At 48.4% G+C, this 65,406-nt stretch overlaps 1 protein-coding gene and 4 long non-coding RNA genes across 5 annotated transcripts; 3 read left to right on the top strand and 2 right to left on the bottom strand.

Annotated features, from left to right (window-relative positions):
- Window positions 1-18,440: 18,440 nt before the first annotated feature.
- Window positions 18,441-64,971, bottom strand: LOC309514997 (D-serine dehydratase-like). The gene is made up of 8 exons (XM_082192576.1): window positions 64,879-64,971; window positions 62,420-62,568; window positions 59,236-59,516; window positions 56,045-56,222; window positions 27,632-27,753; window positions 25,494-25,683; window positions 23,951-24,056; window positions 18,441-20,953 (listed from the first exon to the last, which is right to left on the bottom strand). The coding sequence occupies exons 2-8, from the start codon at window positions 62,566-62,568 to the stop codon at window positions 20,864-20,866; spliced, it is 1,116 nt and encodes a 371-aa protein (XP_082048702.1). The 5' UTR covers window positions 64,879-64,971; the 3' UTR covers window positions 18,441-20,863.
- LOC309515129 lies at window positions 29,041-30,446 on the bottom strand. Its single transcript, XR_014212303.1, has 2 exons — window positions 30,299-30,446; window positions 29,041-29,183 (listed from the first exon to the last, which is right to left on the bottom strand). It is a non-coding gene; the product is annotated as an uncharacterized lncRNA (long non-coding RNA).
- LOC309515108 lies at window positions 30,622-31,778 on the top strand. Its single transcript, XR_014212276.1, has 2 exons — window positions 30,622-30,725; window positions 31,468-31,778. It is a non-coding gene; the product is annotated as an uncharacterized lncRNA (long non-coding RNA).
- On the top strand, window positions 33,890-34,958 carry LOC309515098. Its single transcript, XR_014212265.1, has 2 exons — window positions 33,890-34,028; window positions 34,648-34,958. It is a non-coding gene; the product is annotated as an uncharacterized lncRNA (long non-coding RNA).
- LOC309515099 lies at window positions 37,071-38,139 on the top strand. Its single transcript, XR_014212266.1, has 2 exons — window positions 37,071-37,209; window positions 37,829-38,139. It is a non-coding gene; the product is annotated as an uncharacterized lncRNA (long non-coding RNA).
- Window positions 64,972-65,406: the final 435 nt, after the last annotated feature.

The following is a 65,406-nucleotide window of genomic DNA, read 5'->3' as shown; positions in this document are numbered from 1 at the left end:
ATAAAGCGAGATGAGCACCGCAACCCCAGAGTCGGTCACAACTTGGACCTAATGGTCAAGGGTCCCTTTACCTTTAAATATGGCACTGCTGCTTTCACACACAAATTGATGGGACCTCCCATTTAGAGGCAGTCTTGGGAGAAAAGCAATGACAAACCTAGTTACAGATAGGTAGCCGTGTTGGTCTGCCATAGTCAAAATAAAAAAATTCCTTCCAGTAGCATCTTAAAGACCAACTAAGTTAGTTCTTGGTATGAGCTTTCGTGTGCATGCACACATGTGTATCTTGCCAACAAAGGTCCATATAGTTCAAGCTGTGGTTTTCCCAGTACAGTGGTACCTCCGATTACATACGCTTCAGGTTACAGACTCCGCTAACCCAGAAATAGTGCTTCAGGTTAAGAACTTTGCTTCAGGACATAGGCGCCGACTCCATGGGGCCTGAGGGGGCCCGAGCCCCCTCAAAAATTCGTTTGGGGGGGCTCAGCCCCCCCAATAATCTCGGGCGGCGGTGGGCACGTCCGCGGCTTTTATAGGGCGCCCGGCACGCACCAGCTCAATAACGGGCACCGGTGCGGCGGGGGGCGCCGGGCCAGGGGAGGGGGGCGGCCGGCCTGTCTCCTTGGCAACCCCATTGAGCAGCGCCGGCTCCCCCGGGAGGGCCATCCTCCCGCGCCGCCGATCGCCAACACCGCCGACGCTGTGGCTGCCCGAGCCCGAGCCTGAGCCCGAGCCCTACCCGAAACCTGAGCCCGAGCCTGAGCCCGAGCCCAAGCCCATCAGTCAGTCAGGAAGGAAGGAGAAATGGGGAGGGAGACGAGGGAGGAAAATTGCGCGCAGGGTGAAGAAAGGAGAAGGGCGAACGAGACGAGCTTCCAACCCAAAAAAGGGCTGGAAGACTGGGAGGATGAAGGATCGGGAAAGAAAGCGACGCCTTCCCCGCCCGCGACGTCGCCCGCTTGTCATTGGCAGCGCAGCGGGCGCCCGGTGGCCAGGCAAGCTCGGGCGGGGACCCCCATGCGAATCTAAGACGGGAGAAGAGGGCAGAGCAAAGGGGGTCCCTTCCCCAACCTCCGGCTCTGAGACTTCCCTGCGCCCCAGAAAAGCGAAAGGATTTTCTCTTCTTTTTTTTAATAAATATTTTATTAAGTTTTCAAATACAAAGTTAGAAACATACACTGAAGAAAAAAGTAAAAGAACAAGAAAAAGAAAAAAAGAAAAAGAAGAAAAGAAAACCAACCATTCAATACATTTTTTATATAACTAACTGGACTTCCTCGCATCTCCCTTACCCTGCATTCTTTATAATAAAGATATCAGCAAATTATTACCTTGTTTCGTACCTTATTTTGTACTTTTCAAATACTATACCTCTAAATTTAACATACTTTTCATCAGTTACTTATATCTTAAATTAAACATAGTATTACCTTAGATTTTGACCTTTTCTTACTGAAAATATAATTTCCTGTTTCCCAAATCTAATTGCTGAAGCTATAGTTTCCGAATCGTGTAAATTTTTAACATTCATACAACTTATATTGTTTTTGTAAATAGTCCTTAAATTTTTTCCAGTCCTCTTCCGTTGTTTCTTCTCCCAAATCTCGGATTCTGCCAGTCATTTCAGCCAGTTCCATGTAGTCCATCAATTGCGTCTGCCACTCTTCCAGTGTGGGCAAATCTTGTGTCTTCCAATATTTTGCGATAAGTATTCTTGCTGCTGTAGTTGCATACATAAAGAAAGTTCTATCCTTCTTTAACACTTTCTGGCCAACAATGCCCAAGAGGAAGGCCTCTGGTTTCTTGGGAAAGGTATACTTAAATACCTTTTTTAACTCATTATAGATCATTTCCCAGAAGGCCTTCACTTTTGGACAAGTCCACCGGAGGTGAAAGAATGTCCCTTCAGCCTCCTTACATTTCCAACATTTATTATCAGACAGGTGATATATTTTTGCAAGCTTGACTGGGGTCATGTACCACCTATAAATCATTTTCATAATATTTTCCTTCAAGGCATTACATGCCGTGAATTTCATTCCGGTGGTCCATAACCTTTCCCAGTCCTCAAACATGATGTTATACCCAATATCCTGAGCCCATTTTATCATGGCTGATTTGACTGTCTCATCCTGAGTGATTTTCTCTTCAACCTGCCCTCCATCCTCTTGCAGAAAACTCTTTGCCTGCCCTGCCCGTATCTCGTTTTTGCTTTTTAATTCCACACACGCACCCTTCGGACTTCGTGGCAATCGGGCGCGTGGGTGCGTTTCCTAAGAGAGTGAGGACCCCCGCCTCCTCCCCACCTGCTCCCTCGCCAGCCAGCCAGCCCCGCGCCCTAGCCGGAGAGCCCCGGCCGTCCCCGTCGCGCAATCGGCTGGATCTCCCTTCAGCAGGCCGTGCTCACAACTCGGCCCAGGGACCCCAAGCAGCGGATCTCCGGCTCAGCTGAAGAATCCGGCAACAAGCCCCCTCCTCCCCAATCTCTCCGCCGAAATACACTCCAAAACCCCCCAGATAGGCCGCCGGCCGCCAAGTCTAGTGGCGCCCTGAGCGAGGGTCTCTCCCCAACACCGCCACCTCGAACTGCGTTCTCCCGGCTACCCGAGCGAACCAGCGGCAGGACCCCAGTATGGGCCCCCCCAATATTTTTTATAAGTCGGCGCCCCTGCTTCAGGATGAGAACAGGAATTGTGCTCCAGCAGTGCAGCGGCAGCGGCAGCCCCCATTAGCTAAAGTGGTGCTTCAGGCTAAGAACAGTTTCAGGTTAAGAACAGACCTCCGGAACAAATTAAGTACTTAACCCGTGGTACCACAGTAGTGATGTATGGAAGTGAGAGCTGGACCACAAAGAAGGCTGATCGCCGAAGAATTGATGCTTTTGAATTCTGGTGCTGGAGGAGACTCTTGAGAGTCCCATGGACTGCAAGAAGATCAAACCTCTCCATTCTGAAGGAAATCAGCCCTGAGTGCTCACTGGAAGGACAGATCCTAAAGCTGAGGCTCCAAGACTTTGGCCACCTCATGAGAAGAGAAGACTCCCTGGAAAAGACCCTGATGTTGGGAAAGATGGAGGGCACAAGGAGAAGGGGACGGCAGAGGACGAGATGGTTGGACAGTGTTCTCGAAGCTACCAACATGAGTTGGACCAAACTGCGGGAGGAAGTGGAAGACAGGAGTGCCTGGCGTGCTCTGGTCCAGGGGGTCACGAAGAGGCGGACACGACTAAACAACAACAACAAAGAAAGCCAAAAACACCAGGAGCCGAATTTGCCTCTCTTCTGCTTGATTTAGGATTCTGTGTTTTAAATCTCTTTGAAGATGCCGCAGTTATTAAGAGGTGTTAACAAATTAGAGCAATGGCTGCGTTCCAAAGGGTGTGTGTGTTTTTGTGCGCCACTCACAGCACAATCTGCTTACTCCTAAGTAAACCTCACTGAGCTCTATGGCAGGGCTCAGCAAACTTTTTCAACAGGGGACCGGTCCACTGTCCCTCAGACCTTGTGGGGGGTTAGGCTATATTTTGGGGGGAAATATGAACGAATTCCTATACCCCACAAATAACCCAGAGATGCATTTTAAATAAAAGGACGCATTCTACTCATGTAAAAACACGCTGATTCCCAGACCGTCCGCGGGTAGGATTGGGAAGGGATGTAAGATAAAGGGGGGGGGATTATTTTCTTTTTTTAAAGAAATAATATTTATTAAAAGTTTAAAGATTACAGAAAGAAGTAAAAAAAGAGAGAAAAAGTAAACAATACAAATCAATTCATTACAATACATTAAAAAAGACACAATACATCAAAACAAAAACAAAAGCAAAAACAATTTAAAACACATCCAATATTTCCATATCTTTGTCTTTCATTAACTTGTTTCATCGACCTCCTCACACCTCCCTTTTTTGTATTCTAGTTATTAATTATTTCAGCAAATCCTTTCCATCTTTCACTGTTTTCTGTCATTTAATTGTCTTGATTTATTTTAACCTTATCTTACCATTAAAACCCTAAAACTTATTTGAACTTAACTCCTTATAACGTTTCTACTAAAGCCATGTAATTTCATTCCAACATTTTTCTAACACTCATTAATTTTACAATATTTCTCCAAATAAATTTTAAACTTTTTTCCAATCTTCTTCCACCGTCTCTTCTCCCTGGTCTCGGATTCTGTCAGTCCTTCCTATCAATTCCATATGGTCCATCAACCTGGTGATCTTCTACCCGAGGCTCTTAATTCTTTTCCATGTCCCTTCTGCAGATCTTCTTCATATTTATACATGCACTTAACTTTATCTTCTGCTGATCTTGTTCTTAATTTCCTTCCTTTGGCGCTGAGGAGTAGATCTCGGGGAAACTCCAACCTAACAATGTCTTTATTCCTTCTCGACAGGTCAGCCCATTCTCCATAGTCAAAACTAAAGTCCATATTTCAGAGCGTGTTTCAAAATCCCTCCGAAGCTAAAGGCCCCCACAACTCCAATCTCCCCCTGACCCAAATCCAGATCCCAAAAGCCAGAACCTCCCTGCATAAGGGGATCTATCCAACTTTCCTTCTCCATTCCAAGCGGGACTCCATCCCTCCAAATCTGGCTTTATATTCAATTGTAGAAGGCAACAGCTTATATTCATCAAATTGCCTCTGAACGGCTGGGGCTCTCTCCACTTGTATTACTTGAGGTTCAACAACAGCTTTCTCCCTCGTCTTCTCCACAACTTGCCATGTCAAAGTGGATTCCTGAATCGATTCCTGAGTAGTTTCTGTATAGGTATTCACTTTTTGTCCCAAATCAGTCATTTTTTGTCCCAAATTATCAATTTTAGTAGTCATCACATCCGTCTTCTCATGAAGCTGTTCCAATAAAGCACTTATCTTGCAAAATGCAATCACTAAGGCTTCTTCTGTCGACATTCTTGTCCAAGGTCAATCTCTGATTCTCACGGTCTTTAATCTCTGCATCTGGAAAATTCCCCAGCTCCACTCCTGCAACAGTTTCAAAAGCTCCCTCTAGGGGAAACAATTTCTATTTGTATCCGTACTTTTAAACGCAGATCCAGCAACAAAATTAGTTTCAATTTTCAGCTCCTTTTGCTCCTTTTTAGGTGCGAAAGGAAACAATGGAAACAATATATTTCTCTTATTTAACTGTCAACATACGTTTTATTCACAATGAACTTTCCCAAAACGTCGATCTTACTGGCAGCCCGTTCCCAGGTTCAAAACGGTGGTAATTTATCTTTCTTCACCCTCTCTCCTGCAGGCTTAGGCAATCTAAAATTTCCCCCCTCTTCTCCTGCTTCCAAGGGGGGTTTAGTAGTTTTAACCGATGGAAATTTAATACTTTAAAAGAGGCTTTCCAAGACTTTAGCTTGCAGCGCCTTTGCTTCAATCTATTTACAAAAGAGGAAGGCGGACTTCCTGTTTGAAACCTTCCCATTTCGGTGCCAAATTAAGATGTTTAAAGATCCAATTTTCCATTCTACTCATGGGTAGTTGTTTAAAGTCCAATTGTCCACAGGAAAAAGTCAGCGCTGTCCGGCAACAGCAATGCGACTTCACTCCGTGAAAGAAGCAGTCGATTCGAAGCACCGCGCCGCTCACCCCACGTCGCTACGGATCCCCGAAACCGGGTTTCCCCGCGAGTAGGGGAGGCGCAAAAGGTGCCAGCCGAATCCCATGTCCACAGGCTTCTCCCGCCTGTGGTTTTTAGTGGGTCTCTGCCTCACCGTGGCGGTCCAGACCCTGATTTCCACGGAGCAGATTCCTCCCGATCAGAGGAAATCCACCATTGCCGGAGGCGCTAACCCGAAAGTCTGGGGGGGGGGAATTATTTTCATTATTATTATTATTTTGCGTGTGTGTGTTTTGTATGGAATGTTTGGGAGGAAATAAGACGGTAAATAACAAATAACAAACAAAATATTGATGTATGTAATTTTTATTTCTCAATTATATTTTGTGGTGGTATGGTTGTAATGTTTTTTTTGCAACATAAAATCATTCAATAAAAAATATTTTTTTAAAAAAGAGAAGGTGATTGGGCCGGATCTGGCCCCCGGGCCTTAGGTTGCCTACTTCTGCTCTATGGGGCCTGATTCTTAGGACAGGCCTAGGCAAGCCTACTCAGAAGCAAGCTCCCTTGAGAAGGGATAGGATTCCAGCCTTTCCATGTCATCCGATAATGGTCTACTCAGAAGTATATCCGACTGAGTTCAATGGGGCTTGCTCCTAAGTATGTCAGTATCGGAGCGCAGCCTTACAGTGCAATCAAATCAGATAAGTAGGGATGGAAGGGGTACCCCGCGGTCATCTATTCCAACCCCCTGCAATGGAGAAACAAGTGAGTGAGTCCTATTGAATCCTGAGGGACTTAACTCCCAGATAAGTGGGGTTTTTCTAGAGCAGGCATTTCAAGACTGCAACCCAATATACCTGCTTTCCTGGGAGTAAGGCTCTCTGAATCAGTGAGACCGACTTCTGAATGTTGTAGACAGTTTGGCGCCTCTAGGGCACCTTCCTTTTTCCCAACCAGGGAGATTTTAATCGCAGCCGGTATTTGTATTGGGGTTGAAATTGCTGCTTGCTTTTATTGCTGATGTGCGCGTTTTTAATTTTCGGCGTGTTTTTTTAAAATTGCTAATCGCTTCGAGGCATCTCCGTGGGAAAGCGATTCATCACTTAAGCAAGCCAATAAGGAGAATCGAGGACGGCGCTTTGTTTTCTCGCTCTGTGCTTGGCCACGAAGACGTTCTCTTTAAAAAAATAAATAATAATCTTGCTCCTCTTCCCTGGTGGCGCACAAAACAGCTTGCAAAATTAAAACGCAGCAGCGCTGAATAATCTCTGAAACCATGGCGGGTTCGAGACCGCAGCAAGAGAGTGTAACGCAAAGAGCAGGTTTTATTAGGGGCAGAATAAAATCCCGAGCTTGACAGCGCTCTGTGGCAGAAATAAAAGTTTTCAATGGATGTATTGAAATTTAAAGGGGCGTAGGGGAGGGGAAAGGGAAACTCCAAAAAATAAATGCATTAACCTTGGCTCATGGTGGATAGCTCAGTTGGGAGACCATGAGACTCTTAATCCCAGGGTTGTGGGTTTGAGTCCCATGTTCGGCCAAGGATTCCTGCAGCGGGTTGGGCTAAATGACCTTGGGGAACCCCTTCCAATTTTACAGTTCTGTAATTCTACGCTGTGTGTTCAGGTCCTGCTTTCGGGCTTCCCATAAGGGGCATCTAGTTGGCCGCTGCAAGAGCTCTGCTTGCGTACTGATCGCCAATCTTTCCTGGAACTGTGTAGTTAAGGCGCTCAACGACATGAATTCTTCTTCTTCTTCTTCTTTGGCAACCCCTCATAGCCAAGTAAGATTGTCTTCCGTAAACACGGTTTTAACAATGAGTCTGTAAGTGACTATGGAGGCCAATTCTGGATCCACACGTCCTTCCACAGTGGGGACATTGGTTTCTGGGCAGGAGCTGATCACGGTGTGGATTTGCCAAGTGTGCCTTCCTCTTAGCAGATTTCTCCCTTGCGTCCTGAGTTCGAGTGTCTTCAAAGCCCATGACACCTTTGGTAAAGGCTGTTCTCCAACTGGAGCGCTCACAGGCAAGTCTTTCCCAGTTGTCAGTGTTTAAACTACATTTTTTAAAAGATTTGCCTTGAGGCAGTCTTTGGATCTCTTTTGTTGACCACCAGCATTTTTAAGTTCAGAATAGAGCAGTTGCTTTGGAAGACGATGATCAGGCATCCGCACAACATGACCAGTCCAACGAAGTTGATGTTGAAGAATCATTGCTTCAACATTAGTGATCTTCGCTTCTTCCAGTACAGTGGTACCTCATGTTACATACGCTTCAGGTTACAGACGCTTCAGGTTACAGACGCTTCAGGTTACAGACTCCACTAACCCAGAAATAGTGCTTCAGGTTAAGTACTTTGCTTCAGGATGAGAACATAAATTGTGCTCTGGCGGCACGGTGGCAGCAGGAGGCCCCATTAGCTAAAGTGGTGGTTCAGGTTAAGAACAGTTTCAGGTTTAGAATGGAACTCCGGAATGAATTAAGTACTTAACTCGAGGTACCACTGTACACTGGTACAGTCATACCTCGGGTTACAGACACTTCAGGTTGCGTTTCAGGTTACGGACCCGCCGTACAGCTTCCGGGTCATGTGGCCAGCATGACTAAGCCGCTTCTGGCGAACCAGAGCAGCGCACGGAATCGCCGTTTACCTTCCTGCCGGAGCGGTACCTATTTATCTACTTGTACTTTGACACGCTTTCGAACTGCTAGGTTGGCAGGAGCAGGGACCGGGCAACGGGAGGTCACCCCGTCACAGGGATTCGAACCGCCGACCTTCTGATCGCCAAGTCCTAGGCTCTGTGGTTTAACCCACAGTGCCACCCGCACCTTCCCAAGTGATGTGTAAAAATTTTGAGAGACACCATTGATGAAATCTATCGAGGAGGTGGAGATGGTGTTTATAAGTGGTCCATGTTTCACAAGCACACAGGAAGGTTGGTATAGTACAATAGCTTTGTCAACAAGCATTTTGGTTTCCCTGCGAATGTCCCGGTCCTCAAACACTCACCTAAGAAGGGAGACAGGATTGCCAACCTCTCGCTCCGCCTAACACCCCTGGCCCAGTTGTTATTGATTTCGGAGAGGCTAACTTTGATCGAGGCTGAGAAGCCCGGAGCCCGCAGTTTAAAATAATTAAAACCAGAAAGGAGATTGAGACACCCCCACTGCTTGGGTTTATTGCAAGGAGGGGAATTGAGGAGAAGGGGGAGGGAAAAAGAGGGGAGAGAGGAGGACATAAACTTGCCCTGGCCCCAGGGGGCTGACCTAACAGGTCTTTCTTTTCCATCCCTTGATCTCTGAAAACCCCCGGCCCCTTCCCCCAGTCCAGGAAGGGCCTTGTCTACATACATCCCTCCTGACAAAAGAGACAGCGGGATGCAGAGTCAATAACCATTTTTACAAGCTGACTGTGAATGTAGAGATAATGTTGAAAGGGGAGGGTGGGGTTTGGGGTGGGAAGATGGCATTGGCAAGAGAAAAAGAGGGGGGTTTGGGGGGGGAGATGTCCGCCAAAATTGTACATGGCGTGCTATCGGGGTTTTTTTTAATATTACAAGAAGAAGAAGAAGGAGGAGGAGGAGGAGGAGGAGGAGGAGGAGGAGGAGGAGGAAGTTTTTAATGTTTTATGTTTTTAACATTCTGTTGGGTGCTGCCCAGGGTGGCTGGGGAATGATGGGCAGGGTATGAATAATAAATTATGATTATATTATGATTATTATCTTGTGAGTCAGATGTGCCTGCTATAACCAATTAACCAATAAGTAAGACGCAGGTGGCGCTGTGGGTTAAACCACAGAGCCTAGCACTTGCCGATCAGAAGGTCGGCGGTTCAAATCCCCGCTACGGCGTGAGCTCCCGTTGCTCGGTCCCTGCTCCTGCCAACTAGGAGTTCAAAAGCACTTCAAAGTGCAAGTAGATAAATAGGTACCACTCTGGCGGGAAGGTAAACAGCGTTTCCGTGCGCTGCTCTGGTTCGCCAGAAGCGGCTTAGTCATGCTGGCCACATGACCTGGAAGCTGTACGCCGGCTCCTTCGGCCAATAAAGCGAGATGAGCGCCGCAACCCCAGAGTCGTCCGCGACTGGACCTAACGGTCAGGGGTCCTTTTACCTTTACCTTAAGACAAAGGTGAGCCGAAGAGCAGCTGAAAAGACTGTGGGCTCTTTCCCCAAGATTCCTTGATGCTCATACACTTGTACAGACCAATTTCAATCACATATACAGAGCAGAAACGACAGGACTTGCTCCCAAAAAGAATGCTTAGGACTTCAGCTGAAGATGATGATGATGATAATTACAGTGGTGCCTCGCAAGACGAAGTTAATCCGTTCTGCGAGTCTCTTCGTCTAGCGGTTTTTTCGTCTTGCGAAGCAACCCTATTAGCGGCTTAGCGGATTAGCGCTATTAGCGGTTTAGCGGCTATTAAAGGCTTAGCGGCTATTAAAGGCTTAGCGGATTAGCGGCTAAAAGGCTATTAGCGGCTTAGCGGCTTAGAAAAAGGGGGGGAAGCGAAAAAAAATCGGAACACTCGCAAGACGTTTTCGTCTTGCAAAGCAAGCCCATAGGGAAAATCATCTTGCGAAGCAGCTCAAAAACGGAAAACCCTTTCGTCTAGCGGGTTTTCCGTCTTGCGAGGCATTCGTCTTGCGGGGCACCACTGTATTCTATACGGTGATTCCAACTTTTCATTTCCGGGTGACCTTTTTCCACAACTGAGAAGAATTAGTCCCTTTTTCAGTGTTTCTAAGCAAAGGTTCATCCCTTGATGATAGAGGAAATTGTCTTTTTTTCCAAGAAGAAAAAAGCTATAATATTAATATTAATAATAATAATTCATTATTCATACCCCGCCCATCTGGCTGGGTTTCCCCAGCCACTCTGGGCGGCTTCCAACAAAGTATTAAAATACAGTAGTCTGTTAAACATTAAAAGCTTCCCTAAACAGGGCTGCCTTCAGATGTCTTCTAAAAGTCTGGTAGTTGTTGTTCTCTTTGACATCTGAAGGGAGGGCGTTCCACAGGGCGGGGGCCACCACCAAGAAGGCCCTCTACCTGGTTCCCTGTAACCTCACTTCTCGCAGGGAGGGAACCGCCAGAAGGCCCTCGGAGCTGGACGTCAGTGTCCGGGCAGAACGATGGGGGTGGAGACACTCCTTCAGGTATACAGGACTGAGGCCGTTTAGGGCTTTAAAGGTCAGCACCAACTCCTTTTCACAACGCTCTCCTGCGCAAGTGCCATTGAAATAAATGGAGCTGCTCTGAGCCACTGCTGCACTCCCATTCATCGCAAAGGGCAAGGAGAGATCCCAGCAGATCTCTGCCATCAGTTCCCCCCACTTTGCGGAGAGGTCTTTCACCTGCCTGTTTTTAACCTGGCTTGCCGAAACACAACATTTCTCCGATGGAAATTGGGACGGCCTATACCATAATCATACAGTGGTACCTCGGTTTACAAACCTTCCTTTTGTTTTTGCGATTTATTTTGCGTTTTTGTTTTTGAGGCTTTTCGGTTTGTTTTAGTGGCTGTGTGGAACCAAGTTCAGCTACTGATGGATTGATGGTGTGACTGCAGAAATTAATTTCAATTTTTATCATCTACAATACTGTCTTATTTATTTTGTGGTACAGTAGATTGATTCTCGCTTTCATTTTACGGATCAATGGTCTCATTAAATCCATGTTAAATTGCTGTTTTAGGGGTTGTTTTTAAAAGTATTGAAAAGCATTGCATTCTATGGAAAAATGCACTTTGGTTTTGGAACAGACTTCCGAAACGAATTAAGTCTGAAAACCAAGGTACCACACACGCACACACTCTCTCTCTCTATATGTATATATGTTTGTGTGTGTGTGTGTGTGTGTGTGTGTGTGTGTGTGTATATATATATGCTTTCTTCACTGAAAAAGCCGCTACCATATGAATTAGGAAGACCTTTAAATGCACGCGAGAGCTGCTGTGGTGTAGTGGTTAGAGCGTCAGACTAGGATCTGACGGGAGCTCAGGGTTCGAATCCCAACTCAGCAACGAAGCTCATTGAGTGCGCCTGGGCTAGTCACGCACTCTCAGTCTAACCCACCTCACAGGGTCGTTGTGGGCATTAAATGAGGGGGGAGGGAGGGGAAAACAAGCCACCTTTTTGCTCGATGGAGGCTGGATACAAAAACAACAAACCCTTAATAATAACGTCCGTTTAAATCATGGGTAGGCAAATTAAGGCCCGGAGGCCAGATCCGGCCCAATCGCCTTCTCAATCCAGCCCACAGACGGTCCGGGAATCAGCATGTTTTTACATGAGTAGGATGTGTGCTTTTATTTCATAGAATCATAGAATCATAAAATCCTAGAGTTGGAAGAGACCACAAGGGCCATCAAGTCCAACCCCCTGCCAAGCAGGAAACACCATCAGAGCACTCCTGACATATGGTTGTCAAGCCTCTGCTTAAAGACCTCCAAAGGAGAAGACTCCACCACACTCCTTGGCAGCAAATTCCACTGTCCAACAGCTCTTACTGTCAGGAAGTTCTTCCTAATGTTTAGGTGGAATCTTCTTTCTTGTAGTTTGGATCCATTGCTCCGTGTCCGCTTCTCTGGAGCAGCAGAAAACAACCTTTCTCCCTCCTCTAGGTGACATCCTTTTCTATATTTGAACATGGCTATCATATCACCCCTTAACCTCCTCTTTAAAATGCATCTCTGGGTTATTTGTGGGGCATAGCAATTTGTTCAGTTGTTTTCCCCCAAAAAATATAGTCCGGCCCCCCACAAGGTCTGAGGGACAGTGGACCGGTCCCCTGCTGAAAAAGTTTGCTGGCTCCTGGTTTAAATGATTCCTGTCGTTCAAATGTATCAGAATGCAGGTCGTGGGAGTGTTGGAAAACCCTAAACCTGTTCCCAGGCAGGGTTTGGGTTTTTTTTGGTCCTGAACAGGCCAGGATAGTGTATTTGGAGAGAGCGGGGGCTTGCAAGGGGTATAATTTTGGGGCAGCCCACAAGCTGTTTGCAGAGCAGGCCTGTTATCTAAATACCACTCATTTAGATAAAAGGGGGCTTGTTCATTCTTCCTCTTCCTTTTTTTTTTTGGAAAGGGCGTATGTGTGCCTTTCCCTCTGATCTCTCCCTCCCACTCTTTGGAATCTGCCAGGCCAGGGAGGGTCTATTAACCCTGCCAGATGAACAGTAGCAGAGGCTGGTGCCTTTGATCTTGCTGGTATCCCAGCTGGGTTTTAAGAGCAGGAAGCAGGCAGAACAGCCCCCCCTTCACCCCCAGGCAATGTTGCTCAGAGATGCCCAGGCAACTTGCAGTGCTTCAGTGAGGATGTCCCCCTTGCTTATTAATTCTTTGCGACCGCCTAGGTCGCTCCTCTGAATTTTGCAAGGCGGACTTGTCAGACCGGAACACATCCATGGCGGTGAAAGTACGCAAAAATATGGGGAAACAGTGAGAAATAACATCCAATGTGCAAAGGGAAAACCTCCTGCAAAAAAAGAGAAGTACAGTGGTACCCCGGGTTAAGAACTTAATTCGTTCTGGAGGTCCGTTCTTAACCTGAAACTGTTCGTAAGTACCACTTTAGCTAATGGGGCCTCCCACCGCCGCCGCGCAATTTCTGTTCTCATCCTGAAGCAAAGTTCTTAACCTGAGGTACTATTTCTGGGTTAGCGGAGTCTGTAAACCTGAAGCGTCTGTAACCTGAAGCATCTGTAACCCGAGGTACCACTGTAAATTTAGTCACACACAGATGTGTTTATTGTTAGGATCGCCTACTCTCGTGTAGGACCTGGCAGAGAAATCCATACTAGATGAATTTTCACGAGGGAGAACTAATTTTTGGGAGAAACCAAGGAGCTGGGACATTCGATTCCAACCCTGCAGTTACAGTGGGACCTCGGGTTACATACGCTTCAGGTTACAGACTCCGCTAACCCAGAAATATTACCTCAGGTTAAGAACTTTGCTTCAGGATGAGAACAGAAATCGTGCTCCAGCGGCGCGGCGGCAGCGGGAGGCCCTATTAGCTAAAGTGGTGCTTCAGGTTAAGAACAGTTTCAGGTTAAGAACGGACCTCCGGAACGAATTAAGTACTTAACCCGAGGTACCACTGTATTTGATTCTATGATATTTCCTGTCTAATAATAATAATAATAATAATAATAATAATAATATATTTTATTTATACCCCGCCCACTCTGAGCGGCTTCCAACAAAAGATTAAAAATACATTGAAACATCAGTCATTAAAAACTTCCCTAAACAAGGCTGCCTTCAGATGTCTTCTAAACGTCAGATAGTTGTTTATTTCTTCGACATCTGATGGGAAGGCGTTCCATAGGGTGGGTGGGTGCCACCACTGAGAAGGCCCTCTGCCTGGTTCCCTGCAGCTGGACCTCAGTATCTGGGCTGGAAAATGGGGGTGGAGACGCTCCTTCAGGTATACTGGGCCGAGGCCGTTTAGGGCTTTAAAGGTCAGCACCAGCACTTTGAATTGCGCTCGGAAACGTACTGGGAGCCAATGTAGGTCTTTCAAGACCGGTGTTATGTGGTCTCGGCAGCTGCTCCCAGTCACCAGTCTAGCTGCCGCATTCTGGATAAGTTGTAGTTTCCGGGTCACCTTCAAAGGTAGCCCCACATAGAGCGCATTGCAGTAGTCCAAGCGGGAGATAACCAGAGCATGCACCACTCTGGCGAGACAGTCTGCAGGCAGTGAGGGTCTCATCCTGCGTACCAGGTGGAGCTGGTAGACAGCTGCCCTGGACACAGAATTGACCTGCACCTCCATGGACAGCTGTGAGTCCAAAATGACTCCCAGGCTGCGCACCTGGTCCTTCAGGGGCACAGTTACCCCATTCTGGACCAGGGAGTCCCCCACACCCACCCACACCTGTCCCCCAACAACATTACTTCCGCCTTGTCGGGATTCATCATCAAGTCCCAGGAGGCTTGTGTGTAGCAACGGCAATGTTAAGGACCCTGGTGTGTGCCCCTTGTCTTCCACATTACTTTGCTGGTCCACCCCAATCCCAAAATACCTGATTCTCCTGTTTTGCAGACCTGCTCTGATTTTGCAGGGGCCGCCAGCTGGGGGTGTGTATTTGCATGTTTGCACTCTGAATGCAGGTTCAGCCCCCAAAAAGTTCCCATGTGATGGGGAACCTGCTTAAAAGCCTGAAGAACCAGTTGCCTCCCGGGGTCACCACAAATTGACGATGAGTGTTTTGCAAACTCAGAAGTTGGGCCTGGCCAGATCTTATTTTGGGGTTTAGGGCAGGGGTGGGTAACCTCCCAGGAGGACCGCACGTCAGAGGTGGGCAGGGCCAGAAGGAAAAAGTAGGCGGAGCACCAGGCACGATTCTTCCCTTTGTACAGCAGGCTTCATTATGGCCAGGCAAAAGCTAAGAGTTTTGTGCACCCAGCTCAACTACATCACCACTCTGGTTAACAACAATCCTATTATTCTGGGTAGATTACAGAAGGGCCATGCAATAAATAGGGAAATCCAAATTTTCTCATTGGTATTCTGTTTTTTTAAAACAGCATTTTTAGAGCCGGTTATTTTACTAGGGACACGGGTGGTGATGTGGGTTAAACCACAGAGCCTAGGACTTGCCGATCAGAAGGTCGGCGGTTCGAATCCCCGCGACGGGGTGAACTCCCGTTGCTCAGTCCCTGCTCCTGCCAACCTAGCAGTTCGAAAGCACATCAAAGTGCAAGTAGATCAATAGGTACCGCTCTGGCGGGAAGGTAAACGGCGTTTCCGTGCGCTGCTCTGGTTCGCCAGAAGTGGCTTAGTCCTGCTGGCCACATGACCCGGAAGCTGTACGCCGGTTCCCTCGGCCAATAAAGCGAGATGAGCGCCACAACCCCAGAGTCGGCCACGACTGGACCTAATGGTCAGGGGTCCCTTTACCTTTACCTATTTTACTAAATGCATGTGTGCTTCCTGAAGAAATCCCGGAGGCTGGATGGCCAATCGTCATGGATACTTTGGTTGAGATCCCTTCATGGTAGGGGTTTGGTCTAGATGACCGTCAAGGTCCCTTTCAACTGTACAATTCTGTGATTCTGTGAAATGCAGTCCTGGATGTTGGCTCCAACAAGCTCACTTACGAAGGCAGATTCTGTACTTGTGGCCAATATCAGGCAGAAGACATTTTCCCCTGTCTGCTAATCTGCCCTAATACGGTGATCCAAGAGAGATTTCTGAAAATCTTTGTTGACACATAGAAGGAATACCTTGGTAGAAACAGCACAATTCTTTTTCTTGGGTGAAACAGGTGGCTTTGTGACAAAGGAAGTGCCTGTCTTTGCAAAGGCTGCAAAGAAGATTAGAGATAGATTCATAGTGTTGCTGCAAATTGTTTCATATGATCATAGCGCTGCAAAGGGACCCAGAGTCTCATCGGGTTCAACCTCTTACAACGCAGGAATCACAGCAAAAGTTTTTGTCACTCTGGGGTTTAATGTGAAGTCAAGTTAAGTGGGAAGCATATGAGGTGCTAGGGAAAGTGACTGCGGAGGCCAATTCTGGATCCACACATTTTTGTTAGGGATTGTAGGAAAAAACCTGCCAAGGAAACTAAAAAATATCTTCATGTACGTGACAACGGTGGCAAGAGTCTTAATAGCACAAGGATGGAAAAATGAAGAAATCCCGACCAAAGATCTGTGGCAAGAGAAACTGATGCACTATGCAGAATTTGCAAAACCAACATATAAATTGCATGACAAGGATAACTGTGCCTTTAAAGATGAACGGGAACCCTTCACAAAGTACTTAAAGAAACAACAAAATGAATTGATCTCTTTGGCAGGTTTTGAATAAACATACACAAACTTTTTATTGATAATATTTAGATAGATAAAAAAAGCAGAGATATCACCTTGCCAACAAAGGCCTGTATAGGAGACTCTTGAGAGTCCTATGGACAGCAAGAAGATCAAACCGATCCATTCTGAAGGAAATCAGCCCTGAGTGCTCACTGGAAGGACAGATCCTGAAGCTGAGGCTCCAAGACTTTGGCCACCTCAGGAGAAGAGAAGACTCCCTGGAAAAGACCCTGATGCTGGGAGAGATGGAGGGCACAAGGAGAAGGGGACGACAGAGGACGAGATGGTGGGATAGTGTTCTCGAAGCTACCAGCATGAGTTTGACCAAACTGCGGGAGGCAGTGGAAGACAGGAGTGCCTGGCATTCTCTGGTCCAGGGGGTCACAAAGACTCGGGACACAACTAAACGACTAAACAACAACAACAAACAATTCTGTGACATACAGAGAATAACAAATGTTGAAAAACCAGAGAGAGGAGCTGAGGGAAGTCTGGTGGGCGTGTGTGTAAGGGTGGGGTTTTTTTTGGGGGGAGGGAAAAATGGGGAGGGGAAAAAATGGATGAGGATGATGTATTTCTGATCATTTGTTATGTTGAAATTCTTAATAAAAAAAATTCCAAAAAAAAGAAGACGTACCAAGCAAGGTGGACTTCTTGTTTCCTCACAGACCCTCTTTTCCAACGCCCCCCCCAAGTGTTTCCCAGGTACCTGCCCAGCCACCCCCAATTCTAACCTGCAGGATTAACAAATGGTATATATTTTTCCGCTGGTGGGAAGAATAGGCAGGAGTTGTAGAGGCACTTCAAAGGAGGGTCATTGAGAAAGATCAGAGGCAGGCAGCTGTGTGGCCAGGCTCTCCCCCCCCCCCACTGGGAAGGAGAGGGCCCTATAATTTTATGATCCCCTGGCCGGATCCCTTTAAAGTCCTGGGATCTTTGTGTTACGACCCTCGCACAGCCAGCGCTCTCCCTCGCTCTTAATCTTTCCGAAGCTGCCTGTTCTGAAGGGGTGGGTGTGTTTTGGGGGAAACGGGGTGAGTGCGTAGGGCTCCCAGCCCCCCAAGTCCACAAAGCCAAAGAAATTTCAAGATGTCAGTCTATTTAACAACCACCACTTGGGTCTGGCTGCCACACATTTGCTCAGTGAGGAAGATATAAGAGGAATAACACGGTTACAGGTAGGTAGCCGTGTTGGTCTGCCATAGTCGAAACAAAAATTAAAAATTCCTTCCAGTAGCACCTTGTTGTTGTTGTTTAGTCGTTTAGTCGTGTGCGACTCTTCGTGACCCCATGGACCAGAGCACGCCAGGCACTTCTGTGTTCCAATGCCTCCCGCAGTTTGGTCAGACTCATGTTTGTAGCTTCGAGAACACCATCCCACCATCTCGTCCTCTATCGTCCTCTTCTCCTTGTGCCCTCCATCTTTCTCAACACCAGGGTCTTTTCCAGGGAGTCTTCTCTTCTCCTGAGGTGGCCAAAGTCTTGGAGCCTCAGCATCAGGGTCTGTCCTTCCAGTGAGCACTCAGGGCTGATTTCCTTCAGAATGGAGAGGTTTGATCTTCTGGCAGTCCATGGGACTCTCAAGAGTCTCCTCCAGCACCATAATTCAAAAGCATCCATTCTTTGGCGATCAGCCTTCTTTTTGGTCCAGCTCTCACTTCCATACATCACTACTGGGAAAACCATAGCTTTTACTATGCGGACCTTTGTTGGCAAGGTGACGTCTCTGTAGCACCTTAGAGACCAACTAAGTTTGTTACTGGTATGAGCTTTCAGGTTTGCCTTGGGGCAAAAGATGCGTAATAAATTGTAGTTGTAATAATAAGAATATTTAATCTGAGGTTAGGAGCTGATAAGCATCAAAAGCGATAGTTGTGGCGGTCTGGTTTTTACAACTAAAACTTTTTAAACCTCTCAGTTCCCAGCGCCGAATCTTTCTATTATCTTTTACGAGTGGCCAAGGGCTCCTTCCAGAAGAACCTGTTTATCAAGCACTCATCCTGACTGGCACACACAAAGCTCACACAGATGTTAGATTATAGCCGCTGTTTATTGATCGTTTGTTCTGATCCGTTTACAGGAGTGGTTATGTCCATCTCATTTATTCATTTAACAAAATCTGAATCTTGCCTATTTGTAATCAAACCTCTAGGCGGTTCACTACATTAAAATCATCCGTTAAAAAAAGTTTAAAGCAAGGCATTAAAAACATTTTTAAAAATCATTACAGTTAACAGCAGGTTGAAAGGAGATTAAAACCTGTCACCATTTACGCGTCTGGGCAGGCTTGCCTAACAAAAAATGTTTTAAGCTGGGGGAAACTATGCTTCAAAGGTTTCAATAGGCAGGGAGTTCCATAGTGTAGCTGCTCACAGACTTAAGAGATGTTTCTGGCTGCCCAACTCACAGGGTGGATAAAAATCAATAGTTTTGTTTTTTAAAAAACAAAAACAACCCAAAATCAGATTTTTAAAATTTAAAAATTGTTTTTTTTTATTTGAATCAGATTTTTAAAATAAAATGCTTCTGGGGGTAATATCTTTCTAAAGATAGTTTTCTGCTGAAGTTACAATATAGTCCAAAGGCTATTCATCAGGAAATAAGGATTTGTTTTTCATGTGTGCTAAAACCCTGTCTAAGTATGTGTTTTTTTTAAATTGTTTAACCACATCAGTTAGCAAACATGGATACACATGCTATAATGTTACTGTCTTAGTTAAATAAATTGTTTAAATTGTTACTAAGGAAATGATTGTTTTTCTCCTTCCAATAAAGGAAGGAATAAATATAAACAGTTAAACCTCACCATAATGTCATAATTATCGGCCTATGTATTTCTAATAGCATACCCAAATCAGTAATTTTTGACATAACTGTGAAAAATACTCTGAAACTTTTATTATTCCAAAAGTGACACCTTAATCTGGTTGTCAATATTAGGACGATACCAGCAAGAATGAGTCTGTCTGTTAAAAAAGAGAGATTTGAATCAAGTCTTACTGACTAGTGATTTAAAATCGTGATTTAAATCGATTCGATTTAAATCAAACCCACCCTGCTAGCTCACCCCCATTCATTCACATATATTCATTTGAAATAAGATGGGGTATGTACTCTTTTTCATTACTGTTTGTATCACAGTTTATAATTTTTGTAAAGTGATGTGTCATGCAGGTCATCGTCTGTAAAATTTTATTTTCAGTTTATGAAACAATTCTAAATTCTCCCACCACACTGACGAAGAACTATGAAACAGCAGTCAAAATCTGGGGTCTGTTCAGTGTTGGACATTATATTTGCTGAATACACAAAGCTTCACAGCTTATCTTTCATCGTACTAAGTTTGGTATCTCTCTTCATTTAAAGGCTTTCAGAGACTCCTGAATCTAAGATTTCATTTTGAACTTGTTATTGTTTAAAGGAATTCTATAAAGATTGTCTATTACGTACCGTATTTTTCGCTCCATAAGACGCACTTTTTTCTTCCTAAAAAGTAAGGGGCAATATCTGTGTGTCTTATGGAGCAAATGTGTGGTCCCTGGAGCCAAATTGCCCAGGGGCAAAAAGCATATCATGCTTTTTTTTTGAAAGGGGAAAAGGGGTGTTGAAAGGAAGCAGCTGATCATTTGCCGGTCAGGGAGAGAGATAAGGGACGCTAGAGATAAAGGAGGCTGCCAGGGAGAGGGGAGGTAAAGGCAGCAAACTTGCAAAGAGGGGAAACAGGAAGACTAAAGCAGTAAGGAGAGAAATTAGAAGAAAAGGAGGAGCAAAAAACTGCTCCAGCTAAGGGAAAGACAGGCAAAACAAGAGGGAAGGGAGTGTTGAAAGGAAACAGCTGATGGTGGGATCGGAAGAGTGATAAGGGACGCTAGCGGAGGCTGCCTGGGAGGGGGGACGTAAAGGCCCATGGATCCTCAGGATTTTTACATTGGGTCACCCCCAATTCACCATCAGATCACATAGCATGTCCATGGCTACAGCCTGCACCAAAAAAATCACGCATCCACTGTTGCATGGGGCTGCAATGGCGCAAAAATGTGCTTACAAAGCACAGATCTACATGGATTCTCAGGATTTTTGCATTGGGCTACCCCAAACTCACCATCCAATCACATGTCTGTGGCCACAGCATGAACCACAAAAATCATACATCCACTGTTTCATTCAGAATATTCTTTTTCTTGTTTTCCTCCTCTAAAAACTAGGTGCGTCTTATGGTTGGGTGCGTCTTATGGAGTGAAAAATATGGTATGTGTATTACCTAAACATTGTTGACAAAGCTCACCTCCAACTGCTGCAGATTTTTCTTGAGGAATGCAGAAAAAAGCTTCATAGTTTTACTGAACTCATCCCGTGAGGCCCGAGTTCGAAAGCGCTTTGCACACTTTCTGGATCATAAAGGCAGTTCCCATCTCTCTTCTGGCTCGGGAGTCTTTGCTCGCCTCCTCGTCTTCCTACCAGCCTCTGACTGGTTTCCAGGTAGCGACCACACGCCCCTCGCTGTGGACGTAGTAGACAGGATGCATGGCAGCGGTGGCGCAGGCCTGTCGGGGGCACAAGAGTTGTGTGTGTGTTAAAAAGCCAGAAGCTGAAGAAAATGTTTAAAAGGACATTTGTAAAAAAAAACATGGTCTGAAGCTCAACATCAAAAAAACGAAGATCATGGCCACTGGTCCCATCACCTCCTGGCAAATAGAAGGGGAAGAAATGGAGGCAGTGAGAGATTTTACTTTCTTGGGCTCCATGATCACTGCAGATGGTGACAGCAGTGACGAAATTTAAAGACGCCTGCTTCCTGGGAGAAAAGCAATGACAAACCTAGACAGCATCTTAAAAAGCAGAGACATCACCTTGCCAACAAAGGTCCATAGAGAGCCAGTGTGGTGTAGTGGTTAAGAGCGGTAGTCACGTAATCTGGGAAACCGGGTTCGTGTCTCCGCTCCCACACATGCAGCTGCTGGGTGACCTTAGGCCAGTCACACTTCTCTGAAGTCTCTCAGCCCCACTCACCTCACAGAGTGTTTGTTGTGGGGGAGGAAGGGAAAGGAGAATGTTAGCCGCTTTGAGACTCCTGAAGGGGAGTGAAAGGCGGGATATCAAATCCAAACTCCTCTTCTTCTTCATATAGTTAAAGCTATGGCTTTCCCAGTAGTGATGTATGGAAGTGAGGGCTGAACCATAAAGAAGGTTGATCACCGAAGAATGGATGCTTTTGAATTATGGTGCTGGAGGAGACTCTTGAGAGTCCCATGGACTGCAAGAAGATCCAACCTCTCCATTCTGAAGGAAATCAGCCCTGAGTTCTCACTGGAAGGACAGATCCTGAAGCTGAGGCTTCAAGACTTTGGCCACCTCATGAGAAGAGAAGACTCCCTGGAAAAGACTCTGATGTTGGGAAAGATGGAGGGCACAAGGAGAAGGGGACGACAGAGGACGAGATGGTGGGACAGTGTTCTCGAAGCTACCAGCATGAGTTTGACTAAACTGCGGGAGGCGGTGGAAGACAGGAGTGCCTGGCGTGCTCTGGTCCAGGGGGTCACGAAGAGGCGGACACAACTAAACGACTAAACAACAACAACAAAAACCAGAAGCATTTCTGTTAGGGATTGTAGGACAAGACCTGCCCAGAAAAAACAAAGAACCTATTTATGTATGCTACACTAGCGGCAAGAGTCTTGATAGCACAAGGATGGAAGAATGAGGAAACCCCAACAAAAGAACAGTGGCAAGAGAAATTGATGAACTATGCAGAACTGGAAAATTGACATACAAACAGCGAGATAAGGACAACTGTGACTTCAGAGAAGAGTGGGAACTTTTTACAAATTACTTAAAAAGACTACAGAATGAATGGGACTCCTTGGCAGGTTTCGAATAAACATGCACAGATTTATGGAGTGTTAACACAGTAGACAGATAATATAAGGATTTATACAGTTTTACATTATGCAGAGAACTATATGTGGTGAGAAATCAGAGAGAGGAGCAGAGGGAAGTTTGGGGGGGGGAGAGGGAGAGTTTGATGGGGAGGGGAAAGGGGAAAAAAATAACGAATATGACATGTTTCGATATTTTGTTATGTTGCAATTGTTAATTAAAAAAAACCTTTTTTAAAAAAAACACCAGAAGCTATTTTGTTAGGCATTACCGTTCAAGACTTGCCAAAAGAACAGAATAAGTTATTTATGTATGAGACAACAACGGCTAGGATTATACTAGCCCCCCCAAAATGGAAAGATGACAAGACTCCAATGAAAAAAGAAAAAAGGATGGAATATGCTGAAATGGCGAAGCTAAGGGCAAAAGATAAGAGATAAGGACAGAGGTAGGCAACCTAAGACCCGGGGGCCGGATCCGGCCCAATCGCCTTCTAAATCTGGCTCACGGACAGTCTGGGAATCAGCGTGTTTTTCATGAGTGGAATGTGTCCTTTTATTTAAAATGCATCTCTGGGTTATTTGTGGGGCATAGGAATTCATTTATCTCTCCCCCCAAAAAAATATAGTCCGGCCCCCCAAAAGGTCTGAGGGCCAGCCCACAGCTGAAAAAGGTTGCTGAACCCTGGATAAGGACAATAGAGATTTTTTTAAAAAGACTGGGAACCATTTATGTTGTACTTACAGAAAAACCAAAAAGATGTAGCCTCGCCGGCAGGGTTTGAGTAAACACTACCAATTAACTACGTAGAAATTAAGATGTAAAAATGGGGAAATAATAAAGCGCAAGAGGAAATGTGAAAACAAGTAGGGGATAAAAATGTGAAGAATGTAATAATATTTAAGTTAAAGACGGCATATTAAGGTAAAATAAAACAAGCAGGGGTAAGCAAACATTCAAAGAACCAGAAAAGAAATAGACTGGAAAGAGAAGCTGCTGAATTGCAACTCATTACCAAACTTAAAACCATGGAGAGACCTGGTCTGAACAAAGACATTGGATTCTTATCTCATTATACATGACTAAGCCATTTTTCACCTTCTCACCCCTTGCCTTTTCCTGTAAGACCTATTACAGTCGTTAAGAGTCGTCAACAGGCTCATCTCAGCTACCTTCCAATCTCCCATTCCCACCACCCTTCTGAGTAATACCCCTCCCCACCTTCTCACTATATAGAAGGATCTGGCAACTTCTGTTTCAGTGTATCTGAAGAAGTGTGCAAGCACACAAAGCTCATACCAAGAACTAACTTAGTTGGTCTTTAAGGTGCTACTGGAAATAATTTTTTTATTCAGAGAAGGAAGTTGAGGGAAGTTGTGAGGGGTTTTTTGGGGGGGGGATTTATATCCTATTTTGTTTTTGAGATAATGTTGATTGTGATTGTGATAAAATCTGTAAAACTCAATAAAAATTATCCCCCCCCAAAAAAAAGTTGTGTGTGTGCAAGAGAGAGAGAGGATCAAGAGGGAAGACCACACACACAGAGAGAGGGGGGGTGGAAAGGCACTCTGAACATGGTCAGAGACACTCTTCCCTCCAGTGATGCTGAAGGCACGCCAGCATCTCAGCGCGCAAGTGCTCTCCAGTGCGCAAGCCGTACTTACGTGATAAGGGATCAGCGCCAGGAGGCTGCCCAGGGGGAACTGGGCAAAATCCAGCTTGCCTGCCACGGGTTCGATTCTGCCGTGCTCCTGGGTCATCCCTACCAACCTGCAGAGGGAAAAGAGAGATATGTAAGCCCGCTGGGATTTGCTTCGGAGTCTCTGTTCCCCCCCGACCCTGCCTCAGGTTGCCTATTGACATCAGGCCAGCGCCGCAAAGAGAATAGGGAAGACGCCTGCCTGAAGTCAAGTGGCAGGGAGTTCCGGGGGTTAGGTGCTGCCACATGAAAATAGCCATTTCATGGGTGTGAGGCAAACATGGCACCTGTAAGGTGCCAGCCGCATTTGGGAGGACGGTGTACAATTCTGGCCGCCTCACCTCAAGAAGGAGATGGTCAAGTTGGGAAAAGGTTCAGAAATGGCCGCCAAAATGATCGAGGGGTTTTAGAGACCGCCCGGTGCAGCGTTTCGGACTCTTTTGTTTAGAGAAAAGGCGAGTAAAAGGCGAAATGGTAGACATTTACAGTGGTACCTCGGGTTACAGACGCTTCAGGTTACAGACTCGGCTAACCCAGAAATAGTACCTCGGGTTAAGAACTTTGCTTCAGGATGAGAACAGAAATCGAGCAGCAGCAGCGGCAGGAGGCCCCATTAGCTAAAGTGGTGCTTCAGGTTAAGAACAGTTTCAGGTTAAGAACGGACCTCCGGAACTAATTAAGTTCTTAACCCAAGGTGCCATTGTATATAAAAAAAAATTCCCTGGAAAAGCTACGATTTACCGCCAAATCGGAACAAACGTTTCCTCCGGTTTGACGCTTGTTATGATTCAGGATCAAATTTGCGGGTTTTCGTACGGAAAGAGGCAAGACAAAAGGAAGGTGTTTCCAAACTGTGCCCAGAAATCGTGGGACAAATGGAAAAAATTGTGCGATGCCATGAGGATGATGATAATAATAATAATAATAATTTTTATTTATACCCCGCCCTCCCTGGCCAGAGCTAGGCTCAGGGCGGCTAACACCAGTAAAATAACAATAAAAACATTGGGGGGGGGAACCAATTTAAAATGCAATTTAAAATGCAGCCTCATTTTAAAAGTAGCCGATAGATCAAGACCACAAGGGGAGGGAAACATAAGGGTCAGACCGAGTCCAAACCAAAGGCCAGGTGGAACAGCTCTGTCTTGCAGGCCCTGCGGAAAGATGTCAAGTCCTGCAGGGCCCTGGTCTCCTGTGATACAGCGTTCCACCAAGTTGGGGCCAGTGCTGAAAAGGCCCTGGCCCTAGTTGAGACCAATCTAACCACCTTGCGACTTGGGACCTCCAAAATGTTGTCAGATAAGCCCTGAGACAGTATGCTGGGGAGACATATGACAGCAGTAGGCTATTGCCTGCGTTCTGGGCTTCCCCAAGTCAGGATGCACGTCTAAATGGGCCTTTGGTCAGATCCTGCAAGGCCCTTTGTAGCAAAGCCAAATTTTGGAGGCAGTTCCTTTTAAGATGTTGACAAGGCCAGGATTAACAGCACCAAAGCGAGTTCCATTTACTTGAGGTTGGGATGGCCTTCCACCAGGGCGTAGCCAGTCGGCAGCTGCCCCAGGCTGTGGAGACTCAGGCCGGTCCAGCCGCAGTCCACCAGCATCTGGTTGCGGTGTGGGTAGTGACCAATGACCCTGGTCAAGACCCGGACGGCAATGTCCTCCAGCTGGCAGGAGCCGATCATCATCTGCTGGGCATCTGGAAGGCAGAGAGGGAGGGGAAGTTTCTCACATAAATGAATTCAAATGAAATTGTTCCAGGGGCCACCACAGAAAAGGCCCCGCTGCTGGAAGACGGTGGCTTTGAGGGCTGCATTCCGTCCTGGGCAAGATTCAGAGGGTCATTGGTCAGTGGCAGATGGGGCCGTAGGTAATAGTGACCACCGAGATCTCTGTGATCAATAGGTCCAGTCGTGGCCGACTGGGGTTGCGGTGCTCATCTCGCTTTATTGGCCGAGGGAGCCGGCATACAGCTTCCGGGTCATATGACCAGCATGACTAAGCCGCTTCTGACGAACCAGAGCAGCGCATGGAAACGTCGTTGACCTTCCCGCCGGAGTGGTACCTATTTATCTACTTGCACATGACGTGCTTTCAAACTGCTAGGCTGGCAGGAGCAGGGACTGAGCAACGGGAGCTCAGCCCGTTGCGGGGATTCGAACCCCTGTCCTTCTGATCGGCAAGTCCTAGGCTCTGTGGTTTAACCCACAGTGCCACCCTCGTCCCTCCCTGGACCCCTGGGGACCCCTCTCAGACACTGCGCCGCTCTTGTGACGCTGTGCCAAATGTCGCCAACTCAAGGGGCCTCCCGGATCGCTCGGGCTGATTTATTCTTTCCCCGCAGGGGGACAGATTCCCTCGCCACCCCTCTCCACCAGCATAGCTTTGGAATGAGCTCTGTGGGGGAAGAGAAACACATGGAAAGTGTTACTGGAAACGGAGGAGTAAATCTACATAAATTATGTGCAGGGGGCGCGGGAGAGAGTGGGAGTGAACTTCCATTTCTGGTGGATCTTTCCAGCAAAAAAACCCCAAACCGGTGGGGCTTGGCATGCCATTCTTAACTTTTTCCATCTGCCTTTTTCAATGGGAAGCTTTCTGCATGCAGAGCACAGTGGCAGAGTCGTCTCCAGCTAGAAAAACAGATCTCAGGAACTTCCACAGAGCAGCCCTCTCAGCCAGAGAGGACTTGGAAGGCTGCTGCAAGCCAGAGCCTGGCTAGCTTGCTGTTCTTTGTGGAGCTGGTGCTACCATAATGGCTTCTATTCCTCGCACGGAGCTGCCTGAGCTTTGAGATCCTCAGGGGAGGCCCAACTCTCAGTCCTGCTGCCCCCCTCCCTGGCAAGCTTCTCGGTGGGGCAGGGCCTTCTCGGTGGTGGCTCCTCCCAGGCAACTTTGGAATTCCCTGCCTAGGGAAGTGAGACTGGTTCTCTCCTCGATGTCTTTATTGTTATTTATACCCCGCCCATCTGGCTGGGCTTCCCCAGCCACTGTGGGCGGCTTCCAACAAAATATTAAAATACAGTGGTACCTCAGGTTCAGTACTTAATTCGTTCCGAAGGTCTGTACTTAACCTGAAACTGTTCTTAACCTGAAGCACCACTTTAGCTAATGGGGCCTCCTGCTGGTGCCGTGCCGCCGGAGCACGATTTCTGTTCTCATCCTGAAGCAAAGTTCTTAACCTGAAGCACTATTTCTGGGTTAGCGGAGCCTGTAACCTGAAGCGTATGTAACCTGAGGTACCACTGTACCATAATACATCAAACACCAAAAGCTTCCCTAAACAGGGCTGCCTTCAGATGTCTTCGAAAAGTCTGGTAGTTGTTGCTGTTCTCTTTGACATCTGATGGCGTTCCACAGGGTGGGTGCCACCACCGAGAAGGCCCTCTGCCTGCTTCCCTGTAACTTGGCTTCTCGCAGGGAGGGAACCACCAGAAGGCCCTCAGAGATGGACCTCAGTGTCCGGGCAGAATGATGGGGGTGGAGACGCTCCTTCAGGTATACAGGACCGAGGCCGTTTAGGGCTTTCAAGGTCAGCACCAACACTTTGAATTGTGCTCGGAAACGTACTGGAAGGAGCAGGATGTGTCCCCCACCCAGAGCTACTGCCCCCTTCCCAAATACTCCATTTATCCCACGAAGCTTACCATAAAAGAGAAAGTTCCCAGGGTGGACTTCGCTGAGTTGCGCCATCTCAGGCACTGGGTGGCTGCAGGAGGGAGTGGAACCGATACTGCAGATGGAACAGGACACCCCGGCTTCTTTCAGCCTGGAGGAGATGGGAAAAGGTTAAATTATGGTTACCAGACATCCCCGTTTCCCAGGGACAGTCCCCGGATTTACAAATCTGTCCCCAGACAAAATCCGTCCCCGGATTTCACTGAATGTCCCCGGATTTATATTTTTAGTGTTGTTGATTTATTAGTAGGGAGTGAATGTTGCGTAATTGGTTCAACGGCACAAGACACATCATATGGGGACTTCTGGTGGTGAGGCAAAATGGCGGGCGCTACGGCAGCGAGCAGCTCCTGAAGCCAGCAGCACTACCATATAATATAATAATAATAATTTATTATTTACACGCTGCCCATCTGGCTGAGTCTCCCCAGCCACCCTGGGCGGTTTCCAATAAAGTACAGTCATACCTCGGGTTAAATACGCTTCAGGATAAGCATTTTCGGGTTGCGCTCTGCGTTGATGAAAAGATTTAAGGATGCTAATGTTCAAGTTAAATTTTATAAGAACTGTGATTTGCATTGAAATTCAACCAAGGGGAAGAGAGGAAGTCACTTAACAATGTTAATAAGTATATTTTTTTAATAAGGTTAGGATGTTTGTTTCTAATTTTGTAAAAATCAATAAAATAAATTGGGGGGGAAATGTACAATACAGAAGGATCTCAGAAGAGTGAGGGAAGATAATGTTGCAAAGCTATAAGGCTCGCGGTGGGTAGAGTTGAAGAAAAACCATCTCTCCTTCCCCTTGACCCCTCCTTAAGTTTGCAAATGGATGTGAGATTCGAACTCGGGTCTTTGTGGCTCACATAAGCCTCTGCAGTGTTTAAACCCTCTGAAAACCCTTCTAAGTAGTATGGAGGCGAAACAAGTTGTTATTTTATTTTATTGGCAGCTGCGTAGGCGAGAAGAGCCCAAGAGCCCAGAGGGCGCAAATGTTGGCAACTCGTTTCTGTGTCCCTGGCCTTGCCTGCCCCCAAACTCAGGGGCTGCTCCCCCCACCAAAAACTGCCTCTTTCCCCTCATTCACCATGTCTGTTTGTGACATCACAGGAAGTTGGTAGATGTCTATGACATCACAGGGAGCCCGTAGCCAATGGCCACAGCTGGGGAAACATCTGCACAGCCCCCGCTGGCCTCACAATGGGGGTACACCTCAGCAGTCATTTATTAAAAATGATGTGTGTCCCCCCCCATTGTGAGGCCTGTGCAGATGTTTCCCCAGCTGTGGCCATTGGCTACCAACTCCCTGTGATGTCACAGGGAGTGACATCACTACTTAGAAATTTCCCCTATAATAAAAACATGGCACAAAACAGGGATTTCTTTTCAGAAAAAGTTTATTTTGTAAAAAATTAGAAAGCCGTTTATTTAGAAAACAGGAGCTGTCTGGCTTAAGTCCTGCGGTTCTCTTCCTGACTTTCACGGCTGGTCTCGGGGGAAACCTCGCCGGCTCCGGCCGTTCCTGAAAGGCAATTTGTGGGGTCAGTGAAGCAGAAGATCTTCCTCACTGCATACTCCATGGTCAGCTCTATCAAAACCCCAGAGAGATTTTTGGGAAAGATGTTGGCACAGACAGAACCCAGAAGGGAAAATAGGTTGGCTATTAGCTGACTGAGATGCTTGTCACATATAAAACAGTCTTATTGGGATTCATTTATTTGATTTATTGTAAATAGTTGCTTGTTTCTGGGTCTTCTTAATAGGTTTTATTGGATTGGCTACTTCTGGAACTGGATCTTTATTTATTTTTTTTATAAATATTTTATTAAGTTTTCACAATAAAAGACAAAGAAAATACAAAATCACAAAAAAATACAATACAAAAATACAAACATTAAACACATCAAAAGAAAAAGAAAAAAGAGATAAAGACACATAGAATAACAAAAAACAAAAATTCCCTCTTTCTTAATTTCTCATCTTCAATTAGCTTATTTTCCCGACTTCCTCACGTCTCCCGTTCTTGTATCCCTTTTTAGAAATTAATTCAGCAAATTCATATCCTATTAATTTATCTATTGTTAATCCAATCTTACATTTTACTTTGTTGCTAAGGCCCCTGCAATTCATTTCAATGTCCTTAACATTCATAAATTTTACAGTATTTCTGCAAATAAATTTTAAATTTCTTCCAATCTTCCTCCACCGTCTCCTCTCCCTGGTCTCGGATTCTGCCAGTCATTTCCGCCATCTCCATATAGTCCATTAGTTGCATCTGCCAATCTTCCAAGGTGGGTAGATCTTGTGTCTTCCAATGCTTTGCGATGAGAATTCTTGCTGCTGCTGTAGCATACATAAAAAAAGTTCTATCCTTCTTTAACACCGATTGGTCCACTATGCCCAGGAGGAAGGCCTCTGGTTTCTTCGGGAAAGTATATTTAAATACCTTTTTCAGTTCATTATATATCATTTCCCAGAAGGCCTTAATCCTTGGGCACGCTGGAACTGGATCTTTAATGGCTTTTAGTCAAATACAATAAATGATTTTTTGATGAAAAGGTGCTTTTTTCCTGAGATGATCACGTTCTCCCTGCATGTCACTGCTTGAAAAGATTCCTGTGCATAGATGAGACTCACTTTCATTGTTCTGTTCATTTGTGTGTTTGACCAGTGTTGTGTGGAGGGAAGCGCAACCACTGGGCTTAAAAATGCCCCCCTCCTGCCCCCCTGGGTTTCCAGTGTGGCATTCACAGATACTGGAACAAACTGGGGTACCGGGGTGTTATATATCTCCTTGGTCAAAAGCCAAGGAGCCAATGGCTGCTGAGCTGCGCCCCTCATTGTGAGGTCTGAGGGGTGATGGAGATGCCTCCCCAGATGCTGCCATTGTGAGGCCACAAAAACACTGGGCAGCTGAGAGGGTATAAATGCTGGCCAAGTCAAAGGCCGAGGCAGTTGCCTCAGTGGAGGCACTCAGCTCGGGTGGTCTCCTGCCCCGTGGGGCAAGCTGGCCGGAGGAAGGAGGCGATTGCCCGGCGCTGGGATGCTGTGGAGCAAGGAGAAGGCAAGTTGAGGCTTACTTGCTGGTGGGATCGCACTTGAAGGTGGATGAAATTCAGGTCTGAAGCAGGGGGAGGTGTGGCAATGGACCTGGCGCGGCTGTTGGTGGTGGACGGATTGCCGGAAGGTTTGCATTCAGTGCCTGGTTGATGCCGCAAGGCTACAAGACTGGCCGAGGGGATGCAAGCGGGCTTGGAAGCCTAGTTTGCTTATTAACAGGCGGACAAACCGAGGAGGGACGCTGCCCCTTTGGCGGCGGGTGAGTGTCCCTTGGCGAATTCTGTGGTGAGGGAGAGTTGCCCATCGGCTTCTAGTGGTGGCGCCTTGGAGAAGCCAGGTTCACATTTGGGGATGTCAGTGCAGGCCGAGAGCCTGTGAAGCTGGCCGATCCATTTGTGAACGCTATCTGGTGACATTCACTTTTGTCTTTGGCCCTCAACCCAAGGTCAACAGACCTACCTTTTGAGACTGTCAGCTTGCTGACATTCGTAGAGCTCTTGACCTTACGTCGACGGCCAAAGCGAGGAGGGAAACTACCCGGCACAGCCCTAGAGGTGGAAAGCAGGGAAACCAGTGTAGTCCCATGTGGATCTACCGCATCAAACTGGTGGCCCTCCACCTCTGCAACCTGCCTTGACGGGGCAGGCCAGTCAGGGATGAAGTTGTCAGACCAAAGCCTGTGGAAGAGTCTGGGTGGACGCTGTGATAGTCGCCATCCCATCAACGTGTTTGCCTTTGCCCTTCAGGGACATCCAATGGCGGCGAGGTTTTCCCCAAGACCAGACGGTGGCGGCAAGCTGGCAAGCGGAAGGAGGCGATCGCCTGGCGTTGGGATGCTGTGGAGCAAGGAGAAGGCAAGGGGTCTGGGTGGACGCTGTCGGATGGTGGCCATCCCACTCATCTGTTTGCCTTTGCCTTTCAGGAGCCGGCGAGGTTTCCCCCGAGACCAGCCGTGAAAGTCATGAAGAGAACCGCAGGACTTAAGCCAGACAGCTCCTGTTTTCTAAATAAACGGCTTTCAAATTTTTATTCAAAATAAACGTTTTCTAAAAAGAAATCTGTGTTTTGTGCCATGTTTTTATTGTATGGGAAATCTCTTAAGTAGTCATCTCACAGGAAGAGGGGGCAGCACCCCCTTGTGACATCACAGGGAGTTGGTAGCCAATGGCCACAGCTGGGGATACATCTGCACAGCCCTCCCAGGCCTCACAATGGGGGGGTCACCTCATTTTTAATAACTGCTGAGGTGCCCCCCCATTGTGAGGCCAGTGAGGGCTGTGCAGATGTCTCCCCAGATGCGATCGTTGGCGTCAGACTCCCTGTGATGTCATAGACATCTACCAACTTCCCGTGATGTCACAAACGGATTGAGGGTAAAGAGGCAGTTTCTGGAGAGAGGGAGCAGCCCCGGTAGTTTGGGGGCAGACAGGGCCACCCGGGGACACAGAAACGAGTTGCCAACATTTGCGCTCTCTGGGCTCTTGGGCTCATCTCGCCTTCGCAGAGGCCAAGGAAATAAAAAGAAATCACAACTGCTTTTGTCACCCCAACCTTATTGGGGACGCCCCAATAAGGGGCGTGAATTCAGAGAGAAATGTTATGTAAAATGACCCCACAGTGCAAGCAAACCTTCCAAGTGCTCCTATTTTGCAGGGACAGTTGCCCAACCACTGGACTTAAGCCAGCCACCTTCAGTTTTCTAAATGAATAAATAAATGCCTTTCTAATTTTTGTTTTTTAAATAAAGGTCTTTTTGAATACCAATATTTTGTGCCATGTTCATTGTATGGGAAATCAAGGTCCTGAGTAAAATAAAGGGCGGAAATAATAATAATATCTCAGCTCCAAAAACTAATGGTCTTGGAGCACTCCAAAAACAAGTGCCTCTTTCCCCTCATTCGCCATGTCTGTTTGTGACATCACAGGAAGTTGGTAGATGTCTATGACATCACAGGGAGCCCGTAGCCAATGGCCACAGCTGGGGAAACATCTGCACAGCCCCCACTGGCCTCACAATGGGGGTACACCTCAGAATCATTTATTAAAAATGGGGTGTGTGTCCCCCATTGTGAGGCCTGTGCAGATGTTTCCCCAGCTGTGGCCATTGGCTACCAACTCCCTGTGATGTCACAAGGGGGTGCAGCCCCCTCTTCCTGTGACATCACTACTTAGAAATTTCCCCTTTTAATAAAAACATGGCACAAAACAGGGATTTCTTTTCAGAAAAAGTTTATTTTGTAAAAAATTAGAAAGCCGTTTATTTAGAAAACAGGAGCTGTCTGGCTTAAGTCCTGCGGTTCTCTTCCTGACTTTCACGGCTGGTCTTGGGGGAAACCTCGCCAGCTCCGGCCGTTCCCGAAAGACAATTTGTGGGGTCAGTGAAGCTGAAGATCTTCCCCATTGCATACTCCGTGGTCAGCTCTATCAAAACCCCAGAGAGATTTTTGGAAAAGATGTTGGCACCGCTATAGGGGCAGAACCCAGAAGGGAAAATAGGTTGGCTATTACCTGACTGAGATGTTTGTCACATATAAGCCTTCTTGGAATTCATTAATTTGAGTTATTGTAAATAGTTGCTTGTTTCTGGGTCTTCCTTAATAGGTTTTATTGGATTGGCTGCTTCTGGAACTGGATCTTTAATGGCTTTTAGTCAAATACAATAAATAATTGATTGATGAAAAGGTGCTTTTTTCCTGAGATGATCACTTTCTCCCTGCCTGTCACTCCTTGAAAAGATTTCTGTGCATAGATGAGACTCACTTTCATTGTTCTGTTCATTTGTGTGTTTGACCAGTGTTGTGTGGAGGGAAGCGCAACCACTGGGCTTAAAAATGCCCCCCTCCTGCCCCCCTGGGTTTCCGGTGTGGCCTTCAGATACTGGCACAAATTGGGGAGGGGGGTGTTATATATCTCCTTGGTCAAAAGCCAAGGAGCCAATGGCTGCTGAGCTGCGCCCCTCATTGTGAGGTCTGAGGGGTGATGGGGAGGCCTCCCCAGATGCTGCCATTGTGAGGTCACAAAAACACTGGGCAGCTGAGAGGGTATAAATGCTGGCCAAGTCAAAGGCCGAGGCAGTTGCCTCAGTGGAGGCACTCAGCTCGGGTGGTCTCCTGCCCCGTGGGGCAAGCTGGCCGGAGGAAGGAGGCGATTGCCCGGCGCTGGGATGCTGTGGAGCAAGGAGAAGGCAAGTTGAGGTTTACTTGCTGGTGGGATCGCACTTGAAGGTGGATGAAATTCAGGTCTGAAGCAGGGGGAGGTGTGGCAATGGACCTGGCGCGGCTGTTGGTGGTGGACGGATTGCCGGAAGGTTTGCATTCAGTGCCTGGTTGATGCCGCAAGGCTACAAGACTGGCCGAGGGGATGCTAGCGGGTTTGGAAGCCTAGTTTGCTTATTAACAGGCGGACAAACCGAGGAGGGACGCTGCCCCTTTGGCGGCGGGTGAGTGTCCCTTGGCGAATTCTGTGGTGAGGGAGAGTTGCCCATCGGCTTCTAGTGGTGGCGCCTTGGAGAAGCCAGGTTCACATTTGGGGATGTCAGTGCAGGCCGAGAGCCTGTGAAGCTGGCCGATCCATTTGTGAACGCTATCTGGTGACATTCACTTTTGTCTTTGGCCCTCAACCTAAGGTCAACAGACCTACCTTTTGAGACTGTCAGCTTGCTGACATTCGTAGAGCTCTTGACCTTACGTCGACGGCCAAAGCGAGGAGGGAAACTACCCGGCACAGCCCTAGAGGTGGAAAGCAGGGAAACCAGTGTAGTCCCATGTGGATCTACCGCTTCAAACTGGTGGCCCTCCACCTCTGCAACCTGCCTTGACGGGGCAGGCCAGTCAGGGATGAAGTTGTCAGACCAAAGCCTGTGGAAGAGTCTGGGTGGACGCTGTGATAGTCGCCATCCCATCAACGTGTTTGCCTTTGCCCTTCAGGGACATCCAATGGCGGCGAGGTTTTCCCCAAGACCAGACGGTGGCGGCAAGCTGGCAAGCGGAAGGAGGCGATCGCCTGGCGTTGGGATGCTGTGGAGCAAGGAGAAGGCAAGGGGTCTGGGTGGACGCTGTCGGATGGTGGCCATCCCACTCATCTGTTTGCCTTTGCCTTTCAGGAGCCGGCGAGGTTTCCCCCGAGACCAGCCGTGAAAGTCATGAAGAGAACCGCAGGACTTAAGCCAGACAGCTCCTGTTTTCTAAATAAACGGCTTTCAAATTTTTATTCAAAATAAACGTTTTCTAAAAAGAAATCTGTGTTTTGTGCCATGTTTTTATTGTATGGGAAATCTCTTAAGTAGTCATCTCACAGGAAGAGGGGGCAGCACCCCCTTGTGACATCACAGGGAGTTGGTAGCCAATGGCCACAGCTGGGGATACATCTGCACAGCCCTCCCAGGCCTCACAATGGGGGGGTCACCTCATTTTTAATAACTGCTGAGGTGCCCCCCCATTGTGAGGCCAGTGAGGGCTGTGCAGATGTCTCCCCAGATGCGATCGTTGGCGTCAGACTCCCTGTGATGTCATAGACATCTACCAACTTCCCGTGATGTCACAAACGGATTGAGGGTAAAGAGGCAGTTTCTGGAGAGAGGGAGCAGCCCCGGTAGTTTGGGGGCAGACAGGGCCACCCGGGGACACAGAAACGAGTTGCCAACATTTGCGCTCTCTGGGCTCTTGGGCTCATCTCGCCTTCGCAGAGGCCAAGGAAATAAAAAGAAATCACAACTGCTTTTGTCACCCCAACCTTATTGGGGACGCCCCAATAAGGGGCGTGAATTCAGAGAGAAATGTTATGTAAAATGACCCCACAGTGCAAGCAAACCTTCCAAGTGCTCCTATTTTGCAGGGACAGTTGCCCAACCACTGGACTTAAGCCAGCCACCTTCAGTTTTCTAAATGAATAAATAAATGCCTTTCTAATTTTTGTTTTTTAAATAAAGGTCTTTTTGAATACCAATATTTTGTGCCATGTTCATTGTATGGGAAATCAAGGTCCTGAGTAAAATAAAGGGCGGAAATAATAATAATATCTCAGCTCCAAAAACTAATGGTCTTGGAGCACTCCAAAAACAAGTGCCTCTTTCCCCTCATTCGCCATGTCTGTTTGTGACATCACAGGAAGTTGGTAGATGTCTATGACATCACAGGGAGCCCGTAGCCAATGGCCACAGCTGGGGAAACATCTGCACAGCCCCCACTGGCCTCACAATGGGGGTACACCTCAGAAGTCATTTATTAAAAATGGGGTGTGTGTCCCCCATTGTGAGGCCTGTGCAGATGTTTCCCCAGCTGTGGCCATTGGCTACCAACTCCCTGTGATGTCACAAGGGGGTGCAGCCCCCTCTTCCTGTGACATCACTACTTAGAAATTTCCCCTTTTAATAAAAACATGGCACAAAACAGGGATTTCTTTTCAGAAAAAGTTTATTTTGTAAAAAATTAGAAAGCCGTTTATTTAGAAAACAGGAGCTGTCTGGCTTAAGTCCTGCGGTTCTCTTCCTGACTTTCACGGCTGGTCTTGGGGGAAACCTCGCCAGCTCCGGCCGTTCCCGAAAGACAATTTGTGGGGTCAGTGAAGCTGAAGATCTTCCCCATTGCATACTCCGTGGTCAGCTCTATCAAAACCCCAGAGAGATTTTTGGAAAAGATGTTGGCACCGCTATAGGGGCAGAACCCAGAAGGGAAAATAGGTTGGCTATTACCTGACTGAGATGTTTGTCACATATAAGCCTTCTTGGAATTCATTAATTTGAGTTATTGTAAATAGTTGCTTGTTTCTGGGTCTTCCTTAATAGGTTTTATTGGATTGGCTGCTTCTGGAACTGGATCTTTAATGGCTTTTAGTCAAATACAATAAATAATTGATTGATGAAAAGGTGCTTTTTTCCTGAGATGATCACTTTCTCCCTGCCTGTCACTCCTTGAAAAGATTTCTGTGCATAGATGAGACTCACTTTCATTGTTCTGTTCATTTGTGTGTTTGACCAGTGTTGTGTGGAGGGAAGCGCAACCACTGGGCTTAAAAATGCCCCCCTCCTGCCCCCCTGGGTTTCCGGTGTGGCCTTCAGATACTGGCACAAATTGGGGAGGGGGGTGTTATATATCTCCTTGGTCAAAAGCCAAGGAGCCAATGGCTGCTGAGCTGCGCCCCTCATTGTGAGGTCTGAGGGGTGATGGGGAGGCCTCCCCAGATGCTGCCATTGTGAGGTCACAAAAACACTGGGCAGCTGAGAGGGTATAAATGCTGGCCAAGTCAAAGGCCGAGGCAGTTGCCTCAGTGGAGGCACTCAGCTCGGGTGGTCTCCTGCCCCGTGGAGCAAGCTGGCCGGAGGAAGGAGGCGATTGCCCGGCGCTGGGATGCTGTGGAGCAAGGAGAAGGCAAGTTGAGGTTTACTTGCTGGTGGGATCGCACTTGAAGGTGGATGAAATTCAGGTCTGAAGCAGGGGGAGGTGTGGCAATGGACCTGGCGCGGCTGTTGGTGGTGGACGGATTGCCGGAAGGTTTGCATTCAGTGCCTGGTTGATGCCGCAAGGCTACAAGACTGGCCGAGGGGATGCAAGCGGGTTTGGAAGCCTAGTTTGTTTATTAACAGGCGGACAAACCGAGGAGGGACGCTGCCCCTTTGGCGGCGGGTGAGTGTCCCTTGGCGAATTCTGTGGTGAGGGAGAGTTGCCCATCGGCTTCTAGTGGTGGCGCCTTGGAGAAGCCAGGTTCACATTTGGGGATGTCAGTGCAGGCCGAGAGCCTGTGAAGCTGGCCGATCCATTTGTGAACGCTATCTGGTGACATTCACTTTTGTCTTTGGCCCTCAACCCAAGGTCAACAGACCTACCTTTTGAGACTGTCAGCTTGCTGACATTCGTAGAGCTCTTGACCTTACGTCGACGGCCAAAGCGAGGAGGGAAACTACCCGGCACAGCCCTAGAGGTGGAAAGCAGGGAAGCCAGTGTAGTCCCATGTGGATCTACCGCATCAAACTGGTGGCCCTCCACCTCTGCAACCTGCCTTGACGGGGCAGGCCAGTCAGGGATGAAGTTGTCAGACCAAAGCCTGTGGAAGAGTCTGGGTGGACGCTGTGATAGTCGCCATCCCATCAACGTGTTTGCCTTTGCCCTTCAGGGACATCCAATGGCGGCGAGGTTTTCCCCAAGACCAGACGGTGGCGGCAAGCTGGCAAGCGGAAGGAGGCGATCGCCTGGCGTTGGGATGCTGTGGAGCAAGGAGAAGGCAAGGGGTCTGGGTGGACGCTGTCGGATGGTGGCCATCCCACTCATCTGTTTGCCTTTGCCTTTCAGGAGCCGGCGAGGTTTCCCCCGAGACCAGCCGTGAAAGTCATGAAGAGAACCGCAGGACTTAAGCCAGACAGCTCCTGTTTTCTAAATAAACGGCTTTCAAATTTTTATTCAAAATAAACGTTTTCTAAAAAGAAATCTGTGTTTTGTGCCATGTTTTTATTGTATGGGAAATCTCTTAAGTAGTCATCTCACAGGAAGAGGGGGCAGCACCCCCTTGTGACATCACAGGGAGTTGGTAGCCAATGGCCACAGCTGGGGATACATCTGCACAGCCCTCCCAGGCCTCACAATGGGGGGGTCACCTCATTTTTAATAACTGCTGAGGTGCCCCCCCATTGTGAGGCCAGTGAGGGCTGTGCAGATGTCTCCCCAGATGCGATCGTTGGCGTCAGACTCCCTGTGATGTCATAGACATCTACCAACTTCCCGTGATGTCACAAACGGATTGAGGGTAAAGAGGCAGTTTCTGGAGAGAGGGAGCAGCCCCGGTAGTTTGGGGGCAGACAGGGCCACCCGGGGACACAGAAACGAGTTGCCAACATTTGCGCTCTCTGGGCTCTTGGGCTCATCTCGCCTTCGCAGAGGCCAAGGAAATAAAAAGAAATCACAACTGCTTTTGTCACCCCAACCTTATTGGGGACGCCCCAATAAGGGGCGTGAATTCAGAGAGAAATGTTATGTAAAATGACCCCACAGTGCAAGCAAACCTTCCAAGTGCTCCTATTTTGCAGGGACAGTTGCCCAACCACTGGACTTAAGCCAGCCACCTTCAGTTTTCTAAATGAATAAATAAATGCCTTTCTAATTTTTGTTTTTTAAATAAAGGTCTTTTTGAATACCAATATTTTGTGCCATGTTCATTGTATGGGAAATCAAGGTCCTGAGTAAAATAAAGGGCGGAAATAATAATAATATCTCAGCTCCAAAAACTAATGGTCTTGGAGCACTCCAAAAACAAGTGCCTCTTTCCCCTCATTCGCCATGTCTGTTTGTGACATCACAGGAAGTTGGTAGATGTCTATGACATCACAGGGAGCCCGTAGCCAATGGCCACAGCTGGGGAAACATCTGCACAGCCCCCACTGGCCTCACAATGGGGGTACACCTCAGAATCATTTATTAAAAATGGGGTGTGTGTCCCCCATTGTGAGGCCTGTGCAGATGTTTCCCCAGCTGTGGCCATTGGCTACCAACTCCCTGTGATGTCACAAGGGGGTGCAGCCCCCTCTTCCTGTGACATCACTACTTAGAAATTTCCCCTTTTAATAAAAACATGGCACAAAACAGGGATTTCTTTTCAGAAAAAGTTTATTTTGTAAAAAATTAGAAAGCCGTTTATTTAGAAAACAGGAGCTGTCTGGCTTAAGTCCTGCGGTTCTCTTCCTGACTTTCACGGCTGGTCTTGGGGGAAACCTCGCCAGCTCCGGCCGTTCCCGAAAGACAATTTGTGGGGTCAGTGAAGCTGAAGATCTTCCCCATTGCATACTCCGTGGTCAGCTCTATCAAAACCCCAGAGAGATTTTTGGAAAAGATGTTGGCACCGCTATAGGGGCAGAACCCAGAAGGGAAAATAGGTTGGCTATTACCTGACTGAGATGTTTGTCACATATAAGCCTTCTTGGAATTCATTAATTTGAGTTATTGTAAATAGTTGCTTGTTTCTGGGTCTTCCTTAATAGGTTTTATTGGATTGGCTGCTTCTGGAACTGGATCTTTAATGGCTTTTAGTCAAATACAATAAATAATTGATTGATGAAAAGGTGCTTTTTTCCTGAGATGATCACTTTCTCCCTGCCTGTCACTCCTTGAAAAGATTTCTGTGCATAGATGAGACTCACTTTCATTGTTCTGTTCATTTGTGTGTTTGACCAGTGTTGTGTGGAGGGAAGCGCAACCACTGGGCTTAAAAATGCCCCCCTCCTGCCCCCCTGGGTTTCCGGTGTGGCCTTCAGATACTGGCACAAATTGGGGAGGGGGGTGTTATATATCTCCTTGGTCAAAAGCCAAGGAGCCAATGGCTGCTGAGCTGCGCCCCTCATTGTGAGGTCTGAGGGGTGATGGGGAGGCCTCCCCAGATGCTGCCATTGTGAGGTCACAAAAACACTGGGCAGCTGAGAGGGTATAAATGCTGGCCAAGTCAAAGGCCAAGGCAGTTGCCTCAGTGGAGGCACTCAGCTCGGGTGGTCTCCTGCCCCGTGGAGCAAGCTGGCCGGAGGAAGGAGGCGATTGCCCGGCGCTGGGATGCTGTGGAGCAAGGAGAAGGCAAGTTGAGGTTTACTTGCTGGTGGGATCGCACTTGAAGGTGGATGAAATTCAGGTCTGAAGCAGGGGGAGGTGTGGCAATGGACCTGGCGCGGCTGTTGGTGGTGGACGGATTGCCGGAAGGTTTGCATTCAGTGCCTGGTTGATGCCGCAAGGCTACAAGACTGGCCGAGGGGATGCAAGCGGGTTTGGAAGCCTAGTTTGTTTATTAACAGGCGGACAAACCGAGGAGGGACGCTGCCCCTTTGGCGGCGGGTGAGTGTCCCTTGGCGAATTCTGTGGTGAGGGAGAGTTGCCCATCGGCTTCTAGTGGTGGCGCCTTGGAGAAGCCAGGTTCACATTTGGGGATGTCAGTGCAGGCCGAGAGCCTGTGAAGCTGGCCGATCCATTTGTGAACGCTATCTGGTGACATTCACTTTTGTCTTTGGCCCTCAACCCAAGGTCAACAGACCTACCTTTTGAGACTGTCAGCTTGCTGACATTCGTAGAGCTCTTGACCTTACGTCGACGGCCAAAGCGAGGAGGGAAACTACCCGGCACAGCCCTAGAGGTGGAAAGCAGGGAAACCAGTGTAGTCCCATGTGGATCTACCGCATCAAACTGGTGGCCCTCCACCTCTGCAACCTGCCTTGACGGGGCAGGCCAGTCAGGGATGAAGTTGTCAGACCAAAGCCTGTGGAAGAGTCTGGGTGGACGCTGTGATAGTCGCCATCCCATCAACGTGTTTGCCTTTGCCTTTCAGGGACATCCAATGGCGGCGAGGTTTTCCTCAAGACCAAGGTTTTCCCCAAGCTAGCAAGCGGAAGGAGGCGATCGCCTGGCGTTGGGATGCTGTGGAGCAAGGAGAAGGCAAGGGGTCTGGGTGGACGCTGTCGGATGGTGGCCATCCCACTCATCTGCTTGCCTTTGCCTTTCAGGAGCCGGCGAGGTTTCCCCCGAGACCAGCCGTGAAAGTCATGAAGAGAACCGCAGGACTTAAGCCAGACAGCTCCTGTTTTCTAAATAAACGGCTTTCTAATTTTTATTCAAAATAAACGTTTTCTAAAAAGAAATCTGTGTTTTGTGCCATGTTTTTATTGTATGGGAAATCTCTTAAGTAGTGATGTCACAGGAAGAGGGGGCTGCACCCCCTTGTGACATCACAGGGAGTTGGTAGCCAATGGCCACAGCTGGGGATACATCTGCACAGCCCTCCCAGGCCTCACAATGGGGGGGTCACCTCATTTTTAATAACTGCTGAGGTGCCCCCCCATTGTGAGGCCAGTGAGGGCTGTGCAGATGTCTCCCCAGATGCGATCGTTGGCGTCAGACTCCCTGTGATGTCATAGACATCTACCAACTTCCCGTGATGTCACAAACGGATTGAGGGTAAAGAGGCAGTTTCTGGAGAGAGGGAGCAGCCCCGGTAGTTTGGGGGCAGACAGGGCCACCCGGGGACACAGAAACGAGTTGCCAACATTTGCGCTCTCTGGGCTCTTGGGCTCATCTCGCCTTCGCAGAGGCCAAGGAAATAAAAAGAAATCACAACTGCTTTTGTCACCCCAACCTTATTGGGGACGCCCCAATAAGGGGCGTGAATTCAGAGAGAAATGTTATGTAAAATGACCCCACAGTGCAAGCAAACCTTCCAAGTGCTCCTATTTTGCAGGGACAGTTGCCCAACCACTGGACTTAAGCCAGGCAGCTTCAGTTTTCTAAATAAATAAATGCCTTTCTAATTTTTGTTTTTTAAATAAAGGTCCTTTTGAATACCAATATTTTGTGCCATGTTCATTGTATGGGAAATCAAGGTCCTGAGTAAAATAAAGGGGGGAAATAATTAATACTAATATCTCAGCTCCAAAAACTAATGGTCTTGGAGCACTCCAAAAACAAGTTTAGGGGAAAGCTCATAGTCTAGTAAGATGGTCTTCCATAAACACTGTTTTAACAATGAGTCCGTAAGTGACTGCAGAAGCCAATTCTGGATCCACACGTCCTTCCACAGTGGGGACATTGGTTTCCAGGTGGGAGTTGATCCCGGTGTGGATTTGCCAAGCGTGCCTTCCTCTTAGCACGTTTCTCCCTTGTGTCCTGAGTTCGAGTGTCTTTAAAGCCCATGATACCTTTGGTAAAGGCTGTTTTCCAACTGGAGCACTCTCAGGCCAGTGTTTCCCAGTTGTCAGTGTTTATACTACATCTTTTAAGATTTGCCTTGACAGTCTTTAAACCTCTTTTGTTGACCACCAGCATTATGCTTTCCATTTTTAAGTTCAGAATAGTTGCTTTGGAAGACAATCATCAGGCATCCACACAACATGAACAGTCCAACGAAGTTGATGTTGAAGAATTATTGCTTCAACACTGGTGATCCTTGCTTCTGCCAGTACACTGATATTAGTTCGCCTGTCTTCCCAAGGGATGTGTAAATTTTTTTTATTTTACAGATGGAGGCGCCGTTGATGGAATCTTTCGAGGAGTTGACGGTGGCATTTATAAGTGGTCCATGTTTCACAAGCACACAATAAGGTTGGTAGTACAATAGTTTGTCAACAAGCATTTTGGTTTCCCTGCAAATGTCCTAGTCCTCAAACACTCTGCAGAATTGGATAGAATCGTGAGCAATAGGCATGCATGCACACGTAATTTTTTATTTGTATCCCGGCCTTTCCGCAGTTCAGACCGTGATCAAGGCGGCTTACGACATGGAAAAAGCCCATAATTACAGCATCACAAAAGTAGTCATGGAATTGCAGAGTTGGAAGGGACCCCCCAGGTGGGATTCGAACGCACAACCCTGAAATGAAAAGTCTCATTCTCCACCATCTGAGCTAAATAAAACATTTTTTAAAAAAAATTGCACAACCAAACGGAACCATTTCCACACAGATCACAACAAGAGCTAGAACCAAGATACAAAAAATCCAACAGCAAGAACCCTCCAAACATAACCCCGGCCCAGGAGTCTGTTCAACAGTCTCAGCTTTTGTAGCTGGAGTCAGTCCACACCCTGACTGCCCAGGCCAGGTGGGAAAAGGCTTGTAGGGCAGGGAGATGATACTCCTGAATTACCAGGAAGATGGTTTCTGAATATATGAGACCCGGCACAAAATGCCAGCTTTTGCGCAAACCAAGAATCCTTTCCTCAACGAAGGCAAATATTGGAAGATTCAGAACGGATAAAAGAAAGCAAATTTTCTTTTTTCAAGTTTTTTTATTGATTTCCCAAAAAATTTAAACAAACAAACAAACATACATACATACATACATACATACATAAAAAGGTAAAGGTACCCCTGCCCATACGGGCCAGTCTTGCCAGACTCTAGGGTTGTGCGCTCATCTCACTCTAGAGGCCGGGAGCCAGCGCTGTCCGCAGACACTTCCGGGTCACGTGGCCAGCGTGACAAGCTGCATCTGGCAAGCCAGCGCAGCACACAGAACGCCGTTTAACCTTCCTGCTATAAAGCGGTACCTATTTATCTACTTGCACCCGGGGGTGCTTTTGAACTGCTAGGTTGGCAGGCGCTGGGACCGAACGACGGGAGCACACCCCGCCGCGGGGATTTGAACCGCCGACCATGCGATCAGCAAGTCCTAGGCGCTGAGGTTTTACCCACAGCGCCACCCGCGTCCCACTTACATACATACATACATCTTAATTATACTTAATCCAATCTTAGTAACATTATTCAGTGACTTCCTCAAATCCCCCGGCTGAATTTCAGTGTATATCATTGTAATGTGGGAGGGTATGCTTCCCCCAATGCAAACAATTACTCCACCCTCCCCCCATTCACAGCCAGGTGCTAAACCTCCCCAACCATTCCCTCCAGGGTGTGAACCCTGATATGGCTTTGTGTGGGTGTGTTTGCAAGTTGCGTTGGCAAACATCAGCCCCAACTTTCCCTCGGCCTTTGAAGAGGTAGCTTCAAAGGCTCTCACCTGAATTCAAAGGCCCTCACCTGAAACTAAGGGAGGAGGAGAAAGAGGAGGGACACAGCATAATATTAGCCGGGTGCCTCGTAAAAACAAGCCAGAGAACTGCATTTATGGCCTTTTTAACTGGTGGAGGACATCAAGGGCAGCCGGCTTGTGTGCAGAAGTCCTCTGACCCCTAAGCAGGTGGGGGGGAGAGGGAGATGCCACCGAGATGCCACCAGGATGGGAGGCAAGCGTAGGGCACTACAAGGATTAACCCGTAGGACTCGCTGCCACAAGACACAGAGATGACCATGGGGAGACGACGATTGATGGCCACTAGCCATTTTGTAAACAAAACCTGTCCTTTCCCCCTTACAGGGTGTCATGGAACTGCCATCAGAGGCAAGAGGAGAGGTAAGTCGCTCCAATGATGCAGGGGAGGGAACTAGCAAGGAGAGAGAGAGAGCTTCCGCTGGGGAAGGAAATCCAGGGGACACCAGGGAGAAAGGGGAGGCTGAGAGTACTGAGGAGGGAAGGCTCTGAGACTCTTCCAGTGAGATCAGCGGAGAGAGCACAGAACCTCCGCTTGGCACGCCCACGCTGCACAGAAGGCTTCCGCGCAGAGAATCTAGGAGGAGACTTGGCGTCAAAGAATTTCTATGTTGGAGGAAGTTTAGGAGACGCCCACTCACGGATTCTGCCAGTGACTAAGACAGTCGCTGTCAGGGGTTCAGGAGCAGAGGCGAGGGAAAGGGAGGAAACAGAGAGCGAGGGGGAGGAGGCAGAAGAAAAGATGAGTGATGACGACGACCCGAGATCTCCGAGTCTTTCCAGTGAATCAGAAGATTCACAAAAAGGAGCACCAGTGGCCAGGGCAAGGGGGGAGACTAGGGGGACACCCCAGGAAGATAGAGCCAGAGGGGACTCAGAGGGGAGCAGTTGGAAATCGGGACCAGCGTCACCGCCAGAGAGCAGGGATGAGGAAGGGCGCCAGGGATCAAGCGCTGGCAGCTCACAACAGGAGGGAGGGCACGAGTCAGGAGTGGCCACACCTCCATCGGGGAGCGAAGAGACGGTTAGACGGAAAGTGGAAGGTTGGGCGCGCGCGCCAAGTTCAAATGCACAGGAAGGTGGCGCAGTAGGCAGCCCGGAAAGGGAGCCAGGTCCTAAAGCCCGGCGCAAGGAGACAGAAGGGTCCGGGGGGTCAGCGTCAGAAGAATCCCGGAAGGAAGAGACCCCGGGGGGCAGAGGGACCCAGAGGAGAACTGTCAGGCGGTAAAGGTGGAGCAGGGCTAGGATATTAAGTTGGTGCACAAGGGGCGGAGACTCAGACGGAGCTTCGCCGATCTAAGCATAAGACGTAGAGTTGCGCGCAGCAGCTTGAGAATGGAGACTGTAACTCAATAAAGACTTTTATTTAATGATCGCTGGCTGGCGTGATCCTCTGTGAGCTAGGATCTGGAAGCAACCCTGACAGTAAGCTCCGTCTCTTCAAATTGTGGGCATCCACGGCCTCGCGGAGAGGAGAGAAAGCGGGTGCCTACTAGAGAGCTCACGAACGGCAGACGCCATGACGGCCGAACAGCAAATAGCGGAACTGAGAGAAGCAGTGTCACGACTGAATGCCGAGGCGCTGGCATCCAGGAAGAGAGAGGAGGACGCAGCTGCCGCCTACAGGGATCTCCAGGTCAGGTTGGACGTGCTTACGAAGCAAGGGCAACAGACACCCAAATCAGAGGGGATTGGGTTGGGGAGACGCACAGGCGGTCTGGTCTCTCACTTCGATGGGAATTTGCAACAGTACCCCAACTTTAGAGCAGACGTAATGTGTGCACTGCAACTACTGCACAAAGACTTTAGAGATGAACAAGAGAAAGTGGGGTTCATCATGTCCCATTTGCATGGAGACGCAAAAGCATGGCTGCGCAATTTGTGGAGAGATAAGGATCCTGCGCTCCAAAATGCGGACGCCTTTATTAAAGCGATGGATGGGTGTTTTTTATCAAGCATTGACGTGGATCTTGCCCGGAAGGAGGTGCATGGACTAAGGCAAGGGAGAGCCAGCGTAAGGCAGTACCATGCCCGCTTTTTCGCTTTGGTCAGTGCCCTGGAATGGGACAGAGATTCGGCTCCTGTCAGAGACCTTTTTTGGGAGGGCTTGCACAGCTCGGTTAAAGATGAGATTGCGAGGGGGGAGAGACCCCGGACCACGCAGGAGATCGTTCAGAGGGCGCTGGCGGTGGGGGTGCGGCTGGAAGAACGTCCGTGGAGCAGGGAAGAAGGGCGCAGCGGGCGCGAACCAGCCAGGGGCTCCTCCTTCCTTCCCAGAGAAGCAGCGCGTGCGCAATCCACGCCTCCAACAGGGGGAGGGGTGGAACCGATGGAGGTTGGGAGTGCAAGGGCTCAGTCAGCAGCCAGAGCCCTAGCACCGGCAGCAGTGAAAGCGAAGCCTCCTAGAGGGAACAGGAAGTGTTATATCTGCGAGGATCCAGGGCATATGGCGAAAGAGTGTCCCCGGAGGCTCCACAAGCACACTGCAGCTTCGGCAATGGTGACTGCAGCAACGCAGCAAGGAGAACCGCAGCAGGGAAACGACGATGTCTGGCTGGAGGAAGAGGCACTGGGGCCCAGCCAGACGTGTCAGTGAAGCAGTCCCCAGGGAATTTACCGCCCATGGACCCCCTCCCGCCCAAGCCAGTAGTGAGGCTCACCGCATCGCTCCAGCTACCCAATGGAATCACCATGGACGTGCCAATCACCGTCGACTCGGGAAGCAATGCAGACTTCATAGGGCAGGACTTTGTCGACCGGCACGCTATACAGTTGCTGCCTGCCACGCTGCCCCTGCAGGTTGTCACGGTGGATGGCAGGGAGCTGCTAGGGGGGCAAGTGGTGAAGCAGACGCCACCTATGGTGCTGCGGCTTGGAAATCACAGGGAAATCATCAGCTTCAACGTCACTCAACTCTCGGACACGCCAATTGTATTGGGCATGAGTTGGCTGGACAAGCACAGCCCGACGCTGGCTTGGTACCAGAGGCAGCTGACCTTCGGCTCTTCCTTTTGTGCTGAACACTGCATCATGCCCCAGCAGGAAGGGGAGCAAGAGGAGTCACAGCTGCTGCTAGGCACGCTGCAAGCGATTCCCCACAAGTACGCAGAATTTTTGGAGGTTTTCTGCGAGAAGGAGGCAGACAGGCTACCCCCCCACAGACCATATGACTGCAAGATTGACCTGCTGCCGGGGGCGGCGCTGCCCAAAGGGAAGCTGTATTCCATGTCTGAGGACGAACTGCAGGAACTCAAAGAGTTCATAGATCATAATTTGGAGCGCGGTTTCATCCGAGAGTCCAGGGCAGCGGGGGGCAGTCCGGTATTCTTTGTTAAGAAGCGAGACACGCCCCAAAAAAGACTCGTGGTGGACTACCGCATTTTGAACAGTGTGACCAAGCCATCGGACTTCCCCATGCCCCGAATCGACGACCTCCTCGCAAAAGTACACAAGGGCAGCGTGTTCACCAAGTTGGACCTGCGAGGGGCGTACAACCTCATTCGCATGCGGGAAGGAGATGAGTGGAAGACAGCCATGTTCACGCCCCTGGGCACCTACGAATATAGAGTTATGCCTTTTGGATTACAAAATGGCTCCCACGTTTTTCAAGCTTTCATGCATCACGTGTTGGCGGGGCTCCTCTACAAGACGTGCGTCTGTTTCTTGGATGACATCCTGATCTTTTCGGAATCGCAGCAGGAGCATGACGGACACGTCAGGGAAGTGCTGAGCAGGCTGCAGCAACATAGGCTGTACGCCAAGCTTGAGAAGTGCCAATTCGACGTGACGGAGGTGGATTTCCTGGGCTACAAGTTGTCTGACAAGGGGCTCGCCATGGACAGAACCAAGGTTCGAGCGGTGTTGGATTGGAAAAGCCCGCGCAACCGGAAGGAGGTCCAACGGTTTGTCGGCTTCGCGAACTTCTATCGCAAGTTTATCAAAGGCTTTGCTATGCAGACAGCGGCCATCACGGACACGCTCAGCTCCAAGAAAAAGAAGTTCATCTGGACAGCGCAGGCGGAGCAGTCCTTTCAGGCACTCAAGCGTCTCTTCGCGTCGGAAGAACAGCTGCTTCATGTCAACCCCAGCAGGCCGATGAGGGTTGAAACAGACGCCTCAGACAGGGCCGTCGGAGCCGTCCTGCTGCAGAAGGACCCGCAGGGGGTTTGGAGGCCGGGAGCGTTTTACTCCAGGAAGCTCAGCAAGTCCGAACAGAACTACACCATCTGGGACAGGGAGTTGCTGGCCATTCATGCAGCATTCAAAGCGTGGAGGCACTTCCTGATCGGCGCCAAGCACACGGTGCAGGTATGCACGGACCACAAGAATTTGGAGCACTGGCGCACGGCACAGTTCCTGAACCAGAGGCAGATACGTTGGGCTGAGTTCTTTGCGAACTTCGACTTCCGAATAGAGTATGTCCCTGGGGACACCAACATCATGGCGGACGCGCTCTCCCGTAAGCCACAGTATCTGGAGGACGCCACGCCAGCGGCCGCCATGCACATCTTCGCACCAACAGTGTGGGCGTGCGCTGCGGCGACAGTGGACCTGGAGGCGGTGCGACGAGCGTTGCAGAATGACTCCTTCGCGCAAGCTAAGATGGCAGAGATGCAAAGGGGCACGGCGGCGACCGATGGGTTCCAGCTGAGAGATGGATTGCTCATCCGTAAAGGGGCCATCTACGTGCCGGGAGACGAACTTCGCGCCAAGGTACTGCATCAGCTGCACGACGCGCCCACTGCCGGGCACTTTGGCAAGGAGAAGACGGTGGAATTAGTCGCCAGGGATTTCTGGTGGCCCGGAATGAGAGGGGAGGTCGCGGACTACGTGGCGAGGTGCGACACCTGCCAGAGGGCCAAACCAGTGCACAGACCGCCGGCCGGACTGTTGGAACCGCTGCAAACTCCAGTCGAACCATGGGAGAGAGTCGCCCTGGACTTCGTCACGGATCTGCCCAGCTCGAGGGGCAAGACGGCTGTGCTGGTGGTGGTGGACTTGTTCTCCAAGATGGCACATTTCGTCCCGTGTGCAAAGGTGGCCACGGCGGAACAAACCGCCAAACTGTTCATAGACCACGTGTTCAAGGTTCACGGTCTGCCACGGTCTATTCTGTCCGACCGCGGGCGGCAGTTCATCTCGAATTTCTGGCAGAAGCTGATGGGCTTCCTAAACGTCAAGATCAACCTGGCGTCGGCGAGACACCCGCAGACCAACGGGCAAGCGGAGCGGGTCAATGCCATCATGCAGCAGTACCTAAGATGCTATGCTAATCAACAGCCTGCGACGTGGGTGGATTACCTGCCGCTCGCCGAGTTCGCCTACAACAACACGAAGCACGTGTCCACGGGGGTCACGCCGTTCTTCGCCAACAATGGGAGGCACCCCAGAACCTTCCCGGGACTGGAAAGAATGGTGGAGGGGGAGCCGCAGACAGCAGATGCGTTCGCGTCGGAGTTGCAGGAGGTCCACGATCAGCTGCGGCGGCACCTGGAGCTGGCCAAACACGCATACAAGGTGCAGGCAGACAAACACAGAAGGGTTGGCGAAGAGATCCATGTGGGAGACTGGGTCTGGTTAGCAGCCCACGCAGTGCCGGCCAGGTCGTTGGCCAAGAAGAAACTAGGGCATAAGCAACTGGGGCCCTACCAAGTCGAAGAGCAGGTCAACCCGGTGGCTTTCAGGCTGGCGCTTCCGGAGGGTTCCAGGATGCATCCGGTGTTCCACAGATCGGTGCTCACTCCCTACAAGGCACCTCACAGATTTCAGGAACCAGGAACGGCGCCGAGTCCACTCCGAGAGGGAACCGGGCAACGGGGAGTGGCACAGGAGGTGCGCATCAACGAAGTCACGGAGATTTTGGACTCCAGATGGGGGGAAGAGGGGGTAGAATACCTTCTCGCTAAGGAGGGCACCCCGGCCAGTGCCAACAGCTGGGTGCCGGGCTACGCTTTAGACGAACCTCTGCTCAAGGAAGAGTTTCATGCCCTTTTCCCGCATAGGCCAATGCCAGCGGACTTTTTCGACGACTGGCTTTTCACGCCCACGCTTTCAGCCAACACGTTCCGGGGGTTCGACTCGGATGAGGAACCGACACGAGACGCCAGTTCCCCGGAGGGGTCGTCCTCGGGATCTGCTTCAGAACCCTCGTATTGGTGGGATGATCGACCAGAGGAGCAGTGGCGCAGGAAGTGGCTGGAGGGTCCAGGACGAGCAACGCCTCCAGAAGGAAGCGAGGGAGAGACGGACATGGACGTTTTCGGGGACGACCAGGGTTTCGAGCACGGCGGCACAGAGATGGAAGCAGAGGTGACCGTCGTCGACGAGAGCAGGGAGGAAGAACCGGAAGACTTCAGATGGAGGCCCGCCACGGGAAGCAAACTGTACCCGACATTCGTTCCCTTGACACGGCAGCACCCAGCTCCAGCACCGGAAGGCGGGGAGGGGGGAAGAGGGGGCTTCGAGGGGGGGATGGATGTCAGGGGTTCAGGAGCAGAGGCGAGGGAAAGGGAGGAAACAGAGAGCGAGGGGGAGGAGGCAGAAGAAAAGATGAGTGATGACGACGACCCAAGATCTCCGAGTCTTTCCAGTGAATCAGAAGATTCACAAAAAGGAGCACCAGTGGCCAGGGCAAGGGGGGAGACTAGGGGGACACCCCAGGAAGATAGAGCCAGAGGGGACTCAGAGGGGAGCAGTTGGAAATCGGGACCAGCGTCACCGCCAGAGAGCAGGGATGAGGAAGGGCGCCAGGGATCAAGCGCTGGCAGCTCACAACAGGAGGGAGGGCACGAGTCAGGAGTGGCCACACCTCCATCGGGGAGCGAAGAGACGGTTAGACGGAAAGTGGAAGGTTGGGCGCACGCGCCAAGTTCAAATGCACAGGAAGGTGGCGCAGTAGGCAGCCCGGAAAGGGAGCCAGGTCCTAAAGCCCGGCGCAAGGAGACAGAAGGGTCCGGGGGGTCAGCGTCAGAAGAATCCCGGAAGGAAGAGACCCCGGGGGGCAGAGGGACCCAGAGGAGAACTGTCAGGCGGAAAAGGTGGAGCAGGGCTAGGATATTAAGTTGGTGCACAAGGGGCGGAGACTCAGACGGAGCTTCGCCGATCTAAGCATAAGACGTAGAGTTGCGCGCAGCAGCTTGAGAATGGAGACTGTAACTCAATAAAGACTTTTATTTAATGATCGCTGGCTGGCGTGATCCTCTGTGAGCTAGGATCTGGAAGCAACCCTGACAGTCGCGTTGTAAGGGCTGTCAAACCAGGGAAAGGTTTAGCTATACAACCAGCTTGGAGCAGTTTGCAGTTTACGCACAAGCAACCCCAATTCCCATTACACAGGGTATCCAAGAGCCCATATAGAGTCCTAACATAGGTTCCCTATTGGTAGGAGAAAATAACAGAGGCCAACCAGAGAATTCTGAGAAGCAAAGCAGCTAGTAAGCCTGATCTTTATTGATCTGTTGCAACAGGGTGCTCCCCTCACACGGAGGAAAGGAGGAGGAACCCAGAACAATGGCGCACAAGACTTTTGAAATTGCCACCCTGTAGATCAAGACCACCCCCAGGAACATCATACATACATCACAGAAGGGGTGTAGCTCAAGACCGCCCCCCCCAGATACATCATACCTTGTTGTTGTTGTTTAGTCGTTTAGTCATGTCCGACTCTTCGTGGCCTCCTGGACCAGAGCACGCCAGGCACTCCTGTCTTCCGCTGCCTCCCGCAGTTTGGTCAAACTCATGCTGGTAGCTTCAAGAACATGGTCCAACCATCTTGTCCTCTGTCGTCCCCTTCTCCTTGCATCAGGGTCTTTTCCGGGGAGTCTTCTCTTCTCATGAGGTGGCCAAAGTCTTGGAGCCTCAGCTTCAGGGTCTGTCCTTCCAGTGAGCACTCAGGGCTGATTTCCTTCAGAATTGAGAGGTTTGATCTTCTTGCAGTCCATGGGACTCTCAAGAGTCTCCTCCAGCACCACAATTCAAAGCATCCATTCTTCGGCGATCAGCCTTCTTTATGGTCCAGCTCTCACTTCCATACATCACTACTGGGAAAACCATAGCTTTAACTATACGGACCTTTGTTGGCAAGGTGATGTCTCTGCTTCTTAAGATGCTGTCTAGGTTTGTCATTGCTTTTCTCCCAAGGAGCAGACGTCTTTTAATTTCATGGCTGCTGTCACCATCTGCAGTGATCATGGAGCCCAAGAAAGTAAAATCTCTCATTGCCTCCATTTCTTCCCCTTCTATTTGCCAGGAGGTGATGGGACCAGTGGCCCTGATCTTCGTTTTTTTGATATTGAGCTTCAGACCATATTTTGCGCTCTCCTCTTTCACCCTCATTAAAAGGTTCTTTAATTCCTCCTCACTTTCTGCCATCAAGGTTGTGTCATCTGCATATCTGAGGTTGTTGATATTTCTTCCGGCAATCTTAATTCCGGCTTGGGATTCATCCAGCCCAGCCTTTCGCATGATGAATTCTGCATATAAGTTAAATAAGCAGGGAGACAATCTACAGCCTTGTTGTACTCCTTTCCCCATTTTGAATCAATCGCCTTCATGGATCAGTGCCTTGCTGTGGCGAAGGGGCTTGAACAACTCAGAGAAGCTATGAACTATGCCATGCAGGGCCACCCAAGATGGACAGGTCATAGTGGAGAGTTTTGACCAAACGTGATCCACCTGGAGCAGGAACCGGCAAGCCACTCCAGTATCCCTGCCAAGAAAACTCCATGGACAAAGACAACAGGCACTTTTCCTTAGGACGTCCCTATTTTCACTGGAGAAAAGTTGGAGGGTATGGAGTTATCCGACCCCCGAGCCATCTAAGGCAATCCTGTATGGGGAAGTTTTGGGTTTTTTAACATTGAAAGTTTTTAAAAATTCTTTTATTTTTTTTTAAGGCAGCCCTGTATCGGGTAGGTTTTAATGTCTGACATTTTATTATGCTTTTACACATACTGGAAGCCGCCCAGGGTAGCTTTTTATATATGTTGGAAGCTTCCCAGAGTGGCTGGGGCAGCCCAGTAAGATGTGTGGGGTATAAGTAGCAAAAATTATCATGACAGAACGGGACGTCCCTGTTTTCATCAGATAAATGTTGGAGGGTATGGTAGGATGCCCCTATTTTCACAGGGGAAATTTTGGAGGGTATGGAGTTATCTGACCCCCCGACCTGTCTGAAGGCAATCCTGTATGGGAAAGTTTGGGTTTTTTAAAACGTTTAATTATGTCTTTTATATATATGTTGGAAGCTGCCCAGAGCGGCTGGGGCAACCCAGTAAGATGTGTGGGGTATAAACAGCAAAAATTATCGTTTTGGAACGGGACGTCCCTGTTTTCACCAGAGAAATGTTGGAGGGTACGCTATCCCACTTGATTGCTCTGAGTTCCCATCACATCAAAGCTCACATCAAAGACTCTGAACTTCCAACGGCTGGAAAAGGAGGTGCATTCTGGAGGGCAGTGGTCTCTCCGTCGAATCCCCCTCTTTCCCGTCTGCTTTGCATGTGGGTGATTTAAAGGCCTGGCCTGGAAAGTATTGTGTCTGCACCCCCCCTGCTTTATTCTCCTCTCCCCCCCCCACTCCGCCATCCCTCCTCCTGCCCCTAAACTGTGTTCCACTTCCTGCCTGCAACTAATCTGAACCTCCACGGAAACATCTGAGAAGAATTTGCCCCAATAAAACAGGAAACTTTCTCATACCCTCGCAAAGAGAGGGAGAGAGAGAGAGAACATTGGAAGACGTTCCGGCGATAGAGGAGTGGAATTTAAAACAACGGGACTTGTATGGAGACGGCAAAATGGACGGCAAAAATAAGATACCCAAAAGACAAAAACGTTCGTGGAAGAGCGGAGAACCTTTTCGGATTATCTGGGAAAATATTACAGCCAAAGGAAATGGCTGGCTGGACGGGAAATATAGGCAAAGGAACGAGAACGATAAGGGAATGTAATGTAGGATATATGTTAATAAGTATTACGTTTAAGATAAAGGATTTGAACATCATGGAAGTTAAGAATGGGGAGTCAAAATGCTACATGAATATTGTACGGAAACAATGATATTTGTTAAGCTGTATTATTATTATTATTTGTTAAATCTGCATACCAACCTATACCTGTAGATCTCAGCGCAGTTGACAGCATAAAATGCAATATAAAAATACACAAAATACACAATGAAAACCAAAACAGGCTTAGTTGTTTCTGCTATGGCCCATAAGGGACTTCTGATGCTGACAGCCCACTGCCCCCTAGTGGCCACATGGGGGAGGAAGCACACAAAATGCACCTCTTTTTATAATAAAAATACTGTACACAGAATTCAACGGGGATCCTGAAGGTCATGCAGCCCAACCCCCTGCAATGCAGGAATCTCCTTGCCCAACACAGGTTCGAATCCGTGACCCTGAGATTAAGAAACTCCTGCTCTACCAACTCAGCTATTTGTAGTCGCACTTGTGTTAAGGAATGCAATCAAAGAGCGTTAACATGTGGAATCCTAAGGTTGGGATTGCGAACTCTACAGTTCTATGATTCTATAGGATCACAGGATCCTGCTGCCATGTCATGCCTGCTGGCCTGTATTGGACCGGATCCTGGGCCCCATTGTTTGCCTGCTCCAGATCCGGCCAGCTACTCCCCTTGCTCTGTTAAACTAGGGCAAGAAGGAGTTTGGGCCCAACTCAGCCAGGGCAGCTCCTAGTGGCTCAAAGCCAGAGTGGCGGAAGTATATCAGACTTGAGTTCGAATCCTCCTTCAGTGCTGAAGCTCACTGAGTGACCTTGCTAATCCAAGCGAGAGATACTGCAATGCGCTCTACGTGGGGCTACCTTTGATGGTGACCCGGAAAGTACAACTAATCCAGAAGGCGGCAGCTAGACTGGTGACTGGGAGCAGCCGCTGAGACCACATAACACCGGTCTTGAAAGACCTACATTGGCTCCCAGTACGTTTCCGAGCACAATTCAAAGTGTCGGTGCTGACCTTGAAACTCTAAACGGTCTCGGTCCAGTATAACTGAAGGAGCGTCTCCACCACCATTGTTCTGCCCGGACGCTGAGGTCCAGCGCCAAGGGCCTTCTGGCGGTTCCCTCACTACAAGAAGCAAGGTTGCAGGGAGCCCAGGCAGAGGGCCTTCTCGGTGGTGGCCCCCACCCTGTGGAACGCCCTCCCACCAGATGTCAAAGAGAAGAACAACTACCTGACATTTAGAAGACATCTGAAGGCAGCCCTGTTTAGGGAAGCTTTTAATGTTTAACAGACCACTGTATTTTACTACTTTGTTGGAAGCCGCCCAGGGTGGCTGGGGAGACCCAGGCAGATGGTCAGGGTATAAATAATAAATTATTATTATTACAGTGGTACCTCGGGATGCGAACGGGATCCGTTCCGGAGCCCCGTTCGCATCCTGAACGCAACGTAAGCAGCGACGGCGCGTCTGCGCGGGTCATGTTTTGCCGCTTCCGCGCATGCGCGTGACGTCATTTTGAGTGTCTGCGCATGCGCGAGTGGCGAAACCCGGAAGTAACGCACTCCGTTACTTCCAGGTTGCTGTGGAGCGCAACTCTAACACGCTCAACCCGAAGCACATTCAACCCGAGGTAAGACTGTATTATTATTATTATTATTATTATTATTATTATTATTATTATTATTATTATTAAGCCAGCCGTTGCGTCTCAGTTTGACCTACCTCAAAGGCTTGTTGTGGGGACTAAATAAACAGTGTACGTCACCTTGAGCTTCTTGGAGGGGAAAAGGTGGGATATTTAAAGCTGCAAATCAATAAATATATGCTGCAAACGAATGAAGGCTTAAAAGCACTCACTGTTCCATGAACTTCAGGGTCAGCGCAGTGGTGGTGCGAGCCATGGCCTGGATTTCCGACGCTCCGTGGCAGCTGTAGGAATTGCCGCAGTGTGCGTATATCCCTGCCAGTTCGGTGGCCCCTTCTGCGATGGCCTTGGCGAGCTCGAGGGCAGCGGGGTCCGAATGCCTCAGGCCGGCTGGAATTAAAGCGGAGAAAAAGGGATGGGAGGGGTAAGGCACACAAGTTTTCTGGCTGGTGCCCATTAGGACTTGATAGGGCGGAAAGCAAAATATGGCAAGTTCTTAAAGAAATGGGAGTGCCTGATCACCTCATCTGTCTCCTGAGAAATCTCTATGTGGGACAAGAAGCTACAGTTAGAACTGGATATGGAACAACTGATTGGTTCAAAATTGGGAAAGGAGTACGGCAAGGCTGTATATTGTCTCCCTGATTATTATATGCAGAATTCATCATGCGAAAGGCTGGGCTGGATGAATCCCAAACTGGAATTAAGATTGCCGGAAGAAATATCAACAACCTCAGATATGCAGATGACACAACCTTGATGGCAGAAAGTGAGGAGGAATTAAAGAACCTGTTAATGAGGGTGAAAGAGGAGAGCGCAAAATATGGTCTGAAGCTCAACATAAAAAAAAAATGAAGATCATGGCCACTGGGCCCATCACCTCCAGGCAAATAGAAGGGGAAGAAATGGAGGCAGTGAGAGATTTTACTTTCTTGGGCTCCATGATCACTGCAGATGGTGACAGCAGCCACGAAATTGAAAGACGCCTGCTTCTTGGGAGAAAAGCGATGACAAACCTAGACAGCATCTTAAAAAGCAGAGACATCACCTTGCCAACAAAGGTCCGTATAGTTCAAGCTGTGGTTCTCCCAGTAGTGATGTATGGAAGTGAGAGCTGGACCATAAAGAAGGCTGATCGCCGAGGAATGGATGCTTTTGAATTCTGGTGCTGGAGGAGACTCTTGAGTCCCATGGACTGCAAGAAGATCAAACCTCTCTATTCTGAAGGAAATCAGCCCTGAGTGCTCACTGGAAGGACAGATCCTGAAGCTGAGGCTCCAAGACTTTGGCCACCTCATGAGAAGAGAAGACTCCCCGGAAAAGACCCTGATGTTGGGAAAGATGGAGGACACAAGGAGAAGGGGACGACAGAGGACGAGATGGTTGGACAGTGTTCTGGAAGCTACCAGCATGAGTTTGACCAAACTGCGGGAGGCAGTGGAAGACAGGAGAGCCTGGCGTGCTCTGGTCCAGGGGGTCACGAAGAGGCAGACAAGACTAAAAGACTAAACAACAACAACAAGGAGGTGCCACAGAGCCAACGATTGCAGTAGTTGTCCCATGTTTGCTTCCATCCTCCTCCCAGTTGAGTTCCACAAGCAGCAGCGAGGAGGAGGAAGCTGTGGCTCCGCCCCTTGTCTCCAAGCCCCACCCCCAACCCCAGGCTCCGCCTTGCATGGGGAGTCCATAGAATCGTAGAGCTGGAAGGGAGAATCATATAGTCCCTTCCTCCAGCAATGCAAGGATGTTTTGCCCAACATGGGGCTCGACCCACACAACCCTGAGATTTAGAAACTCATGCAAACTTTTCCAGCAGGGGGCCGGTCCACTGTCCCTCACACCTTGTGGGGGGCCGGACTATATTTTGAAAAAATAACCATGAAAGAATTCCTATGCCCCACAAATAACCCAGAGATGCGTTTTAAATACAGTGGTACCTCGGGTTACATACGCTTCAGGTTACATACGCTTCAGGTTACAGACTCTGCTAACCCGGAAATAGTACTTCAGGTTAAGAACTTTGCTTCAGGATGAGAACAGAAATCATGCTCCAGCGGCGCGGTGGCAGCAGCAGGAGGCCCCATTAGCTAAAGTGGCACTTCAGGTTAAGAACAGTTTCAGGTTAAGAACGGAACTCCGGGACGAATTAAGTACTTAACCCGAGGTACCACTGTAATAGGACACATTCTACTCATGTGAAAACACCAGGCAGGCCCCACAAATCACGCAGAGATGCATTTTAAATAAAAGGACACATTCTACTCATGTGAAAACGCGCTGATTCCTGGACCGTCCGTGGGCCAGACTGAGAAGGCGATTGGGCTGGATCTGGCCCCCAGGCCTTAGTTTGCCTACCCATGGACTGAGCTACGTAGCTGCATGAAAGGGGTGCTGAATTGTTCAACTTCTGACTTCCAAAAACGAGAGGGGTGCTCAAAAGTTGCAACACGACCGGAGAATTCAAAAGATAGTTTGGTTTCGTTAATACGGTCGTGGGGAAAAGAAAACACTCCCTCTTTGAATTCTGTGGTTGTACAGATCAGAACTTGATTAACAGCTACCTGTTCCTTAGCAGGTCTTAAAATTAGGTAAATGCAACCTCAGATGAACAATGGCACATGACATATTACTCTGTGTCATGATTTATTTAACAGAAATAAAGCCAAAACGGGGGAAACCATATGTGAAAAACTAAGTACACCCTTACTGCTTTCACAGTAATTAAGCCCTCGCTTTATTGGCCGAGGGAGCCAGCGTACAGCTTCCGGGTCATGTGGCCAGCATGACTAAGCCGCTTCTGGCGAACCAGAGCAGCGCATGGAAACGCCGTTTACCTTCCCACCGGAGTGGTATCTATTTATCTACTTGCAATTTGTGCTTTTGAACTGCTAGGTTCTTTGAGGCCAGGGGCGGTCCCGGCCCCCAGGTGACCCGCCTCTCCTGGGCTTAAGGCGAGCACTCCTCCTGGGAGAAACCAGTTCCCTCCGCCTCTCTGCCCTGAGCCTCTGCAGCTCAAGAGAGGCCGGTGGGTTACTGGACCCAGGGGGAGACTCACCTTCCCCTGACAGGGCTGGGAGAGGCACACCTGTAGGCAATGCATCCTCAATCGCCTCCGGAGCCAGAGTGGATTCACCTGGTGCCTGCTCCTGAGGATCCGGCACTGGTGAGGGCCCTTCAGAATCAAGCCCCTGCCCCAGCTCAGCCGGCCCTGGAGGCGGGGACTCCTGTGCAGGCTGGGATTCCTCCGGTTCAGCCTCAGGCCATCACACCTAGGCTCTGTGGTTTAACCCATAGCGCCACCCACGTCCCTAGTATTAAGTTCCGCCCCCCAAAATGAGATGCCCTGCACCAGGCACCCTGGCAGAGCGGGTGCTGGCCTGCCCCCGGCAAGAGCCCCCGGTACCTCGGTGGTTCTCGCAATCGATCTTCAGCCACACTTTCCAGCGTTTCCCATGGCGCAAGGGCCTCTTCTTCAGGAGGGAGAGCGCTGCGTGGCTGTCCACGAGGACATGGAAGGCATCCAGCCTCTCGGCCAAGGCTGCACACTCTTCCACCTTGTCAAAAGGCAGAGGGTAGGCGTAGAGGATGTCGTCAAAGCCGCCATCGGCGAAGAATCGGGCCTCGGCCAACGTGGACACCACAATCTTCCTCAGGGTGCCTCCGGTCATGAGACTTCCACCCTCCCTGAGGGAAGAACGCAATCACAATTAATATATATATTCATTTCCCCCTATAATATTTACAATTTAAAGTACAGCGGTACCTTGGTTCTCAAACGCCTTGGTACTCAAACAACATGGAACCCAAATACTGCAAACCCGGAAGTAGGTGTTCCGGTTTGCGAACGTTTTTCGGAAGTCGAACGTGCTCCGTTTTGAGTTTTACACTTCCGATTTGAGTGCCACACTTCCGTTTTGAGTGTTACGCTGAGGTCTGTCTGTTTTTCCTCTTTATTTTGCGTTTCTGTTTTTGTGGCTCTTTTTCGTTTTGTTTTGTGACTGTGTGGAGCCCAGTCCAGCTACTGATGGATTGATTGTGTGACTGCAGTACATTGTTTATTGCTTTCATTTTATGGATCAATGGTCTTGTTAGGGAGTAAAATTCATGTGAAATTGCTGTTTTAGGGGTTGTTTTTAAAAGCCTGGAATGGATTAATCCGTTTTGCATTACTTTCTATGGGAAACGACACCTTGGTTTTGGAACGCTTTGGTTTTGGAACGGACTTCCAAAACGGATTAAGTTTGAGAACCAAGGTACCACTGTACTCATTTTTACATCCTTAAGGTATCAGTGACTTCCCTTCTACTCTTTCCATGCATACTCCACACACACTCCGTAGCAGCCCCGGGCCCTGGCAACCCACGTTACACCACTGCCATAAACTGGATCCGCAAAACCATAAAGGCTTTTCTCCGTCGAAATTGACCGGGAAGATTAGACACCAAGAAGACAATTTTTTTAAAGAAATGAATGGATTAACTTTACAGAATATATGAAGGGGCATTGCAAACATTTAAAAATGTTAGTAGGATTGGATTAGCACTTGTAATATAATTTGATAAGGGGTATTGAAAAAGGGACGTGGGACGTGAGTGGCGCTGTGGGTTAAACCACAGAGCCTAGGACTTGCCAATCAGAAGGCCAGCAGTTCGAATCCCCGCCACGAGGTGAGCTCCCGTTGCTCAGTCCCTGCTCCTGCCAACCTAGCAGTTCGAAAGCACCTCAAAGTGCAAGTAGATAAATAGGTACAGCTCCGGCGGGAAGGTAAACGGCGTTTCCGTGCGCTGCTCTGGTTCGCCAGAAGTGGCTTAGTCATGCTGGCCACATGACCCGGAAGCTGTATGCCGGCTCCCTCGGCCAGTAAAGTGAGATGAGCGCCGCAACCCCAGAGTTGGACACGACTGGACCTAATGGTCAGGGGTCCCTTTACCTTTACCTATTGAAAAAGGAGACTTAATAGATTGGATAAAAGGATAGAAATTCAATAAATCCTTGGGAATTTCCTTCTGGGGCTTCTCAGGCGGCAACGCAACGCAGAACCTATCGTTTCTCCTACACATGAGAGACCAATTACAGAGTCAGTTCGGGAAACCCAGACAAAGAATCCACCGGCTGCTCAGACCGTCTCCCAGCAGATTAGCAAAATGTGGAACAGATCTGGCGAGCTCAAGATACAAAATTCCTGCAAAAAAGCAAGGGGCAGGGTGGTGAAGGCCTTTGGGCTATAAAAAGATGATTATAAACAGATGATAGGGTAATATGCGAAGATTGGGGGGAAAGCTTTGCAAAGTTTGGAGCAGATTTCAAGCCGTAGGTGCGGGATTTCGATATCCGGTTCCTTTTTCAGGATTCAGAATTCGATTTACAGTGGTACGTTGGTTCTCAAGCTTAATTCGTTCTGGAAGTCCGTTCCAAAACCAAAGCGTTCCAAAACCAAGGCGCGCTGTAATGCGAAACGGATTAATCCGTTCCAGATTTTTAAAAACCCCTAAAACAGAAATGTAACGTGGATTTTACAATCTAACGAGACCACTGATCCATAAAATGAAAGCAATAAACAATGTATTGCAGTCACACAATCAATCAATCAATCAATCAATCAGTAGCTGAACTGAGTTCCACACAATCACAAAAACAAAACGAAAAAGAGCCACAAAAACACAAATTACATAGCAAAAACAGGCAGACCTCAACACTCAAAATGGAAAAATAAAAAAATTCCTTCCTGTAGCACCTTAAAGACCAACTAAGTTAGTTCTTGGTATGAGCTTTCGTGTGCATGCACACTTCTTCAGATACACGAAAGCTCATACCAAGAACTAACTTAGTTGGTCTTTAAGGTGCTACTGGAAGGATTTTTTTTATTTTGACTATGGCAGACCAACACGGCTACCTATCTGTAACTCAAAATGGAAGTGTGACACCCAAATCAGAAGCGTAACACTCAAAACGGAGCACGTTTGGCTTCCAAAAAAAGTTCGCAAACTGGAACACATACTTCCGGGTTTGCGGTGTTTGTGTTCCAAGTTGTTTGAGTACCAAGGCGTTTGAGAACCAAGGTACCACAAAAATGGAAGCAAGAAAAATTACTGACAAAAGAAGAATGGAGGATGAAATTGATGGACTATGCAGAATTGGATAAACTAACCGGCAGAATTCGAAACCTGTGGGACCAGAGATTCACAGAAGACTGGTGTAAATTTACGTACTATTTGAAAAGTAATTGTGATGACCAGATTACGTTTGCAAGAAGTTTTGTGAGGTAAATTATTTGAATTATTGCAAAAATGGTTAAAGAGGTATATTGTGAGTTAAGATAATTAAAGGCAATAGGAATTTAAGAAATGCAGAAGAAATGATAAAAATGGGGGATCATCAGAGTCCAAAAAGACTGTATAAGATGGGAAGTTCTGTGGAATGTATAATAATTGGTATGTTGAAATTAATAAAAATTATATATATATTAAAAAATAGAACCAAGATACAACTGTACTTTGACTTGCCAAATTGCAGGCAAGATGGTAATGTGATCTCTCACTTTGCCCCGCCTGTAATTTATTATTACAATCCAATATGGTGCCACTCACAGCGTTTTGTGGGTTTTCATGTGGGGCCTCAAGACCACGCCCAGGGCCTTGCAGCGGTCCCTCATCTTCTCGGCGTTCCTCTTCGCCGTGTCCAGGTCCACAGTGAACGCCGGGCTGGGCAGCTCTCCCACGGGTCTCCCAGTCCACATCTGTCAGGAGGAGAAACTTGGCAGAAGACCCGCGCGAATGGCACAAAGGATGCTTAAAGGTAAAGGGACCCCTGACCATTAGGTCCAGTTGCGGACGACTCTGAGGTTGCGGCGCTCATCTGGCTTTACTGGCCGAGGGAGCTGGCGTACAGCTTCTGGGTCATGTGGCCAGCATGACTGAGCCGCTTCTGGCGAACCAGAGCAGCGCATGGAAACGCTGTTTACCTTCCTGCCAGAGTGGTACCTATTTATCTACTTGCACTTTGACATGCTTTCGAACTGCTAGGCTGGCAGGAGCAGGGACCGAGCAACGGGAGCTCACTCCATTGCGGGGATTCAAACCGCCGACCTTCTGATCAGCAAGCCCTAGGCTCTGTGGTTTAACCCACAGCGCAGCACCCAAATGGAAAGCTCAGCTGGTGCTATCAGAGCGTGGTGGCAATAACCCCAAGGTTGCAGCTATCACCAGATCCTGGTTTAACGTCTGACCTGCCAGAGCTTCCGTCCTGACATGCAAGGTCTAAACCCAGAACTGGGAATTGTTGGCCATCCAGGTGTTGCGGAACTACAACTCCCATCAGCCCTAGCAGGCATGGCTAGTGGTCAGGGATGATGGGAGCTGTAGTTCAGCAGAATCAGCCTGCATAGCCTTAGAGCAGCGGTTCTCAACCTGTGCGTCCCCAGATGTTGTTGGACTACAACTCCCATCATCCATGAGCTCTGGCCTTGCTTGCTGGGGTGATGGGAGTTGTAGTTCAACAACATCGGGGGACCCACAAATTGAGAAAGGCTGGCTTAGGGTGTTGTGCTGATAACAAGGTTGCGGGTTTGATCCCATTTGGGACAGCTGCATATTCCTGCATTGCAGAGATCCTGTTAGCTGGTCCCATTAGCTAGCGATGATGGGAATTGTAGTCCCAAAACAGCTGGAGGGCCAAGTCTGGCCATCACTGATCTAATCAATGCAAACCTGTGGCAATCTTTTGCCCAACGTAGCCTATTAGCCACTGGGCAACCCAGCCAGATGGGTGGGGTATAAATAATAAAATTATAATTAAAATTATGTTGGGTGCCCACCAACTCGTCTCCTCCTTGGGAGAGAAGAGATGCATCCGTATCATCTCGTGTCTCTGATCTTTGAGAAGACGCAAAAATCTTATCGGAAAACTCTCCTGATGATCTTGTTCTCTGAACCCCAGTGCAAAGGAGAAGAAGGGCACGAAAGAACAGTGGCAAGAAAAATTGATGACTTATGCAGAACTGGCTAAATTGCGAGACAAGGACAACTGTGACTTTAAGGAAGAATGGGAGCTTTTTTACAAATTATCTAAAAAGACAACAAAATGAACTAGAACTCCTTGGCAGGGTTTGAATAAACATACACAAATTTATGGAAGAAGACTGGAAGAAATTTAAAGACTATTTGCAGAAATACTGTAAAATTAATTAATGTTAAAGGGACGTTGGATTGAAAATAAGCGGTATTGGTAAAAAGATTAACAAGAATATGTGAATACGGATTGATAATGGTTTAAAATATATAGTTATAATAGGTTAAGATATTGAGTAAAGATAAATGACAGAGGGTAAGGATTTGCTGAATTAACTATGTGAACTGGAATACAAAAAAGGGGGGTGTGAGGAGGTCAGGAAAAAAGTAAATGAAATATAAGACATGAAAATATTGATTTCTTTTTAAATTTTTTCTTACTTTTTATGTGTTTTGTCTTTGTATTTTTGTATCTCTTTTTCTTTTATTATTGTTACTCTTTTTATTTTTTATTTTTAATCTTGTAACTTTTTATTGTTTGTAAAATTTCAATAAATATCTTATAAAAAATGAATAAACATGCACAAATTTATTGGTTGATAACATGATAGATAGATAATGTAAGGATATGTACAAGTTTATAACATGCAGAGAATAATATGTGCTACGAAATCAGAGAGGAGCTGAGGGAAGTCTGGGGGGGGGAGGGTTTGATGGGGGGAAAGGGAGGGGGAATAATGAATATGGTATATTTTGAGATTTTTGTTTTGCTGAAATTGTTAATAAAAATTATTTATAACAAAAACAAAGGACAGGAAGGGATCTTGAAAGCATAGAGGCCAAGAGAGCAGTCAGGCAGCGCAATAGTATTCTTGGCTACTTCGGGGAAACAGACAATTTTGCATTTGAGGCTCGATGAAAGGGAAGGGAAATTTATCCGTCTGCAACAAGAAATGGAAGGTTTTCTTTTAACCTGCCGGCCTGTCTTGAGACACTTAAGGAAACGGAATGAAATCTTAATTTGGAAAGAATAAGTGTACCTCTTAGCAGACTTGGTTTAGCTCAGATCCAGCTGCTCTTAAGTTGGGTAAAGTCCACTTTTGCAGCACAGAGACAGCTGGTGGCTGATCAGGGCTGAGGTCATATGACACGGGGGGCGGGACATTGGGGGGTGTTGGCTTTGCCGGGAGCCCCATTGGCTTAGCCAAAGGGGGTTCAAGACCCACCTCTTCTTCCTATTGAATTAACCGCTTGCCACTCCAAAATCAAAACACAGAAACCGACGTAAGTTAATGCAGAAAAGCAGCTCTAACGCTTGCATGTCTGTGCACTGGTGAAAAGACATTTTGCAAAACCCAAGAAAGAAAAAGGACTTTGTTTTTCCAAATGAGGAAATGTTTAATGCATACTTTGCAAGCTTTGTGTATAGGTTTTTACATTAGTTGATCTTCTAAAGGTCACTTGTAACAACAACATGAATAAGGTTTCAAAATTGGACGGTTAAGAATATAAGATTTTTACGGACGTGCATGAATAAGTATATAATAATGGAACCAGGAGGGGGAGTG

The sequence above is a fragment of the Podarcis vaucheri genome (genome assembly GCF_965113315.1).
Source record: "Podarcis vaucheri genome assembly, chromosome: 12".
Classification (NCBI taxonomy): Eukaryota; Metazoa; Chordata; class Lepidosauria; order Squamata; family Lacertidae; genus Podarcis; species Podarcis vaucheri.
Note: the sequence above shows the minus strand (reverse complement) of the source record. Positions and strands in the feature narration are given on the sequence as shown.

What these genes read in the sequence shown, in the direction of transcription:
- LOC309514997 (XM_082192576.1), bottom strand. Translation starts at nt 62,568, where the DNA reads ATGTGGACTGGGAGACCCGTGGGAGAGCTGCCCAGCCCGGCGTTCACT. An exon ending in ATGAAAACCCACAAAACGCT is followed by an intron (nt 59,517 to 62,419) that starts GTGAGTGGCACC and finishes TTCTTCCCTCAG; the next exon opens with GGAGGGTGGAAGTCTCATGA. An exon ending in ACCCTGAAGTTCATGGAACA is followed by an intron (nt 27,754 to 56,044) that starts GTGAGTGCTTTT and finishes CATCTCCTCCAG; the next exon opens with GCTGAAAGAAGCCGGGGTGT.